At 41.9% G+C, this 72,089-nt stretch overlaps 2 protein-coding genes and 1 long non-coding RNA gene across 5 annotated transcripts in view; 2 read left to right on the forward strand and 1 right to left on the reverse strand.

Annotated features, from left to right (window-relative positions):
• Positions 1-6,673, forward strand: part of ndnf (neuron-derived neurotrophic factor) — a 10,036-nt gene extending 3,363 nt beyond the window's left edge. For both annotated transcript variants that reach the window (XM_071487029.1, XM_071487030.1), the window contains exons 2-4: positions 2,592-2,786; positions 3,210-3,334; positions 4,531-6,673. In XM_071487029.1, the coding sequence (XP_071343130.1) occupies positions 2,593-2,786; positions 3,210-3,334; positions 4,531-5,927 (1,716 nt within the window). In that variant the 5' untranslated portion in view covers position 2,592 and the 3' untranslated portion in view covers positions 5,928-6,673. The remainder of the gene's footprint in view (positions 1-2,591; positions 2,787-3,209; positions 3,335-4,530) is intronic.
• Positions 6,674-8,346: 1,673 nt separating this feature from the next.
• On the reverse strand, positions 8,347-12,203 carry LOC139626621 (uncharacterized). Its single transcript, XR_011692362.1, has 3 exons — positions 10,669-12,203; positions 10,024-10,199; positions 8,347-8,923 (listed from the first exon to the last, which is right to left on the reverse strand). It is a non-coding gene; the product is annotated as an uncharacterized lncRNA (long non-coding RNA).
• Positions 12,204-17,268: 5,065 nt separating this feature from the next.
• prdm5 (PR domain containing 5) lies at positions 17,269-51,810 on the forward strand. Of its 2 annotated transcripts, none has more exons than XM_071487031.1 (16): positions 17,269-17,599; positions 18,336-18,419; positions 18,994-19,116; positions 20,505-20,673; positions 20,817-20,994; positions 21,730-21,822; positions 21,987-22,108; positions 22,802-22,881; positions 26,299-26,383; positions 26,477-26,634; positions 27,077-27,170; positions 31,001-31,161; positions 34,413-34,506; positions 43,720-43,805; positions 48,356-48,460; positions 50,310-51,810. In XM_071487031.1, exons 1-16 carry the CDS (start codon positions 17,501-17,503, stop codon positions 50,472-50,474), a joined length of 1,896 nt encoding a protein of 631 aa, XP_071343132.1. In that variant the 5' UTR covers positions 17,269-17,500; the 3' UTR covers positions 50,475-51,810. The 2 variants fall into 2 exon arrangements, with proteins under 2 accessions (XP_071343132.1, XP_071343133.1); XM_071487032.1 differs by having other exon boundaries at positions 17,460-17,590; positions 18,340-18,419; positions 50,310-50,620.
• The last annotated feature ends 20,279 nt before the right edge of the window (positions 51,811-72,089 follow it).

The raw sequence follows: 72,089 nt of genomic DNA on the forward strand, positions 1-72,089 counted from the left end.
AATAAACAGATAAAAAGCTGTGGCAAAACAGAGTTGACAAGATTGTGGGTGACCTTGCCTTAAAATTATCCGTTTCTCAAACTGCGATCATACATTCTTCTCTGTTCTAATTAAACATGGGACTTTATTTGTTCCAGATGCAGCTTTTTTTTGATGTGTTATTTTGGTAAGGGAACTCTGTGGCACGAGAATAGTGCAGGCTTGTGTGTTAAAGCAGATCCAGTGCAAGTTGTGTGATCATGTTGGCTCCGTGCTGGCCCGTGCAACTGCTCCAATATTCAGATGTCATCTCTGAGTACAGACTGAGTGCCTCAGTGCATGTGGGAGAAGTGGAGGGTTTGATCATAGGGTTTGAATCAGGCGTGTCACATGTGAGGAGCACATTAAAAACACACATAAAATGTGCTAATGACAATGGTGGTAAAACCCATTCTGTGTGAGTGATAGGAGACATTATGTGTAATGACATCAGTGTGGTGGACACAGCCAGCCGGGGGACGGGGCCCTGGCTGTGTCTGCGTGGTGTTTGGGGATGTTGGACTGAAAGACAGCTCTGAACAGCTCTGTACACACCACCTCAGCGCTGTCTTGAGTATTAATAGACACGTCTTTGTTCCGACTGACACGCTTCTGAAGTGGAATGAGACAAGCTGAGGCGATAAGGATCTCCACTCTCTGTGTGAGTCAAACCTCAAAGTACCACTTAGGCGGCTTTCCTTTTGCTCTCTGAAGTCTGGCAGTACAACGGGAGGTTGGGCCCAGACGGCAGCAGAGACGGAGACACTGACAGGAGCTGTCATGGGCCTTTTTCCCCTGCTTGCATTTATAAAGGACCAGAATGTAGAAATGAAGCCATGTTTGTAGTGTGGAGGTTTGTCCAGGCCTGAGTCCTCTGCTTTTACTTATCTAACCCTGTTTATGAAGGGGGAGAAAATGTAATGAAGCACTGAAAGGGAGGGCTGTGTGAGTACAAGTGTGAAAGAGAAAGGGATTATTTGTTGATGAAAAAGCCGTGATCAAGGGAAAGAGACAGACAAGGGAGGGTGAGCAGAGAAAGGGAGAGGGGTCATTAAAAGGACACCATCTCGCTTGCAGTAAATGGCAGTAAAGTATCTGGCTAATCTGCCATCATTATACTGATTAAATCACCAGGGATTTGGCGTTCCCATCAGCTGCAATCAATGGGGCAAAATCAATAGACAGGGGATACGTGAGAGGCTCTCAGCCACGGTCAGCTGCACCTCGTCCTGAGCCACAGCTCCATCTGTGGACTCAACCACCAAACACTCTTATATTAGCGTCAATAAAATTTAAACGACATGGATTTGGGGATTTTTATGTTAAGCGTTTTATGAAATAGTGTGGTTCCCTGGAGCTCCAAGCAATGTCTTTTCCTTCACACGTCTGTGTTTAAATCTAATCCCCCCACACCCCCTCCTTCCTCCCTGTGGCCTGGAGTACTCATTCAGTCTCCCTTCACTTTTGTTTCTCACTCATTGATTCACCCACAGATGGTGTGTGGGTTGTCATCCACGTTTAAAGTTAAATGTTAATTAAGGTTAAAGCTTAAAGGAAAACATGGCTAGAAATCACATTTAAACATTAAATAAAATATATAGTGCAACATAAATAAATAAAACAGTAAAAATGCTGTTATGTCTGCTGCCAGAAAGAACTCATTAAGAACAATTTGTGTTTTCAGTCAATGCCAGACTCAAAGGAAAGATAGGAAAAAGCCATTCAGAATTTCCATGGCAAAAACAGACATTTTGGTTACACTGTAACTGATATGAGCCGTCAATAGTGACTGATAATGTGCATAAAAGAAATAATTCAACATTTGGAGACACAGGCTTATTTGTTTTCTTGCTGAGAGTCAAATGAGAGGACTGATATCACTCTTATGTCCATACGCTAAATATGAAGCTACAACTAGCAGTCAATTAGCTTGGATTAGCATAGCACAAAGACTCAAAACAGGGGAAAGCTGTGACCTTGGCTCTGTGCAAATGGGTAAAATGATCCATCCACCAGCACCTCGACAGTCTGTTCTTGTTAAAAAATAATAATTTGAAAGTCAGTACCACTTTCATTTCTGCATGCTAAATAAGCTAAAACCAGCATTAGCTAAGCTTAGCGTAGAATAAAGACTAGCTTGGTAAGTCTTTTCTTTTATCATAGTTGTGTTTGGTTTTAAAGATATAGTTTGACACTCTTGGAAAGACACTTATTCGCTTTAGAATTAGATGAAAATATTGATACCACACTCAAATCTGTACTCTTAATACACTAAATATTAAGCTGGAGAAAGCTTAGCTTGTTTTTTTTTTAATCTCCTTGTAAAAACTGCAACTTCTACACTGTGTTTTGGTACAAATTTAACACGATACAACATGAGCAAACATGTGGACGTGCTACAGACAGATTTTGTCAGACAGAGATGGAGCCAGGCTAATGGTTTCCCCTGTTTCCAGTCTTTATGCTAAGATAAGCTAACCAACAAAGTGACAGCCAGTACAGGGGCTGCTTCTGTTTCTTGGATGTATATTATGCTGTAAATGTAAATGAGGTGATTTTTCTTCATCTTTCAGAATGAGGCAGGGTAAAGGTTGGAGTGTGGTGCTGCTGGTGCTTTTGGGGCTGGGAGCTGTGGCCCAGAAGCTGCCCACGAGAGACGAGGGGCTCTTCCAGATGCAGATCAGAGACAAGACGCTTTTCCATGATTCCTCCATCATCCCGGACGGAGCAGAGATCAGTGGCTACCTCTTCAGGGACACACCCAAAAGGTAAGTGCTCTTCAAATCAACAACGACTGAATGAATTTCCTAATCCTAGTCATTAAAAACTGTTTACATGTTATGAGTGCAAAAAGGGGGCGATGACACAATCTGCTACTGAGTGATCCATAACTATCATTGAGGAAAACATTAAACTTGCAGATGGCCACTTACTGTAAGCAGCTAGGATGATCAGATGCTGCTCTGTAACATGATCTAGTATGTTGATGCAAAAACTAAATAATGGATGAGAAAGTCGTGTGTGCGTAAATGAGTGTCTATCAGCTCTGAGAGAGAGAGCCCAAGGTCGGTGGAACAATAATGCAACAGTCTCAAACAGTCTGTGCATTTACCCCACACATTTTATAGGATGATGTCAAACTATGATGAAACATGGATGTTGGTCTCATATCAGGCCTATCATTTCCACAGGTACTATTTTGTGGTGGAAGAAGACAACACACCCCTGTCTGTGACCGTGACACCTTGTGATGCTCCTCTGGAGTGGAAACTCACCCTGCAGGAGCTGCCAGAGGAGGCCAGCGGAGAGGGATCAGGTATAATTGACATCAGGCAGCAGTGGAAGAGGTTAATGACACGTTATGTGGAAATATCACTATCCCCCCACACACAATTAACTGACGCAGTGATGGTAGGCTTTGTGTTTTGGTGGGTTTTAATTAAGTCACAGTCGCAGTGTCTAGTCTGACCACTTATGATGTCTGACTCGGCCCAAGCTGACGTCTATAATTTTAGAGAAGGGCTCTGCTCTAGTCAACCTACTGAATCAAAGCCATTACATCCCTTTACTTAAGCTGTCTTGGTCTTCTTAAGGTAAATCCTGCTACACTCTGTCTGCCTGTCTTCCTTCCTCTTTTCCTTTCCTTCTTTCTGTCTGCCTGTTTTTTTCTTTCCCTTTTCTGCCTCACATTAAAACTTTCTCCATCTGGAGCTTGTCCTTTCGGCACAGGAGATCTTGCCAGATGACTAAAGCAGCGTTTTCGAGCATAGATGTGTGATGTGAGCATATATTTGAATGTCAATTCATGAGCACCTGCGTATGTGTGTCTGTGCTCTTGTCAAATCAAATATTACTAGATGATTTATTGGGTAGTTACACTGCTGGAGACACGTACCTTTCCTCAAGAGAAAAGAATTCATCCTGAACTGGAGGAATAAGGATGAATCTGGACCCAACACACGCAACGCCATCAGTAGAAGTGTTAATTCAGTTCAGCCAGTGAACCTCTTCCTGTCTTTGCTGCTCTTTTTGCTAAATGTCTCTGGTGGGAGTGGATCTTTGAGCATTAATTTTTAGTACATCACTGAGCACACTCCCTGGTTGACAAACATAATATTATGGTTTCTGGCTCAAGCCGGAGTAAGAGCTCAGACTGTCTCTCTCACAGAGAAGCTACAAGGCGCCTCTTTCTAGCACAGCTTCCCCGGAAAGGCCGAGTGAATGCTGGTCTGTGATCTTTGGGGATGTTTGGAGTGAAAACATGGCTGCCATGTGAGGGGCTAATCGTCCGTGAGGCTTGCAGAGCTTCACCGTGACCTCATAGCATCAACATATTACAGATTCTGTTTTGAGTGGGCTGGAAATTACCTCCCATCAAAGCCAAAAACGAAAAGGAAGAAAAATATTGTAAAGGTCATGACATCAAACATCTCTGTCAGCGTGCTCAAAATTTATGTGGATTCAGTGTCAAGCAAAGAGCTTATGTTGTGCGTGTTTGTCTTTGTTTTCCAGGAGAGCCTGAACCTCTGGAGCAGCAGAAACAGCAGGTGACCGCAGACGAAGGGACGGAGCTCTTCAACTACAAGGGTAATGATGTGGAGTCCTACGTGGCCACCAGCACGCCCTCTGGCCTCTACCAACTGGAGCTGCTGTCCACAGAGAAAGACAGCAACTTCAAGGTGTACGCCACCACAACTCCAGAGTCTGACCAGCCGTACCCGGAGCTGCCCTACGACCCTCGTGTGGATGTAACCGCCCTGGGCCGAACCACTGTCACCCTGGCCTGGAAGCCTACGCCTACAGGCTCTCTGATGGGCCAGCCTGTCCAGTATTGTGTGGTAATCAACAAGGAGCACAATTTCAAGAGCATGTGTGCTGCTGAAGCTAAGATCAACAATGATGATGCCTTCATGCTGGCGCCTAAGCCTGGAAGAGACTTCAGCCCGTTTGACTTTATGCACTTTGGCTTTGTTCCCTCTGACAATGGTTTTGGGAAGGACCGAGGCCTCACAAGCAACAAGATCTCACGGGCGTACACAGCCAAGCCCAAAGCGGCAGACATTCAGAAGGTGTGTATTGGCAATAAAAACATTTTCACTGTGTCAGACCTGAAACCAGACACACAGTACTACTTTGATGTGTTTGCTGTGAATTCTGCCACCAACACCAGCACAGCATACGTGGGAACTTTCGCCCGCACTAAAGAGGAAGCTCGTCAGAAAACAGTGGAACTGAAGGACGGCAAAGTGTCGGACGTTTTCATCAAGAGAAAAGGCACCAAGTTCCTGCGCTTCGCTCCTGTGTCTTCCCATCAGAGAGTCACTCTGTTTGTCCACACGTGTCTGGACGCCGTGCAGGTACAGGTGAGGCGCGACGGTAAGCTGCAGCTCTCGCAGAATGTGGAGGGGGTACGGCAGTTCCAACTGCGAGGAAAGCCAAAAGCCAAGTACCTGATCCGCTTGCGGGGTAGCAGGAAAGGAGCCTCCACTTTGAAGGTGCTAGCCACCACACGACCCAGCAGCAAGCAGCCCTTCCCTTCACTTCCGGAGGACACGCGCATCAAGGCCTTCGACAAGCTGCGCACCTGCTCCTCCGTCACTGTGGCCTGGCTGGGCACACAGGACCGCAACAAATACTGCATTTACCGCAAGGAGGTGGCTGATAATTATGGCGAGGAGCAGAGACGCCGGGAACAAAACCAGTGTGCCGGGCCAGAGACCCGCAGGAAGTCAGAAAAGGTCCTGTGCAAGTACTTCCACAGCCCGAACCTGCAGAAAGCTGTGACCACAGAGACCATCACGGGTCTGGAGCCGGGCAAGACCTACCTGCTGGACGTTTACGTGGTGGGACACAGTGGTCACTCTGTGAAATACCAGAGCAAACTGGTGAAAACAAGGAAATACTGCTAAATGACTCTGCAAAGAATAAATCTATTATAAATATATATATTAAATAAGTTTATTTAACTCTAAGTGATATTCTACTAAGGAGTGTATACAGACTGACTACTCACACAGCTGATGGGCCTGTGGCAGTGACTGAACTGTTTGTAGAGAGAGATATCAACCTGTATATTTATGTTTACATTTCATTGCGGCACGTCTGGGTGGCCCGTGGTGTGAGCTGCTTTGTTACCAGGCCTGTCGTCTTGACATCACGTTGCCACCGGGGAGGCAGAACTTCAAAGAGGATCATCTTCTGCGTTGTATGTCTCTTTGTTTTCTGCATGACATTTTGCTTTTCGTCCGTCATATTTGTCTGTTGCTTCAGTTTCAAATCATGTTGGCCGGAGGAGATACGGTAGCTGCCTGTATTGTATAAATCTCCCACTGCATATTCACTACACGTTTTAGGAAGAATTTAAATTATTTTATACTTTTCGTCTCTCTTTATGATTGTCTGTTTTTATTGATGACAATAATAACTGTTGCGAGGAAATTCCAGTTTTATGAGGAAGTTGTCGTAGTTGAGACATTCCCTTGTGTATCTCAGCCAGTGTTTGCTCTAGAGCCCATCTTGTAAATGTGTTCTGTGCTGGAGATCTGTGTTATTATCACTGTATCGCTGTGTGTGTGTGTGTGTCACATGTACAGAGTTGTCCTGCCAATATTCATGTACATAAACACTAAATATAGAACAAGTAATCCCTGTGTCACCCTGGGTGTCATGTTCTTTTGCCAAGCAGTTAACATCACAATCGTGGCTCCGAGATCAAAGAGCACACTGAGTATTGTGTTTATAGACTTGGACACCTATATTAGGGATGCATGTAAGCAGGACTTGACACTTGGAGTGATTTAAAGTGATAACTTGATCCTAAAAACTGATAAAGAAAGATCAACAGAGGATGGATTATTCCCTGGAAATAACTTTTAAAATTTCTTTTTGCTGATCACACAGATGGTCTACGCTTACATAACGCTTTTCTTGTCATCTCCACCACTCAAAGCTCTTTACAATACATGCTGCATTCACCCATTCACTCACAAATTCATACATCACAGAATTTGGAGGATCAGTATCTTGCCCAAGACACTTCGACATGTGGATCAAACCACTGACCCTCTGATTAGTGGACGACCTGCTCTACCTCCTGAGCCACAGCTGCCACAGGTGGTGCCCACAGCTCCTCCTCGTTTTCACTCAAATCAGTGTAGATGTACAGTAAGAAATCAGTGCATCAGCATTTGTGCGTTACAATAGTGCAGTGGTTTCCACCACCGTGCAGGAAGGCTCTGGAGTTGAACCTGATGGCCAGCTGAGGCCTTTCAGTGTGGAGTTTGCATGTTCGCATGTCTGCACTTTGGCTTCCTCCCACAGTCCAAAGACATGCAGGTTAATTGCAGACTCTGAATTACCCATAGGTGTGTATGTGAATGTGAATGAATGTTTGTCTCTATATGTCAGTCCTGTAATAGACTGACAATCTGTCCAGGGTGTGCCTAGCCCTCACCCAGGGTCAGCTGGGATTGGTTCCAGCGCCCCCCCCCCCCATTTCTTTATCTCTGCTGGAGGAGAGATAAAGGATTTTTTTAAATGCCGTAGTTAGAACTTCTCTTGCACATTCAAATTAAAGTACCTACATTTTAGCTCTTTATGGATTTACATCTCTTTCCCATGGTCCCCTTGTAATCTTTGTTTTTGTGTCACTAGTAGTTATATAATATTGCTGCTCTGCAAACTGATCTCCTTGGAAATTTGCATTTCATACATGAAATGATATATGATCTCAGTATTATAATAAGGGGCAGAGGAACACGTCTGATAAAAGTCAGATGTCAGAAATAAAAATAACTCTTACTGTGATTTCCTGATATAAATCGTGACAAATATAACAAATAATTCTGTTATGTTTAGCTTTATTTATAATAGTTGATAGTAGTCACACTATGTAACTTTTGAGAAAGGAGAAATTTAAAGTTGAATTTCTAAGCAATGAAATGCACACAGCTATAGACTTACTTGATCTGGTTTTGACCTATAGCCTATTGTTGTGTAACTGACACTGCTGAGTCAGTTTACTGACTAATATGTCTTTACTGGTGTAACTTTCATATAATGCTATAGCATTTTGCAGACAAACATGTTCTTAAACACATTATATTAACTTATGGTGCGTTTTATTTCTCATGAATTCAACTTTTCATATGTAAATAGGAAATTAGTGATTTCCTATTTTAAAATTTGACATTGTCTTGCTTTAAAGCAAATAAACTATAACAATACAGTCGTCAAAATAGCACATTTGTTGCACAACTTTCTGAAAGCTTTTGAAATGACACCATTTCAGAATAAAAAAGAAAAACAGGTGATACTGAACAGGCCACAATCACTACAGCGATCTTTCTGTTCATCTACCCGTATGTTATTTTAAGTGCATACACTTAAAAAAACAGGCACCAAATTTGGGAGAATTGGGTGTCTTGCAATACTATTTAACCATTAGACATAGTTAACCACAAATAAGCAAAGAGAAAAGCCAGACACACATCAGTGCACATATCCACACGTTCCAATTAAGAGTAGTCTCAGGTGAATGGAAATGCTCTCTCTGTTGTGGCCAAGAAAAGCAGCTGTTGCTCGTGAAATGCCATGTTTCCATCCTGACCTTGATTTTGGGTAGCTGCACTCCGATTCATCGCCACAACTCACTGTCAATCAAGCGCTCCTGGTCAGAGGAAATGCAGCAAGGCTCCACCTGGCTTCCATTAACCTGCTGTTGCCCTGGAATAATGTGGAGGAGCTTCCACAGAGTGGTGGGAGTTTTGTGGATATCCCTGTAAACCACCTCTAATAAAGCTGGCCGGCTCTGCCTAAGATGTTATCCTGCACGTGTGAATAAGATCTGCTGTGAAGCCCTTGGCTTCTTTAAAGGGTCTCCTGCGCTCTGGTCAACTCAAGGGCTCTAGGATAGAAAAAAAAATGTACAGACATTTCTTTTTTACCAGCATGCTTCAGGAGATCTTCTCATAAACACACACGCAAACATTCACATACAGAGAAACCTCTATCCGAGAGCTAACCTGCAGGGCTGTCCGTGTTTATCTTCAGCGTGGTAATGAGCGCAGGGCTTTGATGTATGAGTTTTGTATATATATATGTGTGTACATGGAGCAGTGTGAGGAGTGGAGCAGGACATGTAGTGCTCGGGTAAGTGGTGGAGTAATCACAGCAGCGCACGGAAAACCTGGTTCATCAGTTTGACTCGCCACTAGATTAGATTCAGGCTGATGTCAGCCATCATTTAAAACCAGTCTAAGCAAATGAAACAAATCTATTCTGTGTATAACAGCGAGATTAAACTGAGGTTGAAAACCTTACATTTTCATATACATTATTTATTTAGCTTAAATATGAAACAGTGTTGGTGATAGACATATTTTATTGGTCTTATTAAGTGCTTTATATTAACAGTTTGACATTCTGGGAAATCCACTCACGACTGTTGTGGAGAGAAGATTGATACTACTCTCAAATCTAATTTTAGAATACAAAGCCGGAGAAAAGGAGGCGGCTAGCTCAGCTTAGCATAATGACTAGAAACAGAGGGAAACAGCTAGCCTTGCTCTGTCCAAAGGTAAATAAAAAAATCCTTCAAGAACCTCTTAAGTCCACAAATTAGAATGTTGTTTCTCCGTTGTTTAATTCATACAAAAACCAAAGTAAACAAATGACATGTTGTGGTTTCAAGCGCAGTTATGTGCCTGTGATTTCAGTTATGCTGTTTTTGTACGGATGAAAGCTGGGGTACAAATACAGCCGCCCTCCTTCAGCTCTCAGCCTCAAGGGCATATGAATGCAATTCATACACACACGCAACACACGCAACACAAGCAACACAGCTGCAGCTGTGAACCTAAGGTTAGCTATGATTAGCAGAAGACTAAACTATTAGCAACATTCAAAACAGCCACTAATCGCTTGCTCTCATGGTAAATCTACCTACGCAACCAACCACTACAACACATTTAGCTATAACAGGAAAAGAAGTCAGCAGCCTGTTACCTGCCCAGGAGAAGTACAGCAGGCTCTCTCCAGCTCTGAAACTCTCCACCCATGTTGACACATATCCACCTGCAGGGATGTGCACAAACATCTGCATTTATACAGCAGCCAATAGGAACGCTCTCTCTCTGAAAAGACCTATGATTGGCCAAAGTCTTCGGTCACGGGCTGGAAGTCTGAAATCAGAACCAAAAGCAGGTGCAGACATTTAGTTTGACCTCAGACCGCTTGAATTACAATATACTGAAAGGAGATTATTCAGTTTTTGCCCATTGATGACACGTGATTACTGCCGAGTCCAGCTTCAAGCAAACAAGATATAACATTTTAATTATTCAGCTTTAGAGGAGCTGGAATGTGGATTTTTTTCAAAACCTTTGGACAAAGCCACCATTTCCAGTCTTTGTGCTAAGCTAAGCTACCTAGCTGATAGCAGTAGCATATGTAGCATATGGACATGAGAGTTGTATCAGTGAAACAACTCTTTTGATAATTTCACTGTTCCTTTATAAACTAATTCTCCTCACTGTTTCACTATTTTTTTAACGTGAGAAAAAAAAATTATGAACAAAGCATCCAGAACTGTCCTTTAACCTGATAACTGAGAAATGATACTGATACTTTCCATTTGGGAATCAGACTTACATGACAGCAGTTTTGGTCTGTGGTCCGAGCAGCAGACTTTCTGTTGCGGAAATGTGACCAACGATGCTGCCAGTTAATCAGAGTAGTGGCTTATAAATAATACCATTATTAAATTATTAAAAGAGCAGTTAGACATTTAGAGAAACAAGCTCACTCACTGTCTCGCTGAGAGTGATATGAGAAGTTTCTCATGTCTACTCCTTGAGTCCATTAGCTTGATTTATCTTGACGACATGAAGCAGTGAGAAACAGTTGTCTCTGTTCAAAGGTAAAAAAATCTGCCTCCCAGCACCATGAAGCTCAGTAATTAACATGTTGTATCTTGCTTATTTAATCTTGTCTTTGTTATACTTTAATTTTTGTATATTTTTTAGTGATAAGTGCTTTACAGGTGCTGGCAGGCAGAGCTTTTTTAATGTTTGGACAGAGCCAAGCTGTTTCTCATTCTCCAGTCTTCATGCTAAGCTAAGCTAACCATCTTTAGCTTCATAATGTACAGACATAAAAGTGACATCAGTCTCCTCGCATAACTCTGTCAGACGATTCCTGAAGGGGTTAATCTTCACACAGTGTGGAGCGCTGAGAAAAGGCTTTTGGGTGAAGCTAAACTGTAGTTTCTTGCAAACGTAGGAGTCCCACCACCACCCTCTCTTTACAAAGGGCTTTAGGAGTTGGCATTTGTGAGCATGCTTTGTGCATGTGTGTGTGAATGCACTTTTGCAGTTCAACTTGGAGCTGAGTGACACTTTTGGACAGAGATCGTGAAAAGGGAGCAGGGATGAACAGCAAACAGACGGACACGCCGATGGGAGGGCTTTGAGTGTGACTCCTGTGACAGAGGAGAGCTGTGAAACACTGTTGTGTGTAAAAAGCTGAGTGCAGTGAATGAAAGGCTTCGGCCTTCTACAGGGTTGGTACTACATACTTGAGAGTGGTTAAATTAAATGATTCAAGCCTTACACTGGTGGCACTGTCTCAGAAATCTCCAAAGTAAACAGTGTGAAATGAAATTATGACGCTTTGAAATTTCACACACACGCAAAGAACGGGAGCCCCCGCTGGGAAGCACAGAGGAGCAGACCGTGATGAAAATGATTCCACTTCAGCGGCTCCAGGGATAGATCATTTTTGAGGCTCAGGTCCAAACCAGCTCTACATAACTCTGATTCAGCAGAGGGACAGGCAGAAAACGGAGGCTTCCTTCCAAAACCATCCTGACCAAAAGCCCATTCCCAGGAAGGGTGGAGAGGGACCAGCGGCCCTCGGGCATTGCCCGTCTCAGCCGATCTCCATTAGGATAACTCAGGCAGTGAAAAAAACAATGGCTGGCTCCTGAGTATGGCTTTCATTTAATCCTGCTGTATATTCAACCCTGAGTTCAGTTTTATTACCAGACACAGATTCAAACAATCCTGTACACATCCTACATTTGAGGTTCCCTGGATGGAGATCCGGTTTTATAGCTGATATGTTTGTGATTCTGTGTGTGTGTGTGTGTGTGTGTGTATGTGTGTGTGAGTGTGTGTGTGAGTGCATGTCTGGGTGTGTATGAACTGCATTAGCTGTGTGCACATGTAAAGCCTTGTGTGTTTGTGTATTTGTGTACTCCCTGCCATCACCCCCTCTCACTCAAGCTGCATAGGGGTGGTCCCCCTGCTCTCTTGTGCTCATGAAATCACTTCTAAGTGCCTGTAATTTCTCACGCTTCATCAGTACTGTAATTTCAAAAGGCTCCCTCTGAAGACCCTCCTTCAGTGGCGACCTGGGGTTGTCGAATGAAAACATTATTTATCCAGTGACCTCGGAGCTTCAGGAAATGGTTTGCTGGCTATTCAGCGACAGCCTTGAAATAGGGAGCTGTGGTGAGGGACTGCGGGGTTTGTGAAACATGAAACAAAAGGTGGTCTGGCTCCTCAATCTACAGTATCAGGTTTGGGAGATTTCTGAAAAATGCACACATCCATTTGGAAAAACTTGTATGGAACCATTTGTATGTTTGCCAAACTGAGGTTTTCCTCCAGTGAAAATATTTACTTAGAAAAAAAGAAACTCTGAAAGTATTTATTTCAATGCAATCCATTCCTTCACCATGTCCTAAATGTGGTTTCTGTAGTTTTTGGCCCAACTGACAGTCCAGCCACTGAGTGGCTCAGTTCCATGACTGGGTACTTTCAGGTTCAAAGTCACGCTCCTGTGGGGATGATGATCCAAATGTCTTCAAGAAAAATCTTTATCGTGGTAGATCTTTAATTCCTCAATGCGTCATTGTCTGCTAGTGCTGGCTTGTGCATGTGGTGGCTTCATCATCACTTTGTAAGTCGAGTCATGGAAAGCTTCTTTCACTCATACATGTCTGTATTAGTGAGAAATGGTGAGAGACGTCTGGTAAGAAGAATCACCAGACAGTAAAAGAGCTGGAGATGCCGTTCACTGGTGTCTTAGGGTATTACTGTATGTCTGGAGGAGATTTTTAGCCACAATAGCTGCATGGCTTTGTGGATGGCAGTGTCAGTCTGTCGGTTGTTCCATCCAAGTTTTAAATGGATTGCCATGAAATTTTGCACAGACATTCATGGTCCTCAGAGGACGAATCCTACTCACTTTGATGCTCCCCTGACTTTTTCTCTAGCGCCATCATGATGTTAGTGAAAGAAATATCTCTACAACTGTTGATTCCCATGGTACACACATTCATGTCCCCCTCAGGATAAATTGTAATCACTTTGGTGATCCCTGAACATTTTATCTGGCGCCATCATCAGGTCAATTTATCCAATATTTTGATTTATGACCAAAGTTCCTGCAAAATGAATGACATTCCCATCATCCTCAACTGTAATTTGTGTTTATTGCCAGTTAGGAAAAGTAAGACAAGTTTATTTAAATAGCGCCATTCAGACACAATGCAAGGTAAAACATTAAGATAACATAAATGTTACATTTAAAAACAAATTTGAACAAATAACATTAAATTAAGACATATTAAGATTAAATAAAATCAGATCAGAAATTTCTCTTTAAGACAAAAACCTTTCTTTTTTGCCTGAGTATGCTCTCTTCTACTAAATTATACAGACTTTGAGGCAAACAGCACTAAACAACCTTGTTACCTAGCAGACCCAAATGCACCACAGGCTTTGATTACACCGGGTTCAGCCTTTTTCAGGGTTTTAAAGTCTACCCTTTGACACACAGGAAGCCAGGGAACTGATTTGAGGGCCTGTGTGAGTTAGCAAGTATTAACATGCTAACGCATTGTCGTTGTGAGCATGTTGCTGATGTTAGCATTTCTTTAAAAGTGCCACTGTGCCTACAGTAAGTACAGCCTCACAAAGCCACCAGCTTGAACTACAGAATCATGTTCAGAATTGAGTGATTAGTCCTAAACTTCCACAAACCACCAAAGACCATGACCAGACCAACGGATCAGCATGGACTCTCCATGATCTCAAAGCGGCCAAATCTCGATTATCATCTTGCCTGGTATTTAGCTCCCTGGTTTCAGAGATGAGTCCTGTGTGTGTTTCTGTGTGTCTTTTGTGCAGGTGTTGGAGATCAGAGCTGGTCTGGATAACCCAAGGATCTTAGTGAAAGCTGAGTGAAAGTTAATGGGTTGGAGGGTCCTCAGAGGGCACGCAGGAAAAAAGGGGTCATGACATTTAATCGTCCTTCCCCGACAGGCCAAGGCTCTGACAGAGAGGTCAGGGGAGACAGAAATGGACCAAGGAGGACATGGGTGGGGCAGACACACACAAAAGGCCCTCTCAGTGCGGTGATCAGACTTGTCACCCAGTAAGTCTCCCTGTATCCCTCTCTCATGGCTTAACTCAAATACACCTGGAATATGACTCCAGGCCACTGATTACACCATCTCAGCTGCAACAGTGATCTGGGGGGTGGGAATCCCGACTGCAGGACACATCTACTGAAGTTTTGAACTGTAAACCCTTTAAAAACAGCAGTCAGGAAAACACTTGAACACACCACCTCATTGACTCTGAGGTAAACATGCACATCATGATTCAGTCTTTGTTGTAATTGTCAACCAAAGCTGGCCATCTGGACCGCTCTTGAAGCAGTTCGGCGGAGAGCCACAGCACAACAGGAAGCAAATGTCATAAACACGAGCTATATGCGCCGTAAACAAAGGACTACATCACTGCTGATTAAAGAGGGAACGCGTTTGCTGAAGGGGTGTTCAAAAGCAGATCTACACAAAGAGTCAGTGATTAGAGGTAAAGCTAATGACTCTGTGTAGGGTGAAAGTCAACACATCAATGTGAGTGGAGATTAAAAAAAAAAAAGAATATACTATAATGTGAAGTCTGCTTGTGGCCTGATATTTTCAGCATTTTCATACAAATATATGTACAAGTTGTGTTCTTTAGTTCAGGTGGAAACACGTTCACTGCTTCAGCATAAACAGTTAGCTAAGAAAAAAAAGAGTAATCTGGCTTTACTTTGGATACTTTTATTTGAAATTTCATATTTTCCCTCTCATGGGGCCACCTCTGAACGACTGAACCCCAATGAAATACATTGTTCCTTTTATGATTTATTGTGTCAGTGTTGTTTCTGGTTATTTATCATATTGTGTTGTGTCACACTGTAGCACCTTCCTTCATCAGTGAGTGCTATCATAACATTAGCCCTCAGACTAGGTACCTCCCACCCCTGTTAACTAATGAGAGACTGTTCTCTAACTGCAGGAGGTTATTTAAATTTTTTTCAAATCATTGCCATTTTTGTTTCACCGTGAAGAAGACAGAGTACGAGCCTGAACGTTAGTCATTTGCACCTGATCATTAAACTGCTCAAGTGAATTGTGTGCTCCAGTATTTTATTTGGGTCCCGTCATTAGAGGTGGTCCATCAAACTACTTATGGGACAGTAGTACTTGTTCTACTGGAAAAAAAGTACCTGTTGTGGATAAAAAAACCAATATAACAATCTCACCAATGATTTTATATCATATTCTCTCAATCAATTCATAACATATATTACACATATGTAATAAAGTTGAATATGGAATAACCCTAAAAAAAAAGAATTCAGACAAAATGACTGACATGTAACCTCAACATACTGTGCATATTATACAACTCTAAATTAAAAGATATGAATTAAGCAGACATGACACCGTTTTTAATGAAATTATATTAAACTAAATTTTCAGGGGTCTCAAATTATGAAATATTGACCCCTGTTTCCTTTGGAGCTTTGTCTAAGTCTAAGTATATAATAAACATGGCACCATGCATCATTACCGGCACTGGTAGGTGGACACCATCTACTTCCTGGTTTGTTTTTGTTTACATATAAGTCTGCCTTGATTTAAGGTTCAGCCTGGAGGAGTTGGTTCAGATGGTTGTGGAGCAGCCGGCTTCAGGCCAGAAGAACCATCTGTTCCAGCAGCTCTTGATTGTTGGTAAATTGTGGTTTCTGGCCTTCTAGCTGAGAGGTCAGTCAGACCTCTGGTGTACTGCTCTCTGGTACACTGTGGTTTCTCAATTTTACAACAGACAAATTTGAGCCAAAACACAAAATATTCTGAAGTTTTGGTGGTTAGTATTGAATGAGGAAAATGATGGTGAGTGTTTTTCAGAGGAATGTAAAATGCATGTGTTATCTGTGTAGTGTAGTAATGTGGCCTCTACAATGGCTACTATGGAATGACCTCTAAGTATTAATTGATCTGTTTTCATAATGACGATCACACTGGTACATCCATTTTCAACTACAAACACTAACAGAAAGTGCATTTGATATGAAAATAAACTTTTTTTTCATATGATGTATGTTAATAGAAATAAATCTCGACAAATATTCTGATACTCATTTATCTGTTTATCCTCTTAGTGCTGTTACTTGCATGAGTGGCTGTTACAGAGGGATCTTTAAGTCAGGGTGGCAATACAATATTTAATTCCACTATATTTCCAATATATTTTTGTCATTTAGTCGCTGATGCTGACATACTGAGTGAATATGGTATAGGCTCAGAGAATATACTGACATCCTAGTCACCTACAAAACCAAATCCAGAAACTCAGCCTTGTCAGGTGTGGGCTATTTGATACAAATATGTGTGTGGAAGTTTCCCATTCAGAAATGTAATATATAACATATACGTCATATCCTATAAGGGGATATATAGGGCATATTTGTTTTTCTTATTAATTTCTATCTTCCCATTCTGCGAAAGGTGCCTCAGACTTTTGGACCCTACTGCACATAATATCAACATATACTGACAAGCTTTGGCATGGATATTAATATGGAGCATATGTCAACAACATAAGCATACACAAATTAACATGCATATTTGTATGGTGTTGACATATAGGGTATGTCAATAATGAATAACTAATTTTAAAATATTTTTTACATTTTTATTTTATATATCCACGTGTTTCATAAATGGAAATTCAATATATGTACACATACTACATTTGCGTATGGGCTGACTCATATATTTGGGGACCCATTTGCTAGGTACCAAGTTGTGTTTGTGTGTACAGTTTGTCAGGGTTTCAAGACGTACTACTACTGTTACACACAGTCGTGGCGTTGCTCTCCCCCTGTGCTGGCTGGGAGCGCAGCCTGGGGGAAGCACAGGCTGGAGCTGCACCACAGAAAAGGTCGCTTCTGGTTACCAACTCTGGACCAATCAGGACGCCGCTCTGCCTTCCTGCAGCTGGAGCAGCAGAAGTTCAACCTGGACCGCTCCGCGAAGAAACTCTGCTCTAGATTTAAACTGACAATGCTTGTTCCCCTCCGCTGACACATCTGATAGCCAACCAGTTGTCATTGAAGGAAACTTTTCCGAGTAATGACAATGTTGGGTATGTATGTGCCAGACAGATTTTCCCTGAAATCGTCAAAGGTCCAGGATGGAATCGGTCTTTACACGGCGAGGCGAGTGAAAAAGGTTTGTTGTTTCTGGCTGGGCAACTTTGTAACCGAGTTTAGACGCGGGAAGCGATTATTGTTGGTTTTTAGACATTTCTAAACGTTGTAGAGACGGGTTTGTTCGCCTTGTTCCCTCTAGTCGCTGTCAAAGTCTCAGCCTCGACCCGGGGCTGCTCTGACGTGAAGTGCCACGTAGCTGCAGTAACTCCAGTGGTGTGTGTCGGTCACCGCTGAACGATGTGCTCAGCTCCTGTTTCATGAACAAACTCTACATGACCTTTACATCAGGCTGAAACCTTAAAGCTCTTTTTACGTCATTTCGTCAAAACTGAAGACATTTTCCCACCGCTGTCAGGTACACGGAGAGGTCATACGCAGCTGCGAAATGTTGCAGTGGATGAATGGGCTCAGGTATCAGTGGGGCTATGTTCACAATCAGGAGGGTATTGTCATTTAAATCTGTGGCACTGTAGTAAAACATGCTGGGGATGAACATGAGCGCCACATTTTGACCACGCCCCCTGTTTTTTTGGCACTTATGGAAAGTTAAAAAGAAAAAAAGTCCTGGAGTGAGGGATGTGTTCACATGTCACATTAAAGAGTAGGCCTGCCCACCAGCCATCCACAGTGCAAAAATCATGGTGTGGACCGTCCACTGGGGTGTATAATGTTTTATTATAATTCATTCAAAGGCTGCTAGTTTGTTTTACAGTGGAATCATGTTTTGACAAACGATCCCTCTGTTTGTTTTAAAGGGAGAAAAGTTTGGCCCCTTTGCAGGTGAGAAAAAGCTGCCTAGTGAGCTGGATGAAAGCTCGGACACCAGGCTGATGTGGGAGGTGAATGCACACACAACCTGCCTTGTTTCTGTAGTACTGTACAAAAGTGAAGGTTGCAGGTTTTAAAGGTACAAGTGGTTTAAATTAGTTTAAAACATTTTTTTTTCCTTAGATGAGAAGTGCACAAATCATTCTCCTCATAACACTAACCTTGCACACACAACACTGGATCAATTATGGATGAGGTTAATTAACAGAGTAAGTCCTTAAATACATCCTTTACCATAGGAGAGCCGTGAAAGAGAGACACAGCTGCTTGCATGTGTGTCCAAACGCATTCTCCATTTTTCTGTGATACAGAGAAGAATTAATTGTGTTGCAGATCAATTAACCACACTGGCCGATTTAAACTGACTCTTATGTTGCGGGGGAGCCACTGATGGTAACCGCTAGAACACAGGCTGTGATGTAGTTATCTGTAGCTGCCACATTGTGAGGTACAGACCTGTGCTCATGATAACATGTTCATATGTAAGGCCAAACACACTTTGATGAACAGAACCCAAACCATGAAAGGAACAAGAGAAGAAGAAGAATCAATCATTTACTAAAATTGTTTTTTTTTTTTCTTCAGGTCCGTGGTAGTAAAGGAGATGTGCTGTATATTCTGGATGCGAGTAACCCACGTTATGCCAACTGGCTGCGGTTTGTCCATCAGGCGCCTTCGCAAGAGCAGAAGAACTTGGCAGCCATACAGGTATATTTCCTCTCAGTGGATAATGAATCGCTCACACTTAGGGGAAAGAGAGTGATACATATTATGGGTAATACACATCTGTCAGGACCAGCTCAAAGAGAAATATTTTTGACTTTTCTTTTGACTACAGGTAGAAGATGCTGGAATTTAGTTAAATTCTTTAAACTTTAAACTGAACAAATAGTGAAACTTATTTTCAGTCTGGAGAATCTTCGAAGCAACAAAAAGTCGTTTTACTTTTTTACAGTAGAGCAGGTCAAAAAAGTGAAAAAAAAGCTGTGTTTTTTGTGTGTTTGTTCTGTAGTCATCCCAGAAGATGAGTGTGAACATGGTAAATATAACATAGCTAAGACAAATATGCAAACATACAAGCTGAGCTGAAGGAATTAAAAGGTTAGGTTAGGTTAAAGGTGAAAATGGAAGTATCAATATGATGACCTTTCATGCCGAAGGATGCATGTTGTTCATTTACAGTGAAAAAAAACCAATTTTGGCTTCATGTCTATTTGTAGCCAGATGTCTGAACTATTTTGTAAATTACTATGAATTGTGTGTAAAAGTGGACAAAGTGTTTATTTGCATTTAGGAGACATACATGTATTAGGATTTTGCTTAGGAAATGTTTTTGTGATTGTTAATCCTTCAGGAACTGCCGCCTTGAGATTCTTTCTTTGTGCTTTTTTTATTACATTGACAAACAAAGCATTAATAACAGTAACCAGAACTACCAGAAAAATACCACAAGAACCTTTTAAATGTACAAACACACATTCACATGTGAAAACAGCTTCACTGCATTGGATCTGGGTAATTTCACATCTTGCACGCGTTCTGTCACGGTGGAAGAAAAATAGAGGTGGAACAAAGAGAAGATGAACATTTCAGGTTGTAGGGCCAAGTTCCCTCCATTAATACACAAATGCCCAAGTGATTGGTCGTTTAAAGGTCATCCATGTGGGTTAAAAGTCTGTGTTCCATCAGCAGTGACATTTATTGTGCAGCTTTCCTCTTGTTAATCATTATTTATGTATATTTAGAATCCCATAGTTAAAACAGAATGATGGTTTGATTTTATTAGCATGACCTTTAAGGACAGGGGAGTTAATGATAACATTTTTAAAGGTTTGAGCTTTTGACCTGTGGCCTCAATCAGGCCAGAACTGGCTGTTGTCTGAGTGTAATGAGTTCAACCTTCAGCCGGTCTTAATAGTTACTCACTCTGCATTACCATAAATAGTTGTAGCTGTGTTTTAGCAGGAATGCTAATGCTTTTCTAATTAGCGGCATTCTTCTCAGGTTTGCTAGGTGTAGTTCTGCCAGTGCTCCATGGCATCGTTAGCAATGTGTGATTACTCAACAACAACAACAACCATGTTATCCTCTCTTAGGATGGAGAAAACATCTTCTACCTGGCTGTTGATGACATAGAGACAGACACAGAGCTCCTCATAGGCTACCTGGACAGTGATATGGAGGAAGAGGAGGAGGAAGAAGAGGAGGAGATCATCAAAGATGAGGATGAAAACAGTAAAGACACCAAGCATCTTGTTGAAATGGGTACAGTGAAGTTATGTTTCCTCATTTGAATAATATTCAAACACAATTATTGCTAATACTATTGCTAAAAATACATGAATTACCTTTTAGATCCCAGCTGTGTGACCTAACATGCTCATTGTGTGTGAACCACATCTGTACAGAACTGGTAACAAAGAAGGAGGACCACCCCTGCTTGCTGTGTGAGAGCAGTTTTCCCAGTGAGGAGATCCTGGCCGCCCACCTCCAGAGTCTGCACCAGAGGCCCAGCACCGAGGAGAAGGAGTTCAAATGCAGAAACTGTGGCAAGAAGTTCCCCATCAAACAGGCTCTGCAGCGCCAGTGGGTTTACTGATTCATTCCTTAACTGGCGGTGGAACTGTTTTATCTTACTCTCATTTTTTTCCATGAAAGCTAAAAGCTCAGGTCATTAAAAAGTCTGAAAAAGTGATAAATCAGTTCTGTACAAATGTAGATGTGAGAGTATGAGTCAAGTTAAAAAAGTTGGTTTTAACAGTATTTATTTGTTTGCTTCTAATAAGAGACAAAAGCATAATTAATTCAGAATGAATAGAAATTCGCTTTTGTTTGGGAAATACACTTATTCCCTGTGAGAAGATTGATGCCACTCCCATGTCTGTCTGTTCACTGCCAGTTAGCTTAGCTTAGCATATAGGCAGGGAAACAGTTAGCCTTGCTCTGTGTCTGCTTTGTTTGATTTTTCCTGATCTCTTGTCACCACAACCAAGAAGTAGTCCGACACATAACCCACTAATTTTCATTGTGACGTCAGTGTTTGTGTGGAATAAACAAATGAGATATAACATGTAAATTATTGAGCTGGTAGGGGAAATTTGTTACCTTTGGACATAGGGAGGCTAGCTGTTTACCCCTGTTTCCAGTCTTAATGCTAAGCTAAGCTAACAGCTGTTGGCTGTTGCTTTTACCGTACAGAATTTCTCCTCTTTACAATTTATTTTTTTAACGTTCTAACTTTAATTCCAACAAGCCATCACCCTGATGTGTTTCATTTCCTACATGGTGCCTAATTTGTTTTTATTTTGAATCCTTCCGCAGTGTTTTGCATTGTTCTGAGTCACTGGATCCGTCAGCTGACTCTAAAGCTCACCAGTGCTCCTTGTGCCACAACACATTCAGCTCAGAGTCCAGGTAACGTACATTGTCCAAAGGGAATTTATAAGCTGTATACAGTACAATGCACAATGTTCCAAAGACACAGTTTTTACCATTTGAAATTGTTATTATTATAATATTTCTCTGTAAGTCATGAAGCTATTTCCTCTGCTTTCTTCCTCTGTGCCCTGTGTGTACAGCTTTGAACAGCATAAGGAAGCCTGTAGAGGAGATGCCAGGTTCATCTGTAAAGCGGAGAGCTGTGGTAAAAGATTCAAGAGCAAGGATGCGCTGAAGAAGCATAAAGGAAATGTTCACACAGGTTGGCGTCTGCACCTCTCTCTGTGATTTTCTTCCCCTCTCTCTGTCCACATGCATCGCCTTTCCACTGATTTGCAAAACATAGACTAATGAAGTTAATTGTCCATCAGCAGCCTCAGCACTGGAGGAGCTGCAGTTACAGTACTTGACCTCGATCAGTTTAAATCTCTGCAATATTGAGACGCATCTCTAATTACTCACGCTCCATAATTGCTGACCTGTGTGTTCAGGGGCTGCTAACTCTTTTTAGATAATTGGACTTCCACAGCTATTTATGATGGGATGTAGGGCAGTGGGGATCTGCGCAGCCTTACACATGAATCAAGTATCAGCCCGAGATTAAGACATTCATCTCAGACGCTGATGGAGTCGAGATCTGGGCCTTTATGATTTACCAATGTTGTTAGGACAAGTGGTGTGTGTGTGTGTGTGTGTGGGCGAGGGGGGAAGTGGCTCAGCCGCATCAGATGTGGGTCATGTGATTGAGATGGAGCTAAGGGAAGGGTCCTGAAATGGTGGGACGGTGCAATCACTGGGCCTACGATGAGGAGAAATCTTTGTCCAGTGAAACTTTTGATGTTTTTCTGTTGCTGTGTGATGATTGTCATGAAATTGTTGCCGTGATTGCCCACTTTTGACTTCAGTCCTGTAGTTTAGGCTCCGTAATTTTCTTCTAGCTCTTCTTCTTTCACAGGAAGCGCACGACAGAAACTCACATGCACCATATGCAACAGAAAATGCTCCTCCTCTCTGAATCTACAGGAACATAGAAAGGTGAGACTCTACAGTGAACATCTACGATGCAGCTCAAATGATCATGCCCAGATATTTTGCGCTGGATCTGAGGGGATTTGCTCAGCTTAGCTAGTTTTGCATGATCCGTTTTTACAGTGATGTGTCTTTATTGGTGTACAGTGGAATCCATCGCCCTCCACTGTTTCTATAACCTAGACTAACCTCTTAATCTCTCTTGAGTTCACTTTGTTGAGCTGTTCCCTCTCCATGTGAGGGTGTCTTTATGATCAAGTTGTTACAAATTCATTCAGGGTGACACAGAGCAGAGGGTTGGTTTCTTTTTCACTGGCTCATCCCACAGGTCTAGTGAAATTTAAGAGGCTCTGTTGGCAGACAATAAGGTTTTAGCCTTGGCGTCAGGATTCTCCCTCTTACTGATGGATCGCAGATTTGAATGGGGCTGTTTAAACACTATCCTGAAACCTTTTCATACAAATATATATTTATTTTGGTACTGTGTGTTTCCAGTGAAAGCTTATGCTCAGTACATTTGCTGTTGTAGACATCAATGAGGAGGTGGATCTTTCAACGGTTACACTCCTCCGTTGCACGCAAAGTAGGTTAATGTGTGTTCCATTTAAAGATGAAATTTCATTGCAGTTATGTGCTGTTGTAATAATTAATGATAATTTTTAACATAGCTAGCAACCATCGGTGGAGATTTATACAGGAAACAGCAGGTTGCGTTGGTGGGGGCGTGTTTTTTAAGGTACCAGTGAGACAATGAAACACAATCAGGGGGCCCAGGTGGAGTGACAGAGTGTGTTTAAATGCTTATCAGATGTCAAAACTCACAGGCAGAGTTTTACAACTCTGGAAAGTTATCAAGTCTTTCGTTCACTTCTACTGAAGCCCAAACCGAGGAGAAATTCAAGCGTGAGTTTCCTGTTTCGCTGCAGTCCCCAGACGCTGCAGGTCAGAGTTCTTCAGCTTTGACTGAGTGGATGCGTCCTGATAGAAACAGTGTATAGAAATGGAGACATTATTATTCTAATGTGTTTTATCACATTACCTGCATCAGAAATGTGACATCACAGCTGGTGCAGCGCCTTGCTGGACGGTTAAACTTTTTTGCATCGACACCCCGACTGCATCAAGGGACTGGCTCCACTCAAATGAAGGAGAGGGTTAGTGTTGGTCTGACCCAAGGGTGAAGGTTTGGTCTCAGCATTAGTAGGTACACAACAGGCCATCCAAAACAAAGAGGACTATAATGCTGTCAACCGAATAGTTCAGATATAAACTATACGCAACAACCAATAAAAGACTAAAGGCAAGTAAACTTTAGGAAGTGATTTAACTTTTAAAAACTAGTTCTGACCATCTGCAACACTAAAATGCTGCTAATCCAGTGATGCGTCAGTATTAGCAATTGAGTCATGTAAGGCTGGTGAGGATAGGTAGCTAAAGCAGGTTTTCTTTTTTTTTTTAAAGATATTATTTTGGGCTTTTGTGCCTTTATTTGATAGGACAAGGGAGATTGACAGGAAAGGGGCAGAGAGAGGGGAACGACATGCAGGAAGGAGTCGGGCCAGCGACTCACCTGCCAAGAGCATTTGCGCTCATGTGGTATGCACCCTAACCATTTGGCTATCGGGTCACCCCTAAAGCAGGTTTTCATTTTAAATCACAGTGGCTGCTGGCTGGTTAGTTCACTATTACTCATGCTCTGGTTGGTGAAAATGCACCTGATGTCTCTTTTTTGGTGGCCTGATATCTACAAAGTACAAAATGAAGTTTTGTGTGCTGCAGTTCAGACAACAGAGGACAGGTAGTCATCTGAAATACTACATTTTCAGCCATGCTTGAGGTCTGGACTGACGCTGATGACTGACTGTTGTCAGTGTGCAATATTTGTACATGAAGTGAGCCTCTAGATAGTCCCCGCTCTTTAAGCCAATCAACCGGTCGTCTTAGAGTTATCTAATATGACTTCACTCCAAACATAGTGCAAACAAGTTCACTCAAATATTGGTAGGGACAATTATGTAATTGAAAAACATTGGTAGGGACATGTCCTTACTGTCCATATGCAAACCTTCACCCATGGTCTGAACAAAACCTGAAACTGTTGTGGAAAAGACAGGAGCCACCAGAGAAGCTGCTCTGGTTTTTTCTTATTATGAGTTGATAATTCACTTGGGCTGTGTGGATTGATCATGCACAGTGTAAACACTTGCTGGATTAGTGCACAGGTTGTCTCACACAATTTGTCTCATTGGTTGTCATTCATTAACGTGCATTCTTCATCCATTATCCCAGCTGCTAATTGTGACATTTCATTTTCTCCTGCCAACATCTATCATCCAGATTAATGAAGAGGCGTTAATTCACCCCCGTCAGATTATTTATCATCAAGCCACTTGCAAACTATTCAACATTTAAAGTCACCTGGAAGTTGACATAGTTCTGCAATTCTCCAGGGTGTTTTAAAATAGAAATATGTAATAGTCCTGCGTGGCCTCCTTATGTGTCTATGTGCCAGTTTTGCTATTATGTGGCTCTTGCAGAAATGTTTTCCAATCTTGCACTATTGTCTAAATTTAGGCCAGTTACATTACATTTTGAAGAACTCAGTCCTGCTTAGGCAAAGTGTTTCTGTCAAAAAAAATCTGGTGTATTCATAGAACCTCAATCAAAGACATCGAGGCATTAACTATTATTCTTGCTGAAGAGCAATCAAACTTTCCCTAATGACACATTAGTTCCAAAGCAGCTTAAAACTGCCATTATCACCATTTAACTGAACAAGCTTTTGCAGTAGCAGCTGTGACAAAAGGAGCTGCTCAGCATTAGCATATGCTATTGTAGCTGTACGAGCGATTGAACTTGCTATGATTGGAGTTTTACTCTAAAGCAGAAAAAAGGGTTTAAACTATTCATCACTTCAGTAGCTTTTCTGTCTGTCGACATCAGTCTGATGAAAACTGACTGAGATCCTTTTACAGGGGCTTCTACGGTGGCCCTGAGAGCTCAATGCACTGCATCTTAAAAAACATATGCAAATAGATGAAACACAAACAGATTCAGAAATCATCAGTTTGACAACACATGTGCTGCAAATACTCACAACACAATGAAAGTGTTTCCAGGGGACACAAAAAAGTGATGAACCAGGCTGAGACGCACTTGCATGTGCACTTCAAAAGTCACAAAGCAACAGCAACTGGGTCCCAACCAGGTTCATCACTTTTTTGTGTCCCCTGGAAACACGTGTTTTGTGTATTTGCAGCACATGTGTTGTCAAACTGATGCAGATATTTTCTGAATTTGTTTGTGTTTTGTCTACTTGCATGTGTTTTCTTAAGTTGCAGTGCATCGACCTCTCAGGGCCACCGCACACTTTACCCTGAAGACCAAAATTTTAATACACCTTTTATTCCTCCTCTGTTGCAGGTACATGAAATATTTGATTGCCACGCGTGCAATAAGAAGTTCATTTCTACAAATCAGCTGAAACGCCACATGATCACACACTCAGGTTGGAAAACGCTGCACTGAAAACATCACTCCTGAACTTTATGCACCATCTCTGTTTACCTGAATGCATCTCTCTTGATCTTTTGCTGGTTAGAGAAGCGACCGTACACCTGTGAGATCTGCAGTCGTTCCTTCAAGCGCCTGGATCAGGTGACGGCTCATAAGATCATCCACAGCGAGGACAAACCTTACAAATGTAAGCTGTGTGGGAAGGAGTTTGCTCACCGCAACGTCTACAAGAATCATAAGAAGGTGATCACATAATAATCCACTAGTGAGCTAATAGTTACTGTAATTAGGATTTCACAAGTGTGGTAATTATTTTCTTTATACCATCATATCCAGCTGGTTGCTTTGTGCTACAATTATTAGTCAGGCTGTAATCAATCAGGGTCTCGTTGGTGGTGGTGGTTATCTGTAGGGTCTTTGGCCTCCTCCACCCCTGAGGTTCCCCATGTTTACTTTTGGGATTGAGGTGTCACTCAGATAGATGGGTCGGGGACAGACGGAGGGGGGAGCAGAAAAACAGAAGCACTTTGAACTATAAGCCTCTCGAGCCGCTTGTCCTCATCAAGTCAACAAACTAAATAGGCTACGGAGCCTTACCCATGATCCTCTCACATCAACATCCACGGTGCGGCAGGAAGCCCTCACACATCACAGACACACTGATGCTGCTCTGCTGTCTCTGCAGACCCACTCTGAGGAAAGGCCCTTCCAGTGTGAGGAGTGCAAAGCGCTGTTCCGCACCCCCTTCTCTCTACAGCGTCATCTACTCATTCACAACAGTAAGTATGAGGGTGAGTCCTGCTGAACCTGCCCGCAGTGCATACATATCCCCACAAGTGAAGGTGCAATGATCAATCATTTACTTTATTAGTCCATTGACAGGAAATTAATTTTGATAATTGACTAATTAGCGGCCACTGTAGCTACAGCTGACAGTCATGCTAAATGCTAAACTTAATGTAACAGTAGCACAAGTAGGAAAGAGGCATAAAGTCAACAAAATGACTCAGTAATCTGCATCGTACTGCAATATTTACCTACAGTAAGTAGCTTAGCTAACATTAACCCCTAAAAGCAATGTACTGGTCATACCAGACCAAGCAAGACCTGTAGCTGCAAAACACCTGTGTGTACTGAGCTGAGTGACTGCTCATCAACACAACTTTTCATCTGTAAGAGGAACAACAAATTAGAGGTTGTTACGCTCTAAATCATTTAAAATATTTCGTATTTTATACTTATTGTTTACTTTGAGTTCTGGGAAACTGTGGTGGACTTCACTGTTTTCACAGACTCAAATATTAATCAGTTTATAGTGATAGTAATTGTTAGTTACAGCTCTACACAAAGTTAATGTTATTTTTTCCTCTTGTTTTGTACCATAACAAAACTAATCTGATCATTTTTACATGAAATTAAGCAATGGCATTTAAATAATTCACTCTTCTAGAATTGTAACCATCTTAATCTTTAAGAACAAAAGTTAAGACCAGTCATGACGTGATAGTCCTATACCTTACCCCTGTGGATATTTCCATTAACAATAGACGTTGTAACTCTATCAAACATCTCACCAAGGAGACATTAGAAAGCATACAGGTTGTTCTGGGTGCTCTCGTCTGACAGAAACTTTCTTTTCGGACAGTTGAGCCACAGTCGAGGCTCAGCAGGATGCGGTGCTGGTCCTCAAATTGAGCCAGATAACAAAGAGATTGTACTGCTGAAGGCATTTCCTGCCGCTGTCTCTGGAGGCAGGCTATATAATACCAGGACTTGTATTCAGTATCAAGTTCTAGACGGTATGTGGGGTGGGAGGATCAAGTATGTGCTTTCATTGTACTGCAGGTGAGAAAATAGCCACATGCCACTGAATAAGTGTGTCTATCTTTGTGAGTTAGTGTTGGGGCAGCACTTGAGCGCTGTAGTGGCGGCCCGCAGTGAGAAGATGAAGCACAGCTGTCGTGAAAAGTTCAGGTGAAATCACATCCAAACTCAGAGTCCTCATGCAGGAACATTTTTCAATTCTTACCCTAAATCTCTCCCACTTTTTTATTTGTGGTTTGTTTGTATGGGCTCCAAGTCAGATTCACCAAACTGTGAGAAAATTGATAACTGAGACAAACCTGTCAGAAATTATTTGTTTTAATGTTTGTGAGATCTGATCATCAGCAGGATCAAATATGGTTGATAAAATATATCTACATATATTGAATTTCTATAATGAAATATATGTACATATAAAATAAAAGCACAAATTAAAAAAATTATATATGCAACCTATCAGAAATTGCAATAACTTCATATATTGACATATAAGTCTAGCCCATATAAATATTTCCTGTATGTATGCTTATGCTGTGGACATGTTACATAAATACTGCATATACCCATCCCAAAGCCTGTCAGTATGTGTTGAAATTATATACAGAAGGGTCCAAAAGTCTGAGACCACTTTCCCAGAATAGGAAGATATAAATTAATAAGAAAACATATAGAAAGCAAATAGAGTTTTTATATGTATGTTGAATTAGAAACTTGCATATATAAATTTATAATAAATAATTAATAATTAATTAATACAGCTTTTACTGTGGGTGTTTCATTGTGGTTATGAACGTATTTCTTCATATTTAGGATGTATTTATGTGATAATAATATATCCCCTTGTAGGTGACATATATGGCAACATCATTCTTGATGTAGTGACATATATGTCATATATTACATTTCTACGTAAGACTACCTGTTGTTCTTGTGGAGTTTCACTGACAAAAATGTTCCCAAAGAGTGAAAACAATAATTTCACACCACAAATAGAACAATTGATTAGAGGATCTGAAACAATTAGATATAAATCATTAACACAGCTGCTAATCACGTATCAACACCATTGTTATTCTGCTGATCAGGATTGTGTCAAATTTTATTTTTGTATATTTTTATTTTAATGAATAAATAGTCAGAGGTAATTTATTTAAACGTTAAATTTATTCAAATGAAGGTGTTACAGTTCTTACTTCTTTGTTGTGTTTGACTCGTACGAAAGGCCTGGACCACTCTTTAAGTTCTGTAAGAACACATCTGTTGATGTGCTTGGTTCTTGCCTGAGGTTCACTGAAACATGGTCCCTGCTTTTGGCAGCAGCAGTGGTGGAGGCCCTGGTCCTGGGTGATCATTGGAGCTGCCCAAACAGTACTAGGTGCTACATGGGGATTGGATGCTGGTGCTGCTTGGGTCCCATCACTCTCCCTGTTAGATTCCCTAGGATCTGAAGGTTGCCCACCAAAAAATCTCAGCCCCCTCCACAATCAACCAACTAGACTGAGCAAACCTCCTCCTGAGGGTCTGGGTGGCGTGGGTGGTGGAAACAAACTGATTCGGCACCTCAGTTACAGCTCAGCCTAATGGCCTCTGGGCTTGCCCCACTGATGGCCGGATCTGGTCCCTGTTCCGCTGTGGGCCCCCCAACCCCACCCACAATCAACAGACATACACACACACACACACTACCCCACACATACACAAGCTTCCCCTCCTTTCCTTTTTCTTTGTATTATAATTATAAACATTTACAGTGTGCTCCACATATGTAGATATTTATCAACACCTCAATGTCACACACACACACACACACACACACACACACTCACACTCACACACACACACACCTGCATTTTTACATCCCAAGCACTAAACATTATTAGCCATTATTATCATGTCTTTTTTCTTTCTCTTTCGTGTTTCACTGAAACATGCGCAGCACATTTATGTTAAGGTCAACTGTCAGTTGAGGACTTCTGGTTGTTTTTAGACCTTGAGAGTGTGTGAATCTATAAATTAGTGCCTGTGTAAGCTGCATGTTTTAATACTAGACTGAAGCTCTGCTCCGAGTAGCAATGAAATCTATACGTGTGGGTGTCGTTGACATTAACTATCATCGAGTGAATGTTTCGATTTGATTAGAAACACAGTGGACCTCCAGCTTTTCGCCGCCGTTTCGTTTTACTGAGCCGACCGTCATCGGCCTTGGTAACAGGAGAACGAGCACAAGCTTGTAACCACTTGCTCCCACCAAACACACACGCAGTCTCTCTCCAAATTACTCTGTGGAAATGGAATGATCTCCATATAATGGAAACAGCGGCTCTTCAACAATAGAGGCTGTTGTACGGAGGCAGAGCAGAGGCGTGAAGAGAAACATCAGGCTTCACTCTGTGAACAGCTGAGACTTGCTGTCTGAGGACTGTCTGTCTGGTGTTTCAGTGGGATGATTAATAAAATAGGGCATAATGTTTTTTGCGCTGTAAACCTACCAAACCATTTATTGTTCAGAAGAAACATGGCCGAGAAGTTTTAGCGTCTCTCCCAGGATGCATTCAGCTACAGGTACATGATAAAAGACGACCTTTGTTTACCAGACCTTTCTAAAGACCGTTGTTTGGAGCTGTCTGGCACAGTGAAACACCCTCTTTGTATTTTCACTGCCCACACAATCACCCCAGTGAAATTGGGTCCCCTCTTGCTGTGCGTGATGACTGTGTGTTTAGAGGCACAACAATGGATAACTGGAAATGGCTCTCTGACAAACAGACCTCTATCCTTGCCGCAGGTGAGAGGACATTCAAGTGCGACCAGTGCGACGCAACCTTCAAGAGGAAGGACACGCTCAACGTCCACATCCAGGTGGTGCACGACGGCCATAAGAAGTACAAGTGTGACTTGTGTGAGAAGGCCTTTGTCACTCCATCAGTCCTCAAGAGCCACAAGAAGGTGAATGAAAATTTTCTGAAAAAGGTTTCAAGCTAAACTGTTGTTGCGTTCATTTGAGATGCAGACATAACAGATAGAAAATAACTGACAAAAGAGTTTCCATAATTGCTGACAAATTGCTGACAAAATTATGTTGACGCTTTGCATGCGACTTCAGATATTTACTAAGAATATACTTCCTCTGCATTGCAGTATTTTTCATCATCAATCTTCAGCTATCAAACTAAATTTAAAGGGAGGATTTGACAGCCCAACCATCTACTTACTGAAAATGTTTCCATTGTTTTTGTTCACATCCAGTTTTATGAAGTGATGCAGCTAATATCTTGGACAGTCAAACTTGGCGGAGACATCCATCTCGAGGTTTCCTTTCACTTGAAGGCTTGGAAATCAATTCGTATGTTGATTAGAAATGGCAGTTAGTCCATTAGCTCCGCAGGGTTTCAAAGCCCCAAACAGATCTCTCTGCAGATTATAAACCCTAAATCTGACAACGTCCGGTGTGGTTATGGATCAAGATTGAAACCAAAACAGCTACTTGGCACAGGGCAAAAGAAAATGTCTCAGAGGTTGCCTCAGAACAGTAGGGCTGAAGACAGGCATGTTGAACTGTCTCGCTGCTTACGGGGGTCTGGAGGCTGCTGCGAGATCTGGCCTTGATCAAAGTCAGGTTGCCGAGGAGACGACAACTTAGTAGCTGTGTTTACACGTGCAGAGTAACCCTGCTTATGGCCGTACTCATGTTGAAGTCTTATTTAATCTACACTTTGATGCTCTGTATCTGTTTGTCTGCGCAAACTTCTCCCCCCATTTCATCACAAATAGTTATCACAGTCATTTTTATGTAGCATTAGTAATTATGATGCTTTTTAAAAGAACTGAAATGATTGTTTTCACAATTGAATAATCTGCCAATTAGTGTTTCAGTCTTTAAAAATAGAATAATAGCAAAAAATACCAAAGTAACATTTTCAAATTGCTTGTTTTATACAACAAAGGATTAAATATTAATTTTATGATGATATGTGGCACAGGAAAAGCACCAAATTTTAGAAGTTAAAACCAGTGACTGTTTAGCATTTTTGCTTGAAAAATGACTTATAGGTCCCACATTTTACACTTTTCTAGTGTTTTATTTGAAGTGTTGACTGTTTTCTGAGTGATCAAATAAAAATATAGCAGATTTCGAGTAAACACTCAGAGAAAACCAAATCCTGGGTCTAGGTGGGGTGGGCTTGGGAATTAGCTAAGAGTGGGGATTGTTGTGACATCACAAAGGTCCAGAAGTCCTGACAGCTGGTTTTAAGGCTCAGTTTCTGAATACAGGCTGTGTGCATTTCTCTATGGACTGAGGCTTTGATAATTTCACAGAATTAATAAAGAAACTAGCTAATCTGCTTTATAATCAAAAACATATGGACATCTACCTTTATACAATATGGAACCTTTAAAAAAATTGATTGATTATCTAAATAATTGCTGTTTTTTGTTGATTGACTTTGTTCTGGCAAATACATCTCCAGACACAGACAGACGTGGCCACAGAGCCAGAATGAAAAGATCTATCTCACATTTTTTGTGGCAAATACAGTTATCTCTCCTGAAGCAGGATTTTTAATGAGTTTTTTTAAAAAAAAGTTAAGAAAAGATCTCAAGGTTGATGATGACGCTGAATGACTTTCTGAACTGACATTTTTGACATCCTCTTCTGTCTTGTTTTTGTGCTCAAACCAAAACAGAACAGATCTTCATGTCTCTTTGTTTCTCAAGTCCTGATTCATATGCGGATGTGCGTCACTACAGCGGTGGCTCGTGCAAATAAACGGTGATGCTGTACATATCTGGCAGAACGGGCCTGAGCTATTCATGGAGCGCTCTTGTGTTACAGCAAATGCTTTTCTCCTCAGTGAGCCTGGATTTGTTATATGAGAGGGTGTGTGTGTGTGTGTGTGTCAGCATGTATGTGCATGCATTGTACAAGCTAGTCTCACCTCTGTCAGTGCTGGGCTGGAAGAATTCACATTGAATGAAAATTACAGGGTTGGCTTTAACTTGATACAGACATGCTCTGTATTTATTCATTTATATATAAAACTGTTGATAATTGCATACAACTCCCAATAAATTCCACACTTATGATTTGGGACGTGATGTTCCCATGTGAATTTGAGAGCGTTCCCTCTGGCTGTCTGTTTGTGAAGGTAGAAAACAAGCGTTTCCTCTGTCATACAAATAATTCATGAAACACTGCTCCGTCTGGGACACACGTGTTCATGCAAGTGAATTTGTTTGTACATGATTGTCTGTGAGTGCATGTTTATCTGTTTGTTAATGTGCAGATGTGCGTGTGTGAGCATGTGTGAGAGTGTGGATGGAGCCTTTGTAACAAAACACCCGAGGTGTCAGAGTCACACAGCGGGGTGATGGAGGGAAGGATGGGGGCCCGGTGAGGAGGTGTTCCTGTATTGTTGTACTGCTGTTGAAACTGTCGCTCTGAGTTTGAGCCTTTCATACTCAAGATTATTTTGGGGAATTTTCAACAGGCCAGGAGGTGGAATTCAGAGCATACGTTTCAACAGGGAGAGAGCAAAGGTAGAGGAGCAGGGAGGGAGGGGGATGGAGGAGGTAGAACACTCTTTCCACATGCTCTTCTTCCCCGTTTGCATGTGCGCCCCAGAGCTCTACACTGAGTGCTGTAGGGCGGTGAGGAGAGAGGAAGAAGAGGGAGGAGGAGGATGAGGAGGTGTATGCATATGTGCACCCTGGCCTTTATAGTCCCCGGGGGCCTTGGACCCTGGCAAACCTGCATCGTCTGTGTTCTTTGATCCTGCCTTCAGGGCAGCTCAGTGGATCCACTGTCATGTGAACATGTGCATCTCCATTTACTGAGTCCACCACCGGTTTGTGGTGCATTATGGGAGGATGAAACGTGCTTTATTCAAAGAGTGCGATTAAGAAAATGTACTAAAGGGGGCATTTAAAGTGGAAAGTAGATTCTGGAGTTGCTTTTAATGAAGAAAAAAGGACCAAAATCAGATTATGTTTGTATGAATTGTCGTTTGAAGAGACAGCGTGATGAAGCTGATAAATTCTCCCACGAGCATCTGATGAGTATATGTCCTGACATGGAATTCCAGCTATCACTGTTGATCACGTTTTACTTTGTAATGCAGGAAGGATGTGAGGATGAATGTTACAAATGTTTTTCTTAACATCAACCACATGTGCATTTTATCATTTCTCTTCCTCAGACACACACGGGGGAGAAGGAGAAGATCTGCCCGTACTGCGGGCAGAAGTTTGCCAGCAACGGCACGCTAAGGGTCCACATTCGCAGCCACACAGGTCAGTGGTCCTCCCAGCTTCAGTGCTTTCTTAAACTGACCTTCCATCAGCAGCCATTAACATCACCGACTAGAGTTAAAGAAGAAGTGTCATATCAACGCATCCACACAGCGAGAGACGCTCGTATCAAACACATTTTAATCTTTAGATAAAACGGCAAAATGGACAAACAACAATCAGATTAAAATTGTATTTTTAATGTGGTTTGAAATGCATTTAGTGACATTATTTAGGGTTAACATGTAGTTGTTATGCTTGTCCTTTTTATATGTTCCGTGAAGCCCACAGGGGTGTGCACGCTCCCAAATATCACGTTGTCTTTAGAGTGTCTTTACTCTGCGATGGTTTGAGCTGAAGACATGCTGTTTTTCTGTTTCCCAACTTCCCAACAAGCGGTCTGTGTGAGTCACTAACTTCGCTCAATAAACTAATAAGAAAAGTTAGAAAAGATTTGGATAGTCTTACCGGTTGCCTGGTGTATTGCTGCTTTCTTTCTGTGTGTTTATTGATGGATTCTTATCCGCCATGTTTGTAACGTTAGTAACGTTCAGAGTCATGTCACCGAATCGGACGCTCCTATTGGCTCCAGTGGGTGCTGTCACAGCCAATAAGGGTGTCTGAATCAGAGGCATGGCTGTCAGTTGCTTGTATACCCAAACTAAATGGGAGCATTACTGTATTATTCTGAGGAGAAGTTGGTCTCAGTTTACTGTCATGACAGAAAAAGCACAGGAGGATGTGACCAGTCAGATATTTAGAGCATCTGAGGCTTTGGAGCAGATTTTTCAAGGAGAAGGAAAAAAAGCCCATAAATACTGACCAAAAGACGGAACATAGCTCATGAACAGATAAAGATAGAAACTTCAAATCACTTCAAATGTACGCAACTTTCTGTGTTGAAGATTTCTTTGGGTATTAAGGTCTGCAGTGTTTTTAGCTATGAAATATGTAAAAATTCAAGATCCGTTTTTTTATGTTGTTGTTTTATGGACTACTAGCTCCTATTACAGAGTACAGCAGTCTTTATTGAGTGACATGTATAATTAGTTGAGGTTGTGCTGATTCTGAGTCTGTGCAGCACTTGGTGAAAGTTTTAAAAATGACGACTTTATGAACAAAACACAAATGAAAAAAAACAGAAAAGTCTCAAAATGTGGGTCTCTTCAAAGAATAATTCAATATTTTGGCAAATGTACTTATTTTCTGTCTTGCTGAGATTAGAGGATCAATAGCACTCTCATGTCTGCTCTCAAATATGAAGCTGGAGCCAGCGGGTGGTTAGCTTTGCAGAGCATAAAAACTGGAAACAGGGAGAAACGGCACCACTCCTATTCTTAAATCCCATCTTAATGCACCTCTCCTGCCAGATTTACACCAGTTTATCCCAAACAAATGAATGAAGCTGATTTTAATGTCAGAAAAATTCCAACATGTTGTAGGACTGCTTGCACCACTCTTTGCACGACCACAAAAATAAAGCCCTGAATGTTCATTAAACTGCCTTAAACTAGAAAGCTACACATTCCTGTGTGTCTCCTTACCAACAGACTGGTGCAGAGCTCTGGCACGGCCACACACACACACACACACACACACACTTCTTGGCCCCTAAACTTGGTCGCTCCGTCTTTCTTTCTCTCCGTTTCTCTCGCCTGCTCCTGGCTGTCTCCCTTTTTTCCTCACTCCCTTTTTTCCTCATTCCCACTTAAACGTCATCTCTCTTTCCTCTCCTTTTTCTTTCTTGTGTTGTTTTCTCTCTTTGTCCTCTTGTTTTTCTTTGGGGGGTGGTTGAATACATCCGTTTCCTTTTGCTGGTTTTCTGGGAACACACACACCTGGTGAACGTTTTTTCATCTTCCTGTTTCATCCAGGTGAAGTCGTGGTATCAAAATGGAACCGATCTTTTACCTAATCATGCCTCCGTCTGCTTCTTCACCTCCCCATAGTTCACCTTTGGATTCCTCTGCACCAAATTAATAACAATTTCATCTTAAATCACATTTGCAGCCTCTCACACTCTCCCTATAGGTATAGATTAGTGTGTCAGAATGTGTGTGTGCATTTGTTAAAAACATGTGTGCACAAGCATGTATGTGTTTTCCTACATGTGTATGTGTGAAGGACAAACCAACTGAAAAGGGAGAATGTATACCAGTGTGGGCCGCGGCCCAGTCTGATTGTATTTATATAGAATAAACAAAGGAGAGGAATGCGGGGGGAGGGGTGGGAGCCGAGGGGACACCTCAATGAAAGAAAGGAGCACAGTGAGAAAAGACCACTCCAAGAAAGCATCCAGCCGGATGACCCTTGACCCTGACTGGCTGTAAATCTGTCCCCTCGTTCTATAGACTGGGGTTTGTTTGTTTGTTGTGTTTTTGTGTGAGGGGGAAAAAAATGAGCTTTTGTGAATTGTTTTCTGAGCAACAATCCCGACGAGACTCATCTTATTCTCAAACAGTGAAGAGCAGTTTTGTAACTCTTCTGGATTATGTGGAACGTTTAAATCATATAACAACCCTGTTAATGTGAGTAGAACTTTAAAGACGGCCAGTTTCTCTGTCAGTAAGCTCCTAAAAAGGCCACCAGCTGAGGTAAAGACCTTCACATGGACAGCTTCTGCAGAAGGCAGACAGGAAAGCTTGATCTTGTTTGTCTTCCTGCTTCACAGGAACAAGTCAGCATTGATTATTTACCTGCTAAACACAGAGGACTTTGTGAGGATTCCTCAGAGATTTCCTTCCCCTATCATTTTACTGTCAAACACTGTAGGGCATTATGGAAGAAATGGGTAACGTGTGAAATGATTAAAGAAGAATTTGAAAACATCAAACTGAAAGTATTAGGACATGCACTGTATATTTGGCTTGTATTTAGTTTCAGTTTAATTTGGTTAGAACATCATGCTGAGCTCAAACAAATTAGTCGTAGTGCCACAGAGGCAGGCGTCGTCTCAGAGAGCAGCCTTTATGAGCTCACCGACGACCCATAAAATGTGAGCTGTCAAAAACTTGGATGAGGATGTTGAAGACTTTTTTGGGAGTCAGCATTTATGATGGATGTTTCTATCATTTTCTAAATTGTTCTTTTTGGCCCCACGATGGAGCAAATGTGTCCTTCTCCACATCAGAGCTCAGTGAGAGCAGACTTTCCCACCATGTGTGCCATGATGTGGTAAATAACCGTAGTGGGGTCATGAAAATTATTTGTGCCAAGGGAAATGTTGACAGAACCCAGCGCCTCGCTGTCACACTGACATCATAGCACATGTCATGTTTGGGCACGATGATAAGTATAAGCCCATGAGCTATGTTACAGTTAATTGGTGTGGGATTTTAACCCTTAATGCTGATTTGGTGTTTATGTTGTATTAAGATTCAAGCTTCAACGCACAGGACCTTAAATTACACCCGATGCAAAGCGCGATGCAAGTGTCTTTACTGGTTTCAGACCGTCACAGTTTTCATTTTCCTGTCCAGTGTCCATGTCGTTTAAATAGCAAATACACTTGTGCCCATCTGAGCACCCATGGGTGTGTTGGTCTTAATGAGGTGTGGTCAGGCGCAGTGTTGGCGCAATGCTACCTTGAGGCGGCGGAAAGCGTTTGTGTGATTGACCAACAAAAACTTGGCCTCAAGTCAGTGTTGCAATATTTCACTCTTATTTTAAGGCACATTACCAAAAGAGTAACACGTGTCTATATAGGCGGATGCACAACACAACCTGTCAGTAGAGAGTGGTGACAGTGCCCTTCAGATAAGTTCAGATATGTTTGGATAAGTCAAGTGGAACATTAGATTACAGTCGTTACAGGCCACAGAGGGTCGGAGCTTTTTTCTTTGTGACATACTGTTGGCATGGATGTCTCTTTGTCTCTGGCTTTAAAATGGGATGGGAGACAGCACTCTGATTGGTTTATTGCATGTTACGCCCAAAACACTCCCATGAATAATTAAGACACTTAGTCCAACCCTTTTAAACCATGAAACTGGTGCAGTAACTGTCAAAATAGCAAAAGTAATGTGGACACGCCCTGAATACATCTGTGCCAAGCGCTTTAGACCGTGAGCTTTGGACTGTTACAACAGAGCCCTTGGACTTTTTCTACATGCCGACAGGACAGTGGGTCTCCAGTGTCTTTGCACATGTTCAGTTGTAAACAATTTCTCATAAATTCAAGTTAGTTGTTCGTCATCATCCTCATAACCAACAAAGTAAAGCTGCAGATTTAACAAGCAGAAACATGAGACTAAATAAAACAAAACAAGTAGTAACAGCTGTCAGAGTCAGGACGAATTCAAGCCATCATGTGATGAATCTAACTGGGGAAAGTGATAAAAGCAGCACACACACAGCACCAATTTGCACTGAAATTGTCTCGTTTTATGACAAAAAAATCTGAATCATATGAAGACCATACACTAGTCAGAGGAGGCGCGACACAACAAGCCAAACACCCATAACGACAAATCAAGGTTATTGTTTGCTGTATTTCCAACAAATTCACAGAAGTGCAGTGTCTTTCGGGTTTTATATTCATTTAAAGAAATGACTAACATCTGTAAAGAGTGAATAGTTTCGGACAATTCATTCAGCTTGGAATGTGAATCATCTAAACAAACACCCTCCTCTCCTGAGGGACCACAACAGATCCACAACAAGCCCCAGTTCCCACCGGCCCACACCACTGGGTAACCATTATTTTATTATGGGGTTATTATATACAACAGATAATTTACATACAGGCCAAAACCCACTGTCTGGTTTTCCTCACAGATGTAGAGTAAGGATGGGATTGTAACTTTTGGACGACAGATGACAAGTAAAATAGATCTGCCTCCCTGAACGAGAGGCTTGTGTTACAGTTGTGTCCTTTTAGCATCAATAAATCACTGCTGCATGAATTGTGAAACATCATTTACAGTATAATCTAAACTTAATAACTTAATCACTTCATTTAATGACCGTGCTGGGAAACTTACAGTCAAGGTGCATTATTTTGAATTGCTGTAACTGAGATTGCTCTCTGGCACTGATCTTTGTGAAAATATGTGTTTTTCACAGGTCACAATAATCTATACTTTTTTTTATTTTCAGTAAAGGAAAAGAGAAAACAGACACAAACACACAGTTGCTGTACAGGACAGATGATCCTGATCATCTATTTAAAAAGCTTCAAGTGATCTCACAACAGAACAACTGCTCTCAAACAGACGTCTGGCAGAACTGGAGTCACTGAACCTGTGTGTGTACTGATTTGATTTTGTTTGTCCTGACTGTCATCATGGTAACAGTCTCGTAAGGAAAAATTACCCTGAACTGAATTATTGTCTGTCAGCAGTGCAGACGCTTCATTTAGATTGAGGATTGCGTTTTGAGACGTGTGTCAGGTTCAGATCTGCAGCATGTGTGGCGAGGCTCAGGCTCGGGCTCAGGCTTGTCTGATACAGGTACCTTCACACGGGCGAGTTTAAGAGAACTGTTTGAGGAAGTGGAGAAATCTACTGAGACCCTGGCCATAATGGAAAGGTCAAGTGTAAAAGTTGTTGGGCGTTCCAACGGCTCATCAAAGGTGATCTCTTATCATCTCCAACCCACCGATATCACGTTACTTCTGCGGCCTCTGTCGGCATGTGGCACAGAGCAGAGAGTGGAGGGCCACTGTCTGGCTGAACTGGAGGAAGCCGGGAATTAATTTCTGACGGACTACACTAATGTCTTTCAGACCGGAGCCCCCGAAGCTACAAAGCGTTCTCCATAACACGAACGCTGTGCGGCAGGCAAAACGACAAAGCCGACCATCTGCTAACCAGACACACAGCGCACATATATACAACGCACAAGGGGTGCCAAACGGATCGATTAGCAGACAAGGAGTGTGAGGGCCACAGCAGGGGGGCGGGGGAGACACCAGGGGTCAAAGAGATGGTGTACTGTTTCAGCACATGCTAAATCAGTTACCATCTCTACACACATAAAGCCCTGGCTCAGTGCTGCAGCCACCCCTCATAATCCCCAAACAATCTGGCTCAATCTGGAGAATAAGTGGAGGGTTTCTAGTTACAGTAACACTCAGTAGAACAGACACTGAGCCTCTCGCACGAATAACAGAGACCAATGTTGCAAGACTGTTACTACTTAGGTTTCTAAGTAGCATTTGTTTATTTCCTGTTTCGCTAAGGGATTGAGTTGCTCTTGTTTTATTACAAGCAGGTTGAAGCAGTGGAAAGGTAGTGGGAGCTGTTGGTGACTATATTTATGAATGACTTCTTTTAAGATATCAAATACCATCATTTGCTGTGTTTGCATTTTCCAGATGAGGCGCATATGTCCAGAACCACAGTGCATAGGTTAAGTAGGTGAATTGTTGTGCACTTATTGCGAGCCTGTGTGTTAGCAGGGTGTGGTTGTCTGTGCTGTGTATTAGCTGACAACAGCTAGCTCCTGGGAGGGATGTGATCCAAACCACAGAAGTACATTGGCACACAGTGCTCCGGTGCTATTAGCACACTAATGCCTTCTCCAGGGCTCCCCAAGGCTAGTGCGGGGCCTTAACCTGATACCACACATGCTACATAAGACATAGGACCCGCTCTCATCTGTCTCAATGCACATCTGGGACTCAGAGTTTCCTGTTTGTCAACAAAAGGCCTCCTAGAGGCTGAAACTGCACAGAAGGGGATTTTGGGACAGAATGCCAAGCTGCCGTCCTGCACATGTTGTGTGTACATGTGTACTCAGTCTGCATATGTCACGTTAACCCTCTCTACATCAGTGCGAGGTTACATATTTTATGACTTTGTGTCGCAGCGCTCCCCTGAAGCCCTCTTGTGGGGGGGTTGATGCTGGGTTTAGAACCTGACTTGCATATTTGCTACATAACAGCTGTCGTAGCCACAGGGCATTATGGGATATGAATAACCATTGTAGCTGTTTGACAGTTGAAAGTTGGAGCACTGGTCAAGTCAGAAAAAAAAAAATACCATCAGATACAGTCCTGAGTTTCTAGTCAGAAAAAAACAGCAGCAATATTCAAATGAAATCATTCAAAATGCAAAATATCTAAACATTGCCAAGAAAAGCATTTGTTTCTGCCCTGAACATTTGTTTGTAGCAACGTAACCTTTAATCAAATATAAAAAAAAGGCCATTAGATATTTACGTAACACCTCAGTCATGGCTTGGCTGTTTGACCGTAACTTGGAATTACAGTAAGAAACAGAAGAGACATTTTCCTCCAACACAGTCATGTTTGTGCCACTCTGATAATATTCCTCCTCTCATATATTCCCCAGATGGATTTTCTGATTTAATAAGCATCTTTGCATTTTGAATCCCACAGAAACACAGCTAATTAACCTTATTACTTAAAGGGGCAAAACATCTCCCCCATCAATAAAATTACTTGCTTGCCTGTTCAACAATTAGTCTCTAAAGAGAGATTATGTGACTATGAAGCAGATTAAAAAATGTGATTGTTGTGCTGAAGGAATAGACACAAGTGTCTAGCTGCAGGTATCCATTTTTGGCAGTTTCATTAAATTGTACTTTGTGCACTTGGAGGCACAGTACTGTGTGTGTGTGTGTGTGTGTGTGTGCGCGTGTGTGTGAATATATATATTCAGATCGCTCTATTTTTAGTTTTCTGGACATAGGAAATGTATTTAGTCTGCTCTAGTTTTCTGATTAATGGCACAGCTATGAAATAAATGATGCAATTACTGAACCCAGACTTTTTCTTTTTCATACTGTATTTTCCTGTCTGAGTCTTTAATTTCAGTGTGGTTATATAGGTTACCTCATATCTCTTCTATAGATTAGTAATCAACTGTGGTGATCCTATCTGGCCTGTGGATCTGGCCCCATAAAGAGATCCATGTGTCAGAGGACCGGTTGACTGACAGCCTGTCACTTCCTCTTCGTCATCAGCGGTGTATGCTCAGATAGGATCTGTAGGAGTTTGGCTGGACTGCTTTTGATCCAACGGGGCTAAGCCACATTGCCTCTGATGTGCTCCTAAACTGTTGGCCAGTTGTAGCTCAGATATCGGGCCATGAATTGTGGCCAACACAAGCTTTGCTCTGCAGTGGAAAGTCAGTGTGCATCAGAGAAGAGGGAGGCTCTTAGGGAATGATTATCAGGTCTACCAGTAGCCAGGTCAAAACTGCGTCAGACCAGGTCAGGAAGAGCGTTTTAGAGAACGGGGACAGGACAGAGGTCCTGTAGCAGCACACACACCTAACACACCTGTGAGGCAGAACACAGCCCAGGTTTTTGCTTTGTATTTTTATATGTTCTTGTCCTTAGTGTTGGAGAATGTTTTTGTATCTGTCACTGTGTGTGTGTGTGTGTGTGTGACAAACGTGCATATTTGCCATACAATCAAAAATCTTCCTGTCTCCCTGAGGTTGTTAAATACAATCTGTTAAACATAACTGTAGGTTAAACTGGTTTAAAAAGTATAATATGTACCTTTTCCACATTAAAATGTCTTAAACAACTACACCTGTGTTATTTATGTTGTTTAGTTTTGTACTTCCCAGATGTTTCCATCAATTCTCAAACCAGAGAAATCTGTGATTTTAATCATGGTAATGCTCCGTTTCATTGGTCGCCTGTCAATGATGTCATATTTCTATGCTCATGTGTCATCGTTGAGTTTGTCTGCCAGAAGCTCAAAATTGACTTTTATCCAGTTTTAAGTCAAATTTTAAAGATACACTTTTTACACCTTGGTTGTTTTAAATGATTTATTTGAACCAGGTGAAGATTTTAGTCGTCTGACATCTGGATCTTAAATTATCACAGAAAAAACTGAGTTAATGTCAGACATCTCAGCTCCCAGCAGCTCCTAGACGTCCTGAGTCCACTGAAGAGCATTGGTGAATCACTCATTTTTAAAGTGAAACTGCTCTATTTAGTGTTTTTACTGGTTAAAATCACTGGGTCTGTGTGTTGTGGAGAGGAGGAGACCTCTGTGGATAATTCGGCTCTGGGTAAAAACCTCCTGAACGACACTGAAGAAATCCACATCAGGAGAAGCTGATAACAGTGGTGGTGAAGACAACAACTCCCATGATCCCACACTGTTTTATCATGTCACCCAACGTCGTCTTTTGTTATTGTTCTAGCGGCAGAAGTTACATACTGTGTGTTTAAACCTGTACAATAACATTTATATGTCGGCGATGTGTGTTAATGTGTTTTGTTCCCCAGGTGAGCGTCCGTACCAGTGCCCTTACTGTGACAAAGCATTCAGCAAGAACGATGGCCTGAAGATGCACATCCGCACACACACTCGTGTAAGTTTGAACCATCTATATGCTCTTGTTAGTAAGGACTTATTGTATCAATGGTACACACAGTAACATTTTTCACATTACAGTCCATATCATAAACACACTCTTTTAGTGCACAGAGTGTTTGCTCTGGTGCATCAAATCGACTTCTCTCTAATCCCTGGTAAACTGTCGAACCAGTTGCAGCCATGTTTCTCTATCTCCAGCAGACTGTTGCAGGTTGTGACTGTAATCAGGTGTATTTTTACTGCACAGTAACCTTCAGGTGTAACTGTTTGTTCTACATATGAAAAAAATCCCATCATATATAATAATTGCATGGTGACATTATTATATACTTACTGAAGTAATGAAAGCAATGGTTTAACATGATGAAAAGCACAGCTTCAAATAATAAAGTGGATGAAGTCCATGTAGCTGCTTCAGTTTAAAGGTCCTAGTATTGTGCACACTGTTTCACTGTCACACTGTCATCCTCTATGTTGTCAGTAACAACTGTGCTTTCCCTGCTTTGACAAGTAAACGTTTGCGATGACAAAGGCGTTTTAGTGTTTTGTTGTTTACAAAATGAGCACTGTCTCATTCTAGTTAACTGCAGACATGTTCTCTTTAAATTCTGTGATTGTCTCTGTTTTCCTGCATTAATCAGATGTGTGACAGCAGCAGACGTGATCTCTCCTTTATAGACACTATCAACATTCACACAAGAACAGACACAACTGTATAAAGGACAGAGACAGAGGACGAGGGAATGGGATGCTAACTCAGTCCCATTAGTGCCCATTTAATTATGATGTAATTCTGACACTTGCAGATTTTTTCTATAAATTGTCCTTCAAGGGCGTGGCCCTTCACAGCCGTCATAGACTGCGAAAGTCGAACCGAAATGAGACGCTCTGGCCTATGGAGGATTTTTGCTTTATCTCACCAGCTGTGCCCGACCTTATCGTTACATCCCAAAATGTGGCTCCTGTTGCATAGCAACCTTGACAACACGTAACTTTTTTTTTTACAAAAACTTGAGTTTTGAAGGCCCTTGGTTTTAACAGTTGTACAATAACCTGTTGAACTGAGCTGAATCCAATCCTTGGTGTTGTTTGCTTTCATTACTGGTGTGCAATGAACCCAACGGACGGGTCCTTTGAGGAAAAGAAGGCTGCATTTCTCGGCTGCAGTTGAAGGAGCCATGTAAATGGGACAGCCTACTCGCACCAATTCAAATGCAGCCTCCGAAGGATGTGGCCCACAGCTAGTTTAGATACAGGTAGAAGAGAAAATCAGATACACTCACATACTCAGTTTTATTTCTGTATAAACTGACAGCACTTGACTCTATAGCTGACTGTTGACTGTGGCAATGCAGACATTTGGATGCACACATAGGAAACAGAACTTTAATGGCCTGAACATGTAAATATGAAGTGAGTCAGAGCTCAGGGTGGAGAAAGGAAAAGGTAGGTTTCTTGCCGGACGTCATGAGGTCATTTCCTGGGTTGGGACGCCGCTCGTTTCCCTGCGTCACCTCTCGGCCCATTGATGTTCTTCACCAAAGCACCGCTTTCCATGAGCTCCCTGTGAGCATCTGGACGTGTGTTTTAGTGTCACTTTTGATAAATGAGACTTAATATGTGTTTCATCATAGATTTCCATCATCAGTTTCTACAGCTATGACTGTGACAGTCACGGCCTGTCAGCACTGTTAATTTCAAAGATTTGTCCTCTGTTAATGCTGTCCAGAGCACAGCGCTCTGCTCTTACAGTGTGTTGATAATGGAGGTCTCCTGCCCAGGTCGACGTCGCTCAGCAGAAACAGACAGGTATAATTTTGTAGTGAGCTGCTGATTAAACTGACTGATGTTTTGTTCCTAATGTTCCCAGATCTGCCTTTGCTCACAGTGAAATATGGGCTGAGCAGTTACAAACAGCAGAGCCAGATGAAGTCACTGTTGAGCAAAACAAATGTCACTTGGCTGCAGCTCATGTTAATGTACAGGCGATTTGAGATGGATGCGTTTGGAGTTTGTGTGTTTTTACCACAAACCACATCAGCAGCAAATAAAAAGGACCACATTTGATGGTGATATGAACGGCTGATACTTTGGATAGTGCAGGGTTATTTTATGAGATTGTTTTGATTTCTGATGTCAGTGGATGTGAATGTATGTATACCATATAATTACACTTGATGTCAAAAGTTCCATCTTCTCTTCTTTGGCAAGAAGTTTTGGACCAGGTCATGTTCAAAATTAAAAAGTTTAAATGAACTAATGCAATTTGTTGGAATCAGTTCAAACACAGCTCATATAAATACTAAACCACTTTGTAGAGTTGATGTTGTTCCACACATACGTGACGGTGCCTCTGCGGCCTGACACAGGTGACAAGCTAACAGGTGACTTAGATTTGCTGTTGTGGTGTTGTGGTATAGAGATTTGAGACACTTACTAATCTGTGGTTGTGTCTGAAATCACTCACTCCTTCACTGCTCCCTATTCACTATCCAGTGAGTCGGAGGTAGAAGACTTAATACAGAGCTAATAATAATACAGAGTGGGATACTATGAGTCCAATATATAGAGTGTAATATTTCTCACTATACATTCAGACACACCACAAAATGGCTAACCCACTCTATAGTGAACTATATAGAGAGAGTAGGGTGAGAGTGAGAGTGATTTTGAACACATTTTTTGTATAACAATCTATATTATTATCTATAAAATGCGGAGCATTGCGTTATTTGATCGTTACCAGATTGTGGCAGTACAAGCCTTGAACAATGCTTTCTCATTGTTGACTTTCAGGGCATTTTACATTGTGGATAGATTTACACACAGAAGGACACTCAAACAAAACAGTGGACAGTTACTATAGTGCTATAGTAAATACAATAGGTGGTGATTTCGGGCACAGCTCAGGAGTGTTGTTGTATGTAGGCATGCTGATGATTAGTAGGTATAATCTTAACCACATTCCTTGTCACAGAGTTTATTTTCTGCAATTATCCAAAAGACGAGGTAAAAATCTCATTGGGTGACGCTAACATGCGGGTTGGCCTACAAAAATGTGCCATCCCTGCGGCACTCTATAGATGTGCTCTTTGCAGAGAGTGGTCAGATTCAGAGGAACGTTCAGGTCAAAGGTCAGAGGGTGAACAGCTGCTGAAGACTGAAGGTCACCAGGTACAGATGTTCAATGTTACCGGGGTCACAGTGATGCATTCTGGGTTCACTAAATGACCTAAGTCCATCCATGTGTTTCCTGACCTTTGAACTCTGACCCCTCATAGTTTTCTTTTTTTTTTTTGTTGGTATACAAGAACCATTATAACCTTATGGAAAAAGAGGTAGTCCTCGTTAAAGCAGAAGATTTAAGTGGACATTTGCATTACACACACACACAGTTTCCTCAAGGCAGGTTTCTCATACACACACACACACACACATGCACACACACTCACACACTACTTTATTGTCATTGTTCCTCTTTATTCTGCCACATGCACACAAACAGTTGTATACTTAAAGCTGCTCACACACATGTACCCGCTCACATGCGCACATGCAGTGAGCCTGATCTTTACCTCCTTTTGTATCCTGTGTCACTGGGCGCTCCTTGCCCCGCCCACATGATAGTGCCTTTCCCAGGACCCTTACTTCCTGCATTCACCCTGTTCCCATGACAACTAAGCTTTAAATGGGTAGAGCCTTTGCTATCAGCCAGTCTTGTCAAAAACAGCTTCGCTAAGAGTGACACTGGGAACCAGCTCCCTGCTATCTTAGGCTTCTTACTTCTACTCAAGTCACCACTGTTTCCCCTCTGACTGTCGGACACACCCACTGTCCGCCCTCTTCCAAACTGTACACACACACACACACACACACACACACACACACACAGGAATACTTGGAGTTTTTGTGAAAATACACCCACAGCGAGATATGTAGTTTGACTGACAGTGAGTCAGACCTCCAAAAGGCGCAGAGGAAATGTTCTTTGGTAAACTGATGAGGTGTGGAGACAGAGGAGTGATATTCTACAGCCCCAGAGTGCCAGTGCACTGATACACGTTCAAAGGGATTTTCTGTGCCGTGTTTTCCTTACTCTTTTGGGGAATCCATGTGTTTTTGATGGCCCCTACGCCGGTCATTTCCTCCCTACCGCAGGAGCTGTACAACCTTTAATTTCATATCTTCATAAACTCAAAGGGGGTGAACACTGTGGTGTGAAGGGAGAGGGTATCATTGTGTGAAAATGGATGTGTGTGTGTGTGTGTGTGTGTGGCTGTGTGTGTGTGTGTGTGTGTGTGTGTGTGTGTGTTACAGGCGCTTTTCCACATCTTCTTGCGTTTTCCACTGTGCTGTGCATGTCTGTTTGTTTTTGTTTTTCCTTGTGTGTGTGCGTGCACATATGTGGATCATTACACTTTTTTCCTCCAGGTTTTGTCCATATGTGACTGAACTGGGGAAGTATTGTTTTGTGTATTGTTCTGCTACACACTGACAGATGAAGTACCCTCTTTGAATTTGGTTTGTGTATCTGTGTCACTGCAGGAGAAGCCGTATAAATGCAGCGAGTGCAACAAAGCCTTCAGCCAGAAAAGAGGGCTGGATGAGCACATGAGGACCCACACAGGAGAGAAACCTTTCCAATGTGATGTAAGTATCTACCTGCCTGTACTGTGCTTGAAACCAACCTGGGCTGCCTTCAGTCTTGTATGTGATGGCTCTCTGGCACCAGGCCAGATGTGGGGAAGAGTTGGGGGAGCTGCTCAGTGAGAGGCAGATAGTGATCTTGGTTCTCTGGAGAGGCAGAGTGGGCTGATCTCACGTAAACACATTGAGAGGATCAGAGGAAGAAATTACCCTCTGTTTATAATACTGTAGGAGTAATAATTATTCTCAGAGACTGGGGAGGGAACACGCGACAGAAGACATTGTTCATATTTTGAACAAACTTGTTCATTGCCGTGTTTTATCGCCATTTGTGAATAATAGAAACATAGACCAATTAACTACACATACTATATATATATAAGTCCCCTTTTTTTCCACCAGTAGAGAGCAGGAATGCCTGCAACTTAACATCCATCATAAATGAGCCATGTGTATATATATATATATATATATATATATATATATATATATATATATATATATAACGTGGACTGTAATTTGGGTGGATTTTGAGTCAGACAAAAGGATCACACGGTTCCAGGAACATTTCCCAGACAAGCTAGAAGGGCTCTATAAGCAGCGTCTGTCATAGCTGTATTAAAAATGTTTTAGAAGCATCCTGTAACATCTGGGTTATGATGAGACATGGAGGCCCCACTCCCATCAGCCCTTGCCACTGATTCACCCCATAAAATTTTAAATATTTCACTGACACTGGATCAGATTTGTAGATTGTCTGAGCTGTATTTAATTCCACTTGGATAGTCAAGCTAGAACATGATAGCACACCAATATGAGTGTCCAAGTTACCTGGTTAACTATTGATGGTACGATATGGTGGTTCTGCTGCTTTTGTTCATAGCTTCAATGTTTTGCCCACAGATGTAAATTGTCTGAGAGATTTTCTGAATGTAATTCATAGCACTGAAACTCTCCACAGATGGAGTGTGGAGGAGACATGCTGTGATTCTTGAAGCAGTATGTTAAACTGCGGCTGAACGCCAGCCAGTGGCGGATTATCATGATTGATAGAGGACGATGGAGTCATTTGTACAGTGTAAAATGGCTCATTTATGATGGATGTTAAGTTGCAGGCATTCCTGCTCTCTACTGGTGGAAAAAAAAGGGGATTTCTGTCACCAGTACATGCATATGATTTACAGATCAGTCTCTGTGTGTCCGGCTGTGCCTGTGATAAGACTAAACTCTACTGTGAGCGGAGGCAAACAAGATCAGTTTTTTTTTTTTTTTAAGTGCTTATTTTCTTTAATTATGGGTATTAAAGGTCCCATATTTTACACTTTTCCTGTATTTCATTTGAAGTGTTGATATCCATAAGAAAATATATTTGGGGTTTTCAGAGCAAAAAGCCATCCCAGTGTAGTTTTACATTTCCTCTCTAAGGCTTCTCTCTTGAGCTCTAGTAACAACACGTCAGTCAGCCAATCAGAAGAGAGGATCTGAGCCTCTCTTCTGATTGGCTGACTTTTTTGTGAGTGATCCAATAAAAATATAGCAGATTTCAGGTAAACTCTCAGAGACACCAAATCCTGTAAGGTTGGATGGTGGGACCAGGTGGGCGGGGCTTGGGGCGTGGCTGAGGGTGGTGACTGGTTTGTTGTGACATCACAAAGTTCCAGAAGTCCTGATGGCTCATTCTAAGGCTCAGTCTCTGAATATAGGCTGTGTGCGTTTCTCTGTAGACTGAGGCTTTGATACTTTCACAGTATTAATATAGAACCTAGACCTGCTTTATAATGAAAAAAGACATGGACATCTACCTTTATTCTATATGGGACCTTTAAAATCCTGTATTTTCTGTGTTCTGTAGGTGTGTGACCTGTCATTCAGCTTGAAGAAGATGCTCAGCAGGCACAAGCTAACACACAACCCTAACCGACCAATGGCAGAGTGCCAGCTGTGCCACAAGAAGTTCACCAGGAACGACTACCTCAAAGTACACATGGAAAATGTCCACGGGGAAACAGAAAGCTAGAAGCAACTATGGAGGCACTGGCTGAAAATATCAGATATCTGATTCCTCAGATAAAGTTCAGTCTCATGCTTCTTGCAGCCAGTATGGCCTTTACATACTGTACACAAAGATGGATAGATAGCAGAAATGTTATTATTAAAGATACATACATGTAGAATATGGAAAACATTAGGGAGAGTATTCTGAAATTGAAACATAGACCGTACATTAGTAATTCTTTTTGTCATACTGTTTAGAGTCTGCTTTGAAAATTTGAACAAACAAAATTCCAGATATGTTTGATCTGCTTCCAGAGCCGCTGTGTCTGCTCACAGAGAAAAATGAAATGTCAGACATTTCACCTCCAGTCTTCGACTTCTAACCAGTGTTAATGTTCATACTGTTACAACCTGACCTCTCTCACTGTGGTATTTACTGAATACCTTACTGTAAATCTGTGGCCAGTTGTCAAGTAAAAAAAAAAAAACGACCAAAGATCTTTTTTTTTTTACCTGCACACTTTCTTATATTTTACAGCTGATGTTTACTCTTTAGATTCTGTTAGGCCCCAGAGACACACTTTAAACACATGTTGCTCCATTTATGATCACTATCACCTCTGAAGTATTAAAAAGGGATAGCTGAATGGCAGATGGTGAGAGCGAAGTGGACAGTAACAAAATCTGAAACAGCTCACAAATGCAAGTTTTTGTTTACATGACAGTGTGAAAGTATAGACATACTATCCTCAGTCTTTTCCTTAAAACTGCATGATGTTTGTTGCACCGTGGGATAGTTGATGGAAGCTGAACAAGATGGGAGTTCCTAAAAAATTAATTTGAAAAGACCCCATTTCAGATTTTCTCTGAAATTTGAAGGTTTTTCTGTTTTTAGTTTTGATTCGCTGGATAACTGTTGCACCTACATTAACTTCAGATGACTGGGCTCAGCTGTTCCTTTCTTTCCCATGACCTGTTGTATGAAGAGCAGTGGTGCTTTAGGTGTGTTACTGTTTCTATGTCCCAAATTAGGGACAAAAAGAAAATCCAAAGTACTGTTTGTTGACTTTTGTGATGAATTGTTGAGCGTTTTCATATGAACGGCCCAGGATTATTGGGCCTTAAACTATGTGTTTACATTGTTCTTTATTAATGATAGTTTAATACAGTATTTCATGTATTTCAGTAGAAGTGCAATTCTGTCCTGTTTTATATCCACAGTCATTTGCTTCCTCATTTACTGCCCCTCTGATTAATGCCCAGTTTTCCAGCTGTTTATTCTGCATCTGTACACTGTGAGTTGTCACTTCACACTTTTGTATTTTGAAATGTATAAAACCTCATCACCTACCACCAAACATCCATTTCCTCCGCTCATTCTAATTATGTGTTTGTGAACTGTTGATGGGGGAAAGGGGGAGGGGGTCAAGGAAATACTTTGAGAGTTGATTAAAAGTGTTCACTTCTCGTTGTTCATCTAACCCCTATTCTTGGTTTGGCAGTGTGCTGGGAGTGAAGGCTAATTGTATTTTTTTTTTTTTGAAGCCACAGTCACCACTCGCCTGATCTGTAAAACCACACACTAAAGAGTGTCTCTGATGGTTTCTCTGTGTGGATGCGGGGACTCTTTCTCATGTCCGTCCCCTGCGGAGGCTCTCTGGTATTTCAGGATTTAACTCTGTGAGAATCTCACGAGCGGTGGAGTGAAGTGGGAGAGCTGCGAGTCCTCATCCCTCTGTGAAGTTTGTCAAATGGGCTCCTGTTCAAACTCAATAAATCTTGCCATGTGTGGCTTTGGCTTCCTGAAAACACATAACTATTGCAGTATGTCTGTCTTCACGTCTTTGAGTGTGTGCTGTTTGTTTAACAATTAACTAATTATGGGTATTCATGTTAGATTACATTTCAGTTTCACTGCTCGCAGCAGAGAAATCAAAAACTGCACGACGCCTCTGTGCTCCTATCAGCCGCTGTCAGAGGCATGGTTAGCAATGGCTCTTAGTTCACATGTGGCCAAGTTAACCCGCTCTCCCTCTGGTGCTTGGTTCACTGCGTGACCGTGCAGGGCGTGGCCCCAGCCGCCTGGACCTGCTGAGGCCCCGCTGCCCGCTGAGCTCGTGCTGCCCGCCGCCTGCTCTGTGGTGGTGAGGCCTCCAGGCCATACTGACGCACTCTCACATACAGTGGCGTTTATATTGCATCTTGTAAACAGTAGTAGTAGTAGGGATTTCCAACAGTGGAAAATTTGCGTCTGCCACATGTCTTGTCTGTCCTGAACCAGCTGACAGGTCAGACTGGGTGCTGAGATACCCCTGCTTTTGATTATCGCTCCGCTCTCTTAAGTCGGTAACGATGTGCCTGTCACTGTCCATGTCTCTGCTTTTCCATTTTTGTCTCATAACATTTGATTTTCTCGTGGGACTTTCCCAGTGACCCACTGATCTTGTCCTCCACTTCAATGAATTTTTTTTTCCCCACATGCATCTCTCCCTTCCTACTGGGTGTATCACGCCAAAGCTCCAAAGTCAATGTGTTTCTAATTACATGTTTTTACTGTAAGCCCCAGTTTCCTGTGTTGCCTCCACATTTGTGAGTGTGGCCAGACTGGGCCCCGACCAGCGTCCACAGAGCCGAACGCCGGCCCTGCCCACTGCTCAGGAGTATCATTACCACCACAGCCCCGGTTTATGGCAAACCGCTGTCACGTTAGGAATGACACGAACACGCTTGTCTGACCTCTGTGTTTGGCCAACGTTTCCATAGCAACAGGTAGCCTTTCCTTCCACGTCCCTTGACCACGGTAATGAGGAATGCGTGTGCCCAGGGAATAGTGCCATGCAGAAGAATTTTAATACGATGGGGCAGGGTGTGTTTGGGTATTCTGGGTCACCCTCTCAGCAGTGATGGACGTTCCCTTAAAGCCACATTACCATGGAAACAGGCTCTGGAACTTGAGTAAGCTAAAAATCCTTGACACTGAAAACCAGCAAAAGGTCAAATGCTTCAGCCAAAGGGCTCGAGCACCCATTCTCACCTTATTTCAGTCTCGCTCGCAGACTGACAAGATGGTTCTAATTTAGTCTTCAGACAGCACTCCAGGCTAGAGACCGGTGTGTCAGGTCAGGTAGACAGGGATCTTCATTGGGAGGAAATTAGGAGAGGAACTATCATTAAACTGCTCACAGCAACTCTCAACCCCGACACAGTCCCAAACAGCATTTATACACAATCATTAAAGAAAGACAACATAAAAACTGAGGATGATCGTCTCTGAAAATTGAGGATTCATACAATATAGTATTTCAGAATTTAATGTTAAAAGCTGCTGTAATCACAATTTTTATTTTGACAACACAACAAATAACAATGTGTCATATGAAAGGGGTCGTTAGAATGAATTATCACATGACTGCAGCTCTCAGGGTTTTAGCATCCTTAAGCTTTACTCGCTTCATTCATCCTCGTTTGCAGACAATCATTTAAGCAACACAACATGAAACTCTAGAACTGCCTTTCTGAAAATGTCCTTTTTTATTATTAGTGCACAATTAGTTTATTTTTTAAAGCTGCTATGATTAATATTTTTATGTTAACAATAGGTCAAATGTTTAACATCTCTAAAACTTTAAGCTCATTGTTTTACAGCCCACAAATGGACAGGTTTGGTTTAGCCATACAGTTCTCTTCAGTGTTGTTTCCTGATGTAGCAGTTTTAAAAGGACACTGTACATAACCTCCCCAGGAGCTTGCTGCTTGGTAGCTAGTGATTATAGTGTAGGGTTTATCACTTAAAGAGGTCAATAATGTTATGTGAACTGTATCACAGTTGCCAAAAAATCTGTTAATTTGATTTGAATAATCACATCATGATTCAAACTTACAACTATTTCACTTCTAAGGCAAAGAAATTGGGAACATGTCTCATTCTACGTCAAATTTTGTTTCTCATGTGAAGAGTTCACCCTGCGAGACCCGAGCAGAGGTATATTTATGAGAACGCAGCATACACTGATTGTTTATGTTTAAAGTGCCTGCAGGAAATGGAACCACATTTGAAGCACAGGAGCACAATGGTGCCTTGGACTCGAGAAAGACGAGAACTCGACAGTATACAGGCTGAAAGCTGGCCAGGAAATGCTACAGAAGAATGACGGAGGATTGTCTCCTTTTACCAGTTTTGTCTTCTTTGGGAGGTCATACGCTGTAAGAATGGCTCAGCCTGTGCCAAGTATAGATGCTAATTCCAATAAACATGAATGTTGACTTTCTCTAACTGTGAAGAAATACGGGAGATGAAAGGTCCTGCAGTGAGTTACAAGACGTAGAGGCTCATTCTGAAAGGCTGGAGGGTTAAACACATCAGCCGGTGTGTCGCTCCACCTCGGCAGCTTTGGTGTTGGTCAGTTCTGTCAGCACATTGTTGCTGTGTGCCATCACTCCTCAGTCTCATTAGGAGCTAGAGTGCTGTCCTCACTTCATACTCTAGTTGGATGTCTCTTTACGTGGCCACGCATTGTAGCAACAAAGCAGATGACAAAAGTCAGACAATGTAGACAGGTTGATCATTTACAACGTGCAATCTTACAAAATGGGCCATGGGAGTTAAAGAAACGGCGCCCACATAGTGCTCAGGTTCAGCTGTCAAAGCGGAAATTCAACTTGGCAGAAAACATACAACAAAACAGAAAATCCAATAAGATCTTGACCTTCACCGCAGTTCAGTGTGAACCACAGAGGAGAAAATGTCTGTGATGAGCCGCCAGAGACCAAATTCAGCCCATTCTTTTCATTTAATATTTAAAGATACTACTCAAAAGGCTGCTCCTCCTGCAGCTAGACTCCTCTTTCTGGTTCCCTCCTTCCCTCCCAAGTGCTGCTCAGGGATTTATTGTTAGGTGATTAGCGATGACAGAGAAGACTCAACTGGTCTAGCCAAAACATTTGTTCAAATGTGACGAGAGATGTGTTATAAGTCCTCTCTTTTCTCTTTTGTCAGACTGTTGCTCATCCTCTCCCTCCCTGCGCTGTTATTGTGTCAGCCCCCATAAACTTAGCATTTTGGGAGACCTTTGTTATGCACGAGGCCCAACACAAATAACACTAAACACCTGCTGGGCTAAGGACTGCAAATGTTTCACTGTGAGAACACACAGAGAGAGGACACTGAAATTATTAAACTGTTCTTGAAAGTTTTAGCATTGGATGAAAGAAAATTCTCATTTTAATACATGCAGAAATATTTTCAGTTGTTTTATTTATGCTAAATTGATGTATTGGGAAAAGCAGAGAGCGATCTCTGAGATTAAAGTTAACAAGTGACATAACATTGGCCCTATTGTCCCCACTCATGCTACATTTCTGTTTTGAATTTTGCAGCATGTTTGAAATCGAGTCCTGTGTGAGTTTAGAGAAACCAAATACCACAGTGAGGGTCTGTTTCCTGTCAGAGCAGCCGGAGAAGCAACACTGAGATACACACCTTTCATGTGCTGATTTAGGTTTTGGTCCAATGAACAGTCCACACACATGCGCACACGCACGCACACACACACACACACACACACACACACGTGCACACAGTGTCAAACATGCACAAGGACGCTAACTTCATGGAGAAAGGCCTCCAGTGTTTGTGGCCCTTCTGAAAAGTGTGAGGTGGGACCAGGATTCCTGTCTGGGTCCTGTGAATTAGCCACGCTGAACTTATTAACCCAGACCACACACACACACACACACAGGCAGCTACACACATACATTCGTGCACTGAATGATAATTTCCCTCCTGCCATACAGGGGCGTCATGCGAGGGGAGTGACTGTTGTCAGCGAACAGCTGCCCAGGCCAGAACACATCTATCTTCCACAGGAAGTTATTGGTCAAACAAATGAAATGAATCTGTTGTTCTTGTCTTGTTGACCGTGACCGTATCTGTCTCCTCCTCACACACAGCCCACAGGATATATACATACACTAAAAAATAGGTGGGCTTGTTCGTGTGTTCACTCCCTTCAACAGAAGCAGTAGGGTGGAAAGAGAATCAAGGTCATGGACCTGTTGCAAAAAGGAAGGCTGGTTCACTGTCACACCCATTTGGTTTCAGTTGCTTGTATAAACACGTGCAATATGTGCGTGTCCATGTGCAGTCGTGCATGTATACGCACACACAATGTAGTTTAAATATATTTTATCTACAGTAATATATGTCAGTATATCATCATATGGCTTTTGATCATGGCTGTCGAAATGTGGCCTAATGTACAAGTCAATATAGTTAAGACAGCCCAACAGGAACATGTATGGGGACCCCTGGTCTGTGAGCTAATAGGAGCCAAATAGGGTCCCCTGAGATGAGGTCTGCCACTGCTTTGTGCCACAAAACTAGCAAAGCAAATGGGGTATTTTTAAGAGTTAATTTAACCGATTTTGGCTAAGGGTAACAATACTGTAATATCTGTGTAAAAACAGTATGCTATTTATGAGACAAGCCCCTGGTCTCAGACATATGAAAGCCTTCATGTTGTGAGTCTGTCTGTGGTTGTTGTGCATCTTTTTTGGGTCGAAGAAAGTGTTCAAAGCCACAAAACGACTGAAATATTAAGTATTACTGTGAGTATTTCATAAAGACATTCCCATTATCAACATGTGAGATAAAACCTCACTTTATCAGATTTTTAATTTTTGGTAATTTATCAAAGTATATATTTTTAAAAGGAGCTAGTTTAAGTTTGGCGATTGCTACATTTCCAACATTAGCATTAGCATTACATACCAGTCTTGCCAATAGGTTCATCATTGAATTTACAAGACAGAGGTTATAATATGTCCTCTGGGCAGCGCTACTTCTTCAGGGCAGACTGGAAGCTACAGTGACTCACTATCAGAAAGTGAAGAGGCGGTCTGGTCGGACCAGGGCTAGCTGGTCAGCATGCTAACTTCAGTAGAAGAAACAAAGTTAATATTAGTGTTTCCATTGCTGGAGACAGATCTTGGATGGTAAGCAAACAGCTGTTAATGATAATGTTGGCTATGTAGCAACAGCAAAAACCTACAAATAGCTCCTATATGCGATGTTTTTTTTGACAGTGAAATAAGCTATTTGTAGGTTTTGCTATTGCCACATAGCCAACGTTAGCATTAACATCTGTTTACAGTCAAGAGGAAACTTTGTGAGTTCAGCATCAAACTTAATTTCTTTCACCAAGAGCTGTCTCCAGAGGTGGAAAGCAACCCTCTTGTTTTGCTTCTATTTCTATCACTTCTTTGACTGTACTGAAGTAAGCATGCTAACCAGCTAGCCCTGGAGCAGCTGGATTGTCTCATTATTTTCCAAAATGGAATCACTGCAACGTCCAGGCTGCCATGGAGAAGTAATGCTGCTCAGAGAGCTTATTATAATGTCTTGTATTGTAAAAGCAATGATGACTGAAGCTCCTGGTAAGACTGGTAAGTAAACAGCTGTTAATGCTAACGCTGGCTATATAGCAAAAGCAAAACTTACAAATAACTCCCTTAAGTGCAGAGGTGGGTGGGGGTAGATAGAAAGGAGTATGACATGCAACAAAAGTCTAAAAGCAAAATCTCAACCAGTTGGATAAAAGGGCGCTCAAGTGTAGTATTTCTTTCACACCAAACAACACTACAAGACAGAATATTTAGCTCAACCTAACTTCATATTAACACTGTTTGAAGTCTTGACCTCAAGAAATGTGAGCGTTTCTCATTCGTCAACACAGTTGGACTCTCCTCCTGAGGTGGTGGCAGATGCTACAAAGCTAAAATTGATGCTAATCATAGCGCTGCAGTGCCCTCAATTAGTCCTCACACTCTGCAGGTGTAGTACACTCTCACAGAGGAGGAGAAGAGCTCAGTCTGTCATGCTACATTTCTTTAAAAAAAATAAAAAAGACTGCACATATGTACAACATCAGACAATGCTCTGCCTTCCTGCCTCTGGGCTGTCATCAGAAGCAAATGATTTATAGGGGAGCGTGTTCATGTTCACTTGTTGGAGAGCTGATAAAATAAGGAAGTGCGTATACCTGTTCCCCCGAGCGGTGCTCTGTAAGACATCAGCCTTGATCCCATAACTCCAGGAGCCCAGCCCTGTCATGCTGAAGAATGAGTGAGTCTGACCTGGGTTATGGAGTAGTCAGGGCCTTCAGATTCTCATAAATTACACCCTTGTTATAAATAAAATCCTGTCCACAGAGCCAAACAGGGGGGGAGAGGTGGCGAAATCTGGCTTCTGTTCACTACAATGAAAATCAAGGCAGAGCATAATACAGAGAATGATGTTTTTGTCTGCAGACACAGAACAGTAGTATTGTCTTTTCAAGATGATATCTGCAAAAAAATAGCTTTTCTGTCATTAAAATGAAAATAACCAGATAGTGAATATAGAAAGACCTCATTTACATTCTCAGGTTTCAGCTTGCACTGGGTCTGAGACAGTTTACCTCCATGTCCTTGAATGAGTCTTTGATGTACTAACCCTCAGTCTTTGTGCCTCAGTAGCAGACAATGATGTTTGTGTAGGACTTTCCGCTTGTTTCTCCTGCCAAATGTGGGCAACCCGTATATTTAACCTCTACACCAAACTTTTCCAGTCATTGCTCTCACATCTCCCCCCTCAGTTCAAACTGATACCATCACCAGGTTACTCATGCACACCACAACCGGAGGCCGCTCACACTACAGAGCACTATCTGGGAGCCTTTGTGCTTTAGGTCATTTCAAGCCCACTGTTTTTACGGCAAATGAGCAAGGCCACTCTTCAGCTCCATTAAGCAGAGGGGCAGTTATTTACTGTATTTGTTTTCTTTTCCTCAGCCCCCGACACGACCGGCCACAGGTGCAGGCTGAGCTCAGAGACCGCGGGACAGCGGACCACCAAACACAGCAGTCTCTGTGGGGAAAGTAATGGACGTTCCCCCTGGTCATCCTGGATCCGGACCATTTGAATTTGGATTCACGCTCTCAATAGTCTTGGGTGCTGAGTTGAAGTACAAAGGATGAAGCAATTTTCCTGTTGTTTCCACTCTTTTCTTTTTTGCCATTCTAAACTAAGTGTTAACTGTAACCATATATTTCAACCAGTCCTCCAACCTGAACAACTACACAGGTAGTTTTTTTCGATCCTCTGATGCGGCCCATAGGAATAACTCCTGAAATAGTGCCCCTACGATGGCAGACGTACCGGACTTTGGTTGTCAGTAATAAACACACAGACTGTACCGAGAGTAGCTTACCTACTTTCGTCGCCACGGTTGCTTTAATTGTGTAGGCACTAAAACTACTTGGTTAACTTGAGGAAAAAAAGTACTTCCTTAACATTAGATGATCTTTGTTGTCATGGTTACAATAACAACAACATGGTTAACTTTGTGTAATTGAACACCACTCTCTTGTGTTTTGTTGACCCATCCATCCTCCCCAAACTATTACTGATGAGGGTTTTGTCGCCCTACATCACTGCGCTTTTCCCGCACTTTTCCTTTTGCTCCTGTCATAATTACTACGCCTAACAACAAAACGTAACTATGTGTCATAATAACCTGCTGCACAAAGGACCTGTGGGCTTGTTTTTTACAGGACAGACACGAGAGTGGTATCAATCTTCTTTTCTTCAAATAAGCGTATATCCCAAAACACTGAAGTACTGCTTCAAATATAGCCAGTTTAAACAGATATTAAATGGTTTCTTGAATGTGCCACATAAGGCAACATATGTTTGTGACTGCCATTCATTCGCCTGACTTTTAAAATATTTCTCATCTTCAAAGCTTTCCGTGGTTTCAGTAGCCTCAGCTTTTGGCCTTTACATCTCTGGAAGTCATAAGCAAGCTAACATGTAGTTTATCCATATGCCATAGAGTTTTCAAAACAAATTGTAATTCTAGATGGCAAACGTATAAAGTCTGGCCACGTTGGTGGGGCAGTGTTACGGGAACAAGATGCTTCAGAGGGGCTGTGTTTGGAGTTGGCTTTTTGTGAAGAGCTGGTGTTTAGAGCTGGGAGCACGCTTTAGCTCAGGTCACCTCATGCAACAGCTTTTGATTCTCCGTCTTTGTTCTCCAATCAGAAACGTGTTTCAGTTTGAGTTTCATTAAAAGTATGTCCTGAAATTGGATCCATCTCTTTGTACACCCGCCGAACAGGAACAGTGTGTGACCTAACTGGAAGCAGATCATCCTACCCTTCATCAATGGACTGTGCTACACTTGTGTGTTTGAGTTTGTGTGGTGCACACCTATGTTTTGTGCAGTGTATGTTACATCGTGTTACATATCTGAGCCTGTGAAACACTATAGCCCAAAGTGTCAGCCTCTCTGCAAGCATCTCGCATGGTCTGATGGCAACATATATTCACTGTGCATGACATAATTTACCCTTCAGACATATTAATGATTATTTCATTCTCTCTTCCTGCCAAGGGAACACCCTCGGCTGTAATAGAGCTCAGCAGCACACTTAGCATAGATTTTCCACAGGAAACATAGGTGTGAAGTGGCTCTGTTGCTGCCTGCTAAGCTGGCAAAAGAAAAACAAACATCCTTGAGATGCCATGATTTGCTTACATAAGATGCTAGCATGCTATCACACATGCCACAAAGCATCTCATCCCTGTCAACTTAAAATAGGTCTCTCTTTTCTGACCTTACACAGAGAGAACAAACAAGGTGTTATGTATTCCAGGACTCGCAGCAAATTGCTACCATTTTGATCTTGCTTTATTCTCCACCTATTAAAGAACCTGATCCCGTAACATCAGGGAAAAGAATGTGTCCAGAATGCATTCATTAGCCCAGAGCTGTTGCGTAGAAATCTCTGTCTCCTTTTTCACATCATTACAGGAGCTTCACAATCAGGCCTCCTGGGAAAGGGAAAGTGAGCAGAGAAACGTCTATGCAGCACATGTAGGGAAGAGGTTCCAGATGTGACATGTCAGCATCAACGACACTCAATGACAAGGTGGGGATGTTGAGGGGTGGGGGGGTTGACTGACTGACAGGCTCTCAGCGTGACTGAGAGTATCACTCAAGGAGAGAGAGAGAAAAATAATCATCTTTTCAATGGCAACCTGTGTTTGTGTGTCCAGGCGTCTTTGCAGAAGGTTTACATGTGAATGACTGCACTCAGGTTCGTGGGTATGTTTCAGTGACAGCATATGCTTTGTAGCCAACACTGAAGCGCGTGTGTGAGAAAAAAAGGGATACACACACACACACACACACACACGCACGCACAAACACACACACTCATATGCATCCTTTAATTACAGAGCAGCTGGACATTTCTTACCTTATCTGTGCAAGTTGAGAGCCAGTCCATCAGCATTCGACTGTGTTCAGTGCTAGTATGTGTATGGTTGTATGTGTATGGTTAAAGGAGCTATATGAAAGTTTTTGCTATTGCTACATAGCCAACATTAGCATTAACAGCTGTTCACTTATCAGTGGAACAGCTGAGGAAATGTCCTGAGTTCAGCATCAAACTGAGTTCCATTACTGAACAAAAGCTGTCTCCAGCAGTGGAAATCAACCCCAATGTTAAGTCTATTTCTATTAGCTTTTCTTCTACTGAAGTTGGCATGCTAACCAGCTAGCCCCAGTGAGCCTGTCTTGTCACTTTCCAATAGCAATTCACTATTGCGTACAGTCTCAGCGTCCAGGGTGTATTATAGCCTCGTGTTTTGTAAATGCAACAATGGCTGAAGCTCTTGGCAAGTGACCATCACCTTCATCCACTCCTGGCAAGAAACTACATTTGGCAGCAGAGAAAAACGTACAGGTAACACTTTTCAGGTTAGGGACACATGACTACGGAAAATAACGTTGCATGATTAGGGTTAGGCAACAAAAAGCACTTGGTTCACGTTAGGGAAAGAATGTGATTATATGATTATGGTTAATTAAAAACAGGGATGATTCTAGAGTCTAACATCATCATCATCATTATTGTGTAATACATTATCTGCACCAACAGAAAATGACCAAAATCTAAACATTGTTTTTATTTCCAAGGGCGTTTACTTTTGTATATATATATATATATATATATATATATATATATATATATATATATATATATATATATAAAGAAAGTGTAACATTTTGTAATGTTCGAATTTTCAAAATTAAGATTATAAGAAATCATAAAAGCCAAACAAATGACTAAATATCCTTAATGCTGACACATTGTAAATAACCCACATATAGCTCAAAATACCATTCAAATATTTAGTTTTATTCATGGTGTTTAATTTGATAGCAATAGTGAGAGAGACAGGAGAGTCTGGGAGAGGGAGAGAGAGAGGGGATGACGTGCAGCAGAGGGCCACAGTTCAGACTCAAACCCTCGCCGCTGCAGTTTTGGACTAAGCCTTACCATGCGCCCTACCAGGTGAGCCACCAGGGCGCCCCACACAGGCAAAATTAATCCGTGCAAATGTTCGAAGTAGAGTTCAAGAGAGCAGTAGATACAAAGTACAGAGCAGCTCTGGGAGCTGACTAGTGCTAGCCCTGCCGGGTTGGGTAGCAAGTAAATGCAGCCACAGCAGTTCACCAACTAGCCCCTTGAGGAGTCACCATGTCATTAAGCTTCAGACCCCACCTATTCCACAGGGATGGGGTTAAGGTGAATGTCACTTGGTGTGATCACCTCTTCAGTGGTGAAGTCTGCCATTCCCAACTTTGATTCAACTCGCCTTCAGATGCACAGCTGATTCACAGGGAACTTTGAATATTTGTAATTTCATTTAACTATTCACTACTGTCTGGATGTCAGAGCCGGATTAAGTTACTGCTGATGCAGTGTTTCCTACTGCTTCTGTCTCACATTAAAATAAATCAACTGGCAAACACAAGGTGGCTTTTATTGTGGAGCAGTCACAGGAAATGCAATGTATTTGTTACTGTGGTTGTTTATCAAAAATCCATGTACAAAACAAGAACCCGGTCATTCTGACATTTCTTATCTGTGAATTTGAACATTACAAGTGTTTTTTTCAAGGGGCTGGAAATAGGATAGTGCCAGCAGCAAGTGGCCACTACTACTGTTAGGGTTGTACATGGAAAATTATAGGGATGGCTGTTCTGATGCGTGCTGATCCAAGGCATTGTGTGTGCCTTCCTGTTGTTTATAAAACTAATTGTGCTCTGTGCAGTATGAAATCAGATCAAAGTAAAAATTATTTTGACTGACTTCTTCATTAAACAACATGAGTTTGTTTGGTTGCACTGTAAACAGATACGCGAGTTGTTCTGCTGTTGTATTTCTGACAAACACTGCTGAAATGCTAAGGATTATGACTTTAATTGGAAGACAGTCTCCTGCATTAGAGTTGCTGCACATCCATTCACCGCCTTTCCCTCCACACCTTTAGTTTCCACCTCGCTACATTACAGACGTACCGCTATCTGTAATCGTGTGGTGCAGAATCGTGTATAATGAAGGTAAATCCTACGATACTGGGCCACCAGATTGTGTGTCTGGTGAATGTGTGCATTTTTGTGTGTTCATTGCTGCTCAGAAAGTGCAGTATGCGTTTGTGCATACCACCACAGGGTCTGTGGGCCATATGGAAGTTGCTGTACAACCAAAAGAGGAAGCCCAGCTGGAGAAGTCGGCGCTGCTGAATTCCTAAAGAGAAGAACATGTACAGCCAATCCCGTCTGTGACACACCTTCAATGGGGCTCAAACACACTGGGGGGAGGGCTGAGTGCTTCAGTACCTGGTCCAATTCAGTCATCAAGTTTGCTTCATTACCTCAGAAGCACGGTTGGGACCACACCACTCTGGTTAAACGGCGATAGAGAGCTGATCAGGCCCACAGTTTCCTACTGGGCACAAAGTCACTCTCACAAGTATCGAGCCATATGTCAGCCAGATGCCGCCGGCCTCACTCCCCTTCAAAGAAACAATTAGGCACAATTATCGCAACATATAAATGAATTTCATCCATGATTAAAATGTTTAGGGTAGGGGGCGAGCAGGACACACAACCAGGTGGTTGTAATCTCGATGGCAGTCGCAGTGGGGCTTCGCTCAAAGAGAGCAAAAGAAAGAAAAACCTGCTGAGCTGTTTATTCAGGCACTTGTGCGTCTGGTCAAGTGCTCACACTCCCCCCTCTCACTGCATGTTCACCCCATCAGCGAAGGCATCTGTCCCTTAATACCACTTTAATGAAGGTCATTCATTTTAATGGAGCCTCATTTCAAACTCTTGTAATTAAAGCTTGTGGTGCTCTTGACTGGGAGGTTGTTGAGACAGTGTGAGTTCCAGTTCTCCAAATAAACAGTCCCCAATGCAAACCAGTGGGCATCTGAACACCATAATCCAGCTCACAGTCATGGAAAGAGGAGAGGGGGGTTCAACTTAGAGGAGAAGGCTAAACCACGTTAGAGAGATGAGAAATGTAGTTGAGTGGTAAGAAGGACGACTGGTGGCTCAAGCATGTTGTGAGGAACAGAACAATCAGGTCTAACCGGGTTTGAAAGGTCGAGAACATACAGAGGAACCGAGGGGAGATACAATGAGATTCTGATGTCAAGTGTTTGTCAGACTGCAACTAAAAACTGCTTCATTTGCAGTTTGTTCCTCCAGTGAAGGACTGTCTGTGTGCATGTGTGTGTGTGTGCGTGTGTGTGTGTGTGTGTGTGTGTGAGCCACTGTCTGTTTTCTGGAGAGAGAAAAATGAAAAATGCATTGAATGATAGAGAATCTATTTAGAAAAAGAAAAATGGTGCCCTATGCTGAGGTGAAAGATGAAAACCTTTACAGTCATTCTCCACAGATCATCAAGGTCTCCTGAAAAATCACCGCACAGTCAATTTTTAAGCGGTATGGCCCTGCAGTGCCATGCATCAGTCAGGAAACACGAGATGATGATGTGCTTTGATTCCCAGATGAAGAGTGTGACAAGGAAAGCTGCTGTATATGTACTTGTCAGGCTCTGCAGTCCTAGCCGGATTGTGAGGTAGTGACATGTCACTGTCGCACACACACAAACACATACTAATGAATCCCACCAAGGTTAAAATATTAACAGACATAAATTGTTATAAATTGCTATCTGCATGCTCGTGAGATATGAAATATCACATTTATTTAAATAAAGTTTAAATAAATACGAAATGTCAGATAAAAATCTCAGGTTTTGTCTCTGCTTAATTGAAACCAACTTCCCATGCACATGTTTAAATGTATCCCAGGATAATTTATGTGTTTACTCCTCAGATTAGAAAGATCCATCTTTCTAGGTGTGTCATCTACCCAGCATGCTTTGCTGCTTCCTGGCGTCAGTCGGTATAATGTTGATGTATGATCTGTGAAGAGGAGCCTTGTTTTATCTCCTGCGTGGTGACATGGGACGGTTGTTTTATCTCCTGCACAGAGGCGTGGTATGCTCATCCCGCTCCCTCAGCCTATCTGCGCGCCTGCTGAGGGGCTGATGAAAGCACTTGGCCACCTTGTCCAGACGGTAGACATCCATCAGAGGAGCAACATGTCAAATGGCGAGGGCAGAGAAGAGTCATCCACAGGGTGAAGGAAGGGTATTGGGGTCTGAGCCTGACAAACACCTCAGCAGAGGTCTCGTTGTTGATGTTTGGACGGCAACAGGCACTTTTTATGTGTTGGCAGGCAGATGCATAAAGCTATAAATACAGCAATGATTCAGAATTTGATTTGCCACAGTGCACCATTACAACAACGACTGGTTTGAAATCAAAAAAATGTCCAGTCACTACAACTTTGCTGCAACCAAGTTGTTCACAAAGTCAAGGACAAAATCAAAGCTGCTCATATTTTTTTTTTTACATTTTGTGACCTATCAATTCACTTTTTTGACTTTGTAAATCACATGTACAGTCACTTTGTTACATTATCTATTGATCCTGATCCCAGTTGTAAAAGAAGTTTTTTTTTTTACTTTTTCCAGAAAAACCCACTAATTCTCACAGTATGACCCACTGAAAATCATTGAAATAGCCCCAGGGACACTCCGTCCCACTACGAGCTAGCATCATGTGGGAACCAAATTCACAGTTATTGCTTTCAGTTTCATCAATGAATGAATGGTCGCCACAGGTCACACCAGCTGGTATAGCTGTTAAACAAAGACAACTTGTGAAAAGTCGTGTTCAGGCTAAAAGAGGCTGTTAAATTGTTCTCGAAACTACAAAATGTAACTGTTAGCTGCTACTTGATGAACAAGAATGAGTCTGTATGGTCTGTTCAATGAGATAGCCCTGTGTATCATTTCGATATTTAAACAGTTAGCTTGTAAATGCTGTTAACAAAGACCATTATAGTGTTGTGTCTGTAGGCTGATAAAAAAAAGGTATTTATTGGCTGCAGCTCAGGTCAGCATCTGTGCTGTGACATCTGTCAGAGCACACAGACTATGTAAACATACCTGATAAATGATAAATGAGTTGAGGTGCAGCCCTGAAATAAGTTTCAAAAACACACAACCACTTTAGCAGGTTTACCCGTGTTTGAAAAACGCCCTAATTTTGGTGCAATGACATTACTTAACATTAGCTTAGCATGTGGAGAGCAGATAAAAGCATGAACAGGGTCTATATACCCATCAAGTAGATGGGTGCAGACCCAGAAGTTACTCTGTGATGTTTTAATTTCATTTTGTTTTATTTTGGGAGCGTACAGTTTTCACAGTATTATTTATTGCCCCCCTTGGATGGAGCAGAGACCCCTTGGAAAAGACATTACAACAATGAGTTAAGATTGGCTTCTCTCTTGTGTTAATCTCTGACAAAATCTCTCTTTCTGTCTGTTGATTCCTTACACAGCCAGACACATACCAGTACAATAAAAACATTATTACTGCACAAGCAACAACACTATTAAAATGTATAAATGCGAAGAGCAAAGCCAGATAATTCCAGGCACATGGTGTAGAGACAGCACTTAATAGGCCTGATAAATGAAAACAAAGACATGAAAACGGTCAGAGCTTTTTCTTATATTTCTCTGCTCGGCGCCTAACACACCAGTGCACTTTGAAGTGGCTTTTGAGGGCTAATGATCGGCATGTTGCCCGGACTCACAAAACAAATGTTTCTATTTTTGCAAAGTGACCTCCTCTTTAGTGAATGAAAACAAAATGCGACATCCATTTGGAGGCAATTGCCCAAAAAGTCTGATCATTTCAATGGGGCCTTTACAAAATTCTGCAGTTTATCCTCCAGGCTTAGAGACATTTGAATCTGTGAACATAATTTCTGTCCCGCTCTCTCTCAGTGTTTCCTGATTGCTTCCACACACTCGAAGCGAGTCCAGCTGGAGACTGTAAAAATAAACTTCATGTTTAAAAATGGGTAGATTAGCCCTTTTAAATTGGTTTCTTTTCATGTTTTTGTGTCCCTGTGTGTCCAACCTGGCAGGAGCCAGCAGGTTGAGAACAGAGACTCAGAGTGTGTGTGTGTGTGTGTGTGTGTGTGTGTGCTGCATGGGAACACAGAGGAGTGCAGAGAAGCACTAATTGGAAAGAAAGTGGAGAAAAAGACCTGTCGCCTGCCAGATGTTTCTGTAAAAGCGTGGCGCAGGTCCACTGCGAGGTGTCGGAGGCCTACACTTGCATCAGAGGGAGCCGTCAGGATCCTGGACTGCTCTCCTGCAGGACACCTGGTTTCCTGCCTCCCTGCACAGCTGTGCACAGCTGCTTGCTACATCATGTTCAGGCTGTTCCATCCTGCTCTTCATGTTGCATGTTGTCAGATTTTGTTTACTGTCAAACATAGATACTGTGCAGAATGGCTTTTGTGGTCAAGTCAAACAAAAGAGAACAAGAAGTCTGAACAAAACCTTTGGCTCATTTGAAGTTTTATTACATAAAGACTTTGCCCTTGGGCATCCTGTCTGCACATAGACTTGGATAAATAGACTTGGATAAATAAAACACACTGGCAGGAGGTACTGCCTTACACCAAATATGTTACATCTTTATTGTGCAGACAGTGCTATCATAATACTGTGTAAGAAGTTTGCAACTGCACATCACAGTATCTTGCATACAGTCCCACTAAAGATACTAATTGAGGACTAAACAACACGTTTACTTCACTCAAATTTGTTGAGCGCACTCTCTCACGGCTGCCTCTCGTTTTTCAACAGCCTGTCATTTTTCTATGGCACATTATGAAACCTATTGCTCTTCACTCATCACTTTTAGGGAGACAGACGGAGAGAGAGGCTTAAATTGAACCTCGAGCAAAACCCATCTGGGAGGCTTAATTACAAGTAAGCTCTGTTTAATAAGCACTGGATCATATGTCCACAGAGGAGGAGAGAGGATCCTCCAGAGGCTCAGGAATGTCAGTGTTTGTGTATGAATGCACATGGTCGCATGCTAGCGGTGCTGCACTGAGGAGCTGTTTCCGGCTGGCGCTGCAGTCGACTCTGGCTTGGGAAATTTGGCTGCAGAAAGCGAATGAGTAACTCGCACTCCCCTCCCTCAATGGCTCTTGATGAGGTGCTTTTGAGCAAGGCACTTAACGTTTGACTGGCTAATGCAGGATCCAGAATTATATTTAAAAGGCAAATGATTAGGCTCTTTTTGAATGTGCTTACATTGCAGCAGATGAGTGTAAGATAAGAGAGTTCAGATGGACCCACACAACCTGTTGTGGTAAACAGGCTGTAAGCTGTAAGACGTAACTGAGACTGCTGCACAGAATCTCTCACAATGGAGTCATGTTACATGTTGTACAGTATTTGTTCACAGCCAGTATGGACAGGAGAATTAATAACCAGTGTTAGGGAGTAGTGAACTATATGTAATTTAACCTGTAGTTTACATGTGTGTGCTGATTTTTGGGCCATAAAAGCAAAGAAAATTGTTTTTTTATTTTAACATTGCTTCTCTACTGTGAACTGAACCAGCCCTGCCCCCTTTTTCTCTCATCCTGCCCACTGTGAAGACAGCCCAGGATATTCAATGTCAGACACTTGACCTTTGTGCATGACGGTGCAAAGGCCAAGAGCAGGTGGTAATCAGTGGTCACACAGTGACAGGGTCACCATGGATAAACCTCTTGAGTCTTAGCCTGAGGAAGAATCACCATCACCATATTTAAACAGTTATTGTACACAAAACCAAATCTGATGTTCCAGCACCTTCCCATGAATAGAGGAGTATTCTGGTTCTGTGGTTTAGTTTATGACCTGAGAACAAGTAGGCACGTTTTGCACTGAACTGGTATGTGACTTTTTTGTAGCATATTTTGTTGTAATTTTGTTTCACAGTACTAGCTTACTTTTTTTTTAAGTAGCTTTAGGTAAACAAACTAAATCTCTCTCTCTTTGGTGTAACTTTGCTGTCGTTCAGCTTCTTGCAGTGTAAACTGATTGGTGGCTTTCAAAGCTCTGCTTTCAAAGCAGCTTCTCCAGCACTGCCAGTAACTCTGTCAGTGTTCAGTGGCCACGTGAGTATCATATTAAGGCAGGCTGGAAATCTCTGAACCGATCCCAATAAGTAGTTATCCATACAGGCTTCACTTGTATGTTAAATCCAAACTGTACTTTTAAGACAACTGCATTATCATTATCTGCAACTCAGATAATCACCACCCACACAGAAATGTAATATATGACATATACTGTATGCCCCTATATCAAGAGTGATGTTACCATCTATGTCACCTATATTATTATCACATATATACATGCTCTGGATGTATGGAGATATAAATTTATGACATATATAAATACCCATAGTAAAATTTGTAGATGTACAATATTAAAAAAAGATTTTTCTAATAGTATAACATATCATCTATGTTAATGATAAGTTATATATGAAACTTTATTAAAACATCACACATATAAAAGTTCCATATACTTATATATGTTTTTAGTGGTGGTCTCAGACTTTTGGACCCTAATGTATATAATATCAACATATACTGACAGGCTTTGGGATGGATATATATTTATGTAACATATGTCTACAATATAGGCATATTGTAATTGTTCCAATTTCAAAAAGGAATCATATTTAATTTTTAAGTAATATGTTATTTTGTTTTACATGTCCATGTATGTCATATATGGAAATACACACAATGTTTCATAATGAAGCAAAGGATCTCAAACCCATTTTGGCTCCTCGACCAAATCAGGTTACACATTAAATCCACCACAGAGAGAGGATATACGTATGTTCAGGTGTGTGACTTATAAATATAAAAGACGGATGATTTTACTCTATGTAAAAAGCACCACTCCTTGGTACGAATGTCTGTGATGAAAATATAAATAATCAAGTAAAATCTGATTACACCAACCTTTTCACATCATTTCACTCAGTTTGCTGTAATGTGGGCACAGATTTGGTTCTTGTGGTTGCGGTTGCTGTGGTGACATCATCCCCTCAGTGGCTCAGCAGTGCACCCAGCCCAACATGAATGTTTTGTTCCCCCTGACAAACAAACCCAACCTACTGACAATCACCCAGAATGTTAACGTCACATTACTTTGACACAAGCAAGATAAAACCTTTCCACAACCACCAGCATGATTTTACAGCCTGACGTTCAGAGTTAGATTAAGCTACTGAAACAAAAATAAGGGCGTTAATTCAGCGTAACACTCACATAAAAAGAGGATTACCCAGAAAAACAAAAGCATGCAGGTTTTATAAACTTTGGTGGACGTGATGTGTGACAAGATGAGACAATCATCTCAGGATGACATCACCCTCAACCCCACCCCCCCACCGTATCGTCCTCTCTCACTCATCTCATGCAGTAACAAGACGATGCACCGGTTCCAAGCTGGAGACATCATCTTCTTTTGGTGCAACAGACAATCACGACTGCTCTACAAAGGCACTGAATGGTTCTCTATTCATTCATTCAGTCTTTTCTCACAGCTCCTAAGAGAGGAAACTGTTGGCACCTCTAAACAAACACCTGGCAGCGTAGATCTCAGCGTCGGTCTCAGGAAGATCGCTGTAGACAGTCAGACTTCATGCTCTACACACACACCTGATGCTTATTACACCAACCAAACTATCACACTGCAGAGATTTTATAACATTTACAGCAGACACACAATGGGACCCAAATGTCACACAATGAATAAACATTTCAGGTACCTCTGAATTTTATTTTAGCCATGCAGATATGTCCAATACTTTGGTTTAGGCACAAACTCACCAGATCTAGTGAGAAAGTTACTAAGTTGAAAACACTGCATTCACGTCAGCCTCCAACTTGACCTTCTGGCAGTGACATATGAATCTCTCTCTCTACTATGAAAGTATCAACAAACCTGTGGCAAAATGGCTGCAAGCCATTATCACTAGTTTGATTACATTTAACTGTAAAATATAATATAATATATAAATACTAACATAGAGTAATACTACTGTACTAATAGTAGTCAACTCATTTAAAAGGACATATAAACTGTTCACTTGCTAATGAACTGCAACCCACTGTGACGTCACCCAAAGGTTTGCAAACTCTGAAGCCTTGAGTTTGTAATTTGTCTGTCGCCGTCTTGGTTTTTTGACACCAGAAGAAACCATATTTGTAGGAGAAGGTGGAGCTGAGGAGGAATGAGGGGTGGGTCTGACCTGCTCTGCTCTTGATGAAGACTTCAAACTG

This window comes from Trachinotus anak, unplaced genomic scaffold (assembly GCF_046630095.1).
Source record: "Trachinotus anak isolate AG129_WGS33_773 ecotype Australia unplaced genomic scaffold, CSIRO_AGI_Tana_v1 ptg000010l, whole genome shotgun sequence".
Taxonomy (NCBI): Eukaryota; Metazoa; Chordata; class Actinopteri; order Carangiformes; family Carangidae; genus Trachinotus; species Trachinotus anak.

What these genes read in the sequence shown, in the direction of transcription:
- prdm5 (XM_071487031.1), top strand. Translation starts at nt 17,501, where the DNA reads ATGACAATGTTGGGTATGTATGTGCCAGACAGATTTTCCCTGAAATCG. An exon ending in TAAAGGAAATGTTCACACAG is followed by an intron (nt 22,109 to 22,801) that starts GTTGGCGTCTGC and finishes CTTCTTTCACAG; the next exon opens with GAAGCGCACGACAGAAACTC. An exon ending in ATCTACAGGAACATAGAAAG is followed by an intron (nt 22,882 to 26,298) that starts GTGAGACTCTAC and finishes CCTCTGTTGCAG; the next exon opens with GTACATGAAATATTTGATTG.